We start from the raw sequence: 60,025 nt of genomic DNA, 5'->3' as shown, positions 1-60,025 counted from the left end.
ATAAAAAAAACCAAATGAAATAATTTATTAGAAAATTAAAGACCCATGCATCCAGTAGTTGTTTACAAATTTCAATTTGAATCGCCATCCTGAAGAAAACCATTCATGGTCTAAAAGGAGTCAATTGTCCGCAAGCCTACATGTGAGCATAGAGTATTATTTTTCTACATTGTTAACTCTAGTGTGTGCTATCATTTGGTAATATACGGTACACATTAATGCATGCTTTTTAGGTGCACCTAAATCATATACTTGAAAATACAAAAAAAAAAAAGGTGTTGAATGAATGAATTCATTTTGAGTAAAATTAGATTGCTGTTGGAACAAATTCTATCCTGGAGAGAAGTGACTGACAGAGTAGAGGACATGGGGGGATTGGGAGGATGGTTATTCGCTGTCAGACAGTGAGGGGATCTGACAGTCTGAGACAGTAAACACACCTAAGCCAACCACGTAACCCTCTCACCAGATTACATTGGAAAGCATTGTTTTGTACTCTACAGGTTTTTCCAAATGAAGCCCTTTTGGCTCCAGAAGAATGAAGATAGCTCATCTGGTCAGAACATTTATTTAGGTTTAATGAAAAAAAAAATTCAGAAGATTTGCCAAAAAAAAAAAGTTGTAATACATAAAACTGTATTATTGTACTGATTTACGACAGACATTCAGTTTCTGTTTTAGTAACCAAAGTCTAATCCTCATGTTGTGATGAAAACATCTGGAAGAAAATGTTAAGAGTCAGGAACATCCCCAAATAATGCCCAGTTGGCATTTGTCATGAATATAAAACGACAACAAGATTTGTGCTTCCACATGGCATCAAAGAATAACAAGTGTATTTTTGTCTACAAGATTTATTACAAGTTGAAATCTCTTGCACGTTCATCCAATACAATGTCTAAGAAAACATTCTGAACATAAAATGCATGAAAGATGTACAAGTATGAACAAAATGGGAAATGAAACTACAAGGCTATCAAGGTTGATCATTCTTGAGAGTTAGGCAACATTAGTGGTGGACATTGTAACATGTCTTAATTAAGCAGGTTGTACTGTTAGGGAAAGATTGGTAAAATATTAATGGATGTGCACCCATGAGCTTTTTGTCAAGACAGTATGTCAAATCTAGACATATAAACGGTATAAACGGTAATGCCAAAAAGACGAAAGACCTTAATGCCAAATCCAATTGATGTCTGATAGTCTGTCATCCCAATTCATTGTGATTCTGTAAACTTAAGCAGGTTTAAAAAAAAATCAGGGACCATGACTGGGTTATGAGTTTTGATTCATAATTACAGTATTGTCTCCAACAAAACGACTGTTTTTTTTAAAGGAAACGGTAACTTACAGCAGTTTATGTAAGTAAAAATAAGCAGGGGATGATCCTAGACATTGCTATGTGTTCTCTCTGTGTTCCATCTGATGCTGTCAAGCTAACAGGGTGAGGCACTGAGTGATGCATTTTGTTTTAAACGTATAACCATATAGGCGCAAATAACAAAATACAGAGGGAAACTTCAGTGCACTTTATTTAATATAATCATATGCTGTCATTATCTTCTGATGTCTCATGTAGGGTGGAAAGCTCAAACACTGTTAATAGTGATGTAGTACTGTGTTAGAGATTTGCAATATACTGTAAGTAACATAGGATCTTAAAAAATTAAGTACACATGACATCTTCTTGGTTGATCACCAGGTGATAGGAGGAGTAAATATGACCAGGTGGAGGCGCTAGGGTCCAAGCGGTTAGTTTACGAGCCTGAACTACAGAGGCTGAAGTGCTCGGAAGTCGCAGTTTGAATTTAAGCTGAGGTTACTGCTTGTCAATCCTCACTCTACCTCTCCCTGATTTCTGACTCTATCCACTTTACAGTCTCCCCAATAAAAGACACTACATGTCCCACCAAAATAAAACATTTATGACCAGGTGTACAAGGTAGAAAACTTACCCCATACCCCAACTAGCTAACAACAGCTGAACTTAAACAGCATTCAACAAATGCAAAAAAAAAGTTGCTTGCCTTCAACTAGCTAACATTATGGCTTGTATTGCAATATATTATCAAACAAAAATGCTAGCACAAATTCTTGTCAAACAGTAGCTAGTTTTCGCAGATATGTTACATGCCAGATTTTCTGCCTGTATATGATGTGTAAAACTGGAACAATAGCTGTAAACAAAACATTATTTGAGCTTCCTACCCCTTGAGGAGTGAGACATTAAAAGAGAAATTGCCATCATGTGTATGTGTACAGGACTGATATGGGGTTCAGTAATCAAGGAAAAAAAGAATTAAAGCAAGGAGAAAAAAAAAAAAACCTTTTCGATTGGAGACCCCATCACTGAGACTTAAGTATTTGACATTATGGGTTAGAGATGCAAGCAAACAACTAAAACTGTTTACAATCTACTGTTCAAACAATGTTTAACTGTTCTGCTCTGACAATATTTTTGTTTGTCTTTGAATTTGTGTAAAAAAACAGCAACATTCAAATACAAACCAAGACTTTAATAAAATATCTTGCAGCTTTAAAACAATCAGTAAAAAGCCAGAGGTTTTACAAACATTGTACATGGACTGTACTTGTCTATATTAGATCTACTTAAGGACTCTGTCTGGTTGAAAGACCTGCTACCTGTTTATTTGTAATGATTCGATAACTTCTTCACTCACCGGACCCACAAACAGTTAAAGGTTTACAAGTTAATGCTTAAAACAAAAACGGCATCAAATATAAAAAGAAATATTTTCATTTCACTCTGAAATGTCCATCACTCAGTATGAGCAGAGCTTGATAAAGGCTACAGGAATGAAGCACTGAACAGCAGTGCGTCCTCATGTGTTTATCTGAGTGCATCCAGGTTTTGTTTTCTGTAGAGGTGAAGTACTAGATCTCTGATTTCATCCCTTTTCCTACGCACCTGCTGACGCGGAAACCAACGTTCTAGGTGTAGAGGGAGGTCAAAGTGCACCACGGGATCCTGGGAGCAGAAGCACAGACGCAGTTTCAAATTACCTCATGTACGCCTCCAGAAAGCTTAAAGTTTAGACATCCTAATTTAAAGCTGTGTCTTAATGTTGCAGCGGCCATCTTTACCTTTAGAAAACTTTCGACATACTGCAGCAGATAGAGGCCGCAGTCGCTACTGTTGTCCTGAAGGGGAACTCGGCAGTGACTGCTTTCCATCTGGTCAGGACTGAAATCATCTGATGAACCACGACGTACCTCCCACTCTGATTGCAAGTAGCTGTGAGACAAACACCAGTACGCTTAAAATAGTCCGAAAACAAACACAGGCAGCAATAGAGAGATGAAGCGTCATACTTACTCCCTCAAGAGTTTAAAGACTCGCTCGTGAAGAGACAGTTTGAGAGAATCCATGATAAGAATACACGGCCTACAGAGGAAAGCACATTTGTTATTAATGTTTGAATCCACATGAACATGCAAAAACAACAAAGTTGTTAGATGAAGGTTGGACAATCAGAATATTTCCTTAAATATGCCTTTTTGGAGATTTGATGTGAAAAACTGAACCACTTTCCATACATACAAATGTTCTTTATAAGAAGGTAGCTGCACCAGTTGATAGGAGTAACTCTGTGGAGCCACACACTCACCTCTTACAAACTGTTTTTCTCTGGCAGGTTTGTTCTGTGCAGTCCTTCAAACAAATAAAACAAGGTGAGCACATTTTGAAGAACTGTTTATATTATAATATTTGTTTGGTGAGACAAAAAGGAAAAATACTTTTAGTCCCAGTGAGCAGAACTCTTTCTTACCACTGGACCAGGTGCTGGGTCTTTGGTGGATTCTCCTGGAGCTTTTTCTAAATTACATGAAAGCAACCATTACCTACAGCTTTGCAAAACATAAATTAAGTGGATAACCGATGCATTAGATGTTTAATACACAAAAGCTACTGTCCAACATACCTGTTGCTGTGTCCGCATTGTCATTCTTGTCTCGTGGGGAAGGAACCTCTGTGTTATCATTCGAGCTTTTTGATCCTTGAGCCGACTCTGGTTCTTTTACATCTTTGGTTACGTCATCACTACTTCTATTATTTGAGTTTTTACTGTTCCAGGCCTCGAGTTTTGGCTCCTTTATTCCAGGAAAGCAAATGACGACTAAATACCAGTGAGCTCTAAACAGAAAGCAGAGCAATATGACATGTGTGATTCTAGAAAAATAAAAAAAACTCTTCAAAATACATCATTTTTAGTCATTTACTCACTCTTGATTGACAGGCACAAAAAGGAAGTCTTTTTCAAAGATGTCCACATGGCGTGTCCATGTTTTCACCCGTTGGTGCCGCTTCTGTCTCTGACAGCTGGGTACAACAAAAAGCAAAAAAAAAAAAAAAGCAGCTGTTGGTGTTAAAATGTATTTACAGGACCTGAACTTAAACACCACAAAGCTTCAGTAGGCAACATTATTTCATTCGAATTTTAGTCATTGTAAATCACGGTTAGCATTTCCTTTAAATACATGTGGACATGGTCTGTGTGCCACCGCCTCTTTGTATTTATTATATAAAATAACAATCCAGTCTAAATATACTATACTTGATTTATTGTATAACGATTGACTGTGCGTCTTCCTGTAATCTACGTCATAACAAGATCAATGCAAAATGCAGCTCCAGTGAAACTTGTTGCCCTTCACGTTCGGTGCATCATATGGTGGGAGGGGCTTAGCCAAGTCAGACGAGGTTGCCAAGGGAGAGGAAGAAGGTTGTTGTTTTTTCCATGAGGATGTTCACGTTGCCTACTGTCACTTTACATTGTGTCAAAACACACAAATATGAACAAGATAGAAAATGGTGCACTATTGTTTTAATCACTATTTACGTCTCATTGGTGTTGCCTTCACTGGCATTGTCCCTCCGTGTCAGCTGCTTGTAGAAGAAGCTGCTGAAGATGTGGCAGCGTTCGGACAAAGCCTCAGAGGAGTTCTGAAGGAGATATCTAGTTTAAAAAAAAAACACATCAAAAGAGTCAATTAAAAATGTAATCTCTTCTCCACCAGCTTATGTGGAACCACCGTACCTGAAGTAGGATGCCCTTTGTTTAAAAATGTGCAACTTACTTAAGGTAAAAATCTATGATGACATCGTTGAGGAACTGCCCACTGTCGAGACATTGCAAGTCTTCCATTGTCACAGTGATGCCTCCTTTTAATGGTGGAGGAGGAAACTGGATCAACCTACACAAAGGTGGGAGAAAGTGTGAGCTGGGAAACAATAACAGGAACCATTAACATTAGAAGTGTAGCTAAACGTCTGACCCTGCAAAGAGTGACTGTAGATTCAGATCTGAACCTCTGACAAGGACTGAGTAGAACATGTGAAGAAACAGGGATTAGGATTTAATACATTGCTACTAAACCAACCCTGAAAGAGTCTTTTAGAAACACTACTAATTTATTTGTTTTTCTGGGCTTTGGTCTTTATTTGACAGGCGACCTGAACCCGGGCCGCCCGCCCCCTGGAAGACAAGTACCCCGCAGATGGGGCGCGACCCAACCACTAGGCCATCTGCGCCCCATCAGTACTCTATTTGTGACAATGGATCTTGCACAACATAGAGATGGATTGAGACCGAGGTCAATGTCAAGACGGTTGTCCGAAAATACTTTCAGCCAAAGTTTGAGAGTGGAAACCCAAAACCTTACATCACTGCATTCCTATTTCCTCTTATTTTTGTACTCTTCAGATTGAACTGGCTAAAACATTTTTCAAGGGGAAGCCATGTCCCTGCTGTGTTGCATGAGAAGATATAGTATTGAAGGGTTCATACCTGTGAGCGAGGCCTTGATGTTTATATTTAGTCCAGCTGCGGTCGGGTCTACACAGAGACACGGAGTAGGATGCGGTGGTTCTACGATGGCACAATGTGTATACAGGAGTGTTGTTCTCTTTTAACTTCTGTGGGAGGAAATGTATTCCATAAGAGAAAAAATACACATCCTAATACTTTTCAGCTGCCAGCGTTTCAGAATCAAAGGGTCAGCATCCCAAAGATGTATTTATTCAGACTTTCCTTGTTCACTTGTTTTTCCTGTTCTTGTTCATGAGCACATGACTTAACTTTCCTGGCACGACAAAAAATTCAATTACAGCAAAGACATAAGTCATCTTTTTACCAAATGCATACCTGATGAGGTAAGAACTGCTTTTTTTAAGAAGCCAAAAAGGTCGAAAACAACTCACCTCAGAGGGAACTGTTGACTCTTGATTCTTCTGGCCCTCGTCCGGTTTGAGTTGTGTCCCAGTGTCCCCGACTGTCGTTGTTTCCAGGTCTGGTACTTTCTCGTTCTCTTCCTGGGACGCGTCCTCAAACTGGATGACTGGTGAAGTGTTTTCCACTGCATTACAATGTGAACCATCATCTGTGTCAGTGTTCTCCAGACCAAGCAGAGAGAGCAGGTAAGAGTCACGACCGCTCCTTCTTATCAGCTCTATGCTTTCATCCAGAGTCAAAGCGGGAGGGTTCAAGCCGTCACCGGTGATGCCGTCTGTACCATAAAGATCACTCTGTCTTTCATCGGTAAGACCCTTGACACAGTCCATTTCCAGGAAAGAGCGCAACAAAGCCCCCTTGATTCCCTCCAGAGGATCCGTCAACGTTAACAGGATGAAGGGGCTCGCCTTGTCTATTAAAATAAAGTGATTTTAATAAGCACCACGAATAAAACATTAAGAATATTATTTAAATATGAAGCAATACTGCAAGACCAAAACATGAAAGACAAAAAATAATTTAAAAAAAGAGATGAAACTTTGAAACAATGAAAAGTATAAAAGGGGGGGGGGGTTAAAGTCTTACATTTGCAAACCAAGAGATGGATTTTCTCTGAATGGAAGAGATAAAACTTTAAGAAAAACATGAAACTAAGGGACAAACACTAAAATATTCTTTGACATTTTAACATTACTCATCTGTGCAAAACAAAGCCTAAAAATAATCGTAAGGATTACAATAGGGTCCTTCGCACTGGTCAGTGCTTCGGTCCCTAAATATTTGAGATAGAGTCACAAAGTCACAAGAAGTACTCAGACACACTCCTTTGGTGCGTTTACCAGACGACCATGAGACCAGATACAAATGACAGAACGAACGCCAGCCTTCTCACCAGAGTTTATGCTTCTCTCTTGGTTGACGTATAGCTCAACAAGATCCCGCTGTACAGCAGCAGCGCCGGCGTCTGACACACAAAACAGGAGGGCAGCAGGGAAGGATTCTCCATTGCTGAAGTAAAGCCCCTCAGCTTCTAGTTCTTGGTGGTCCCAAACACTGTACCTCCTCAGCTCCTTACGCTGAAAGGTTAACATCACGTCCACCTCTTCACTGGGGTCTGGGGGGCGGAGGGGACAAAAAGATGCTCGGTTAGCTTAGCATTATATGGTAGCATATGATCAACACTGTTGCTTTTCAGCTAACTAAAAAACAGTGTCAGTGCCATCTACTACACACTTAGTGTGATGTTCCAGTGAACAATCTGCAGTTAACTCAAACCCAGCTCGAAGCAGGAACATACCAAACCAAGTACAGAAAATCCCAGTGCATGCTGGGAAAGTCTAAAATGATCTAAATTGAAGGAAGAGCAGGTTTAAAGTAAGTTGTGAATGAAGACGCGTGAGGCCTCAGATGTTCAAAATGTTCACTCTGAAGAGTTTAAGTTGAGCCAGTTTTGTTGATTGACTGATTAAATGATGACTGAACGACTGACTTACTGATTGTCAGACTGACTGACGGACTCATTGACTGGCTGACTGATTGATTGGATTGATTGATTGGATTTACCCTTCACCTTAATTGGAATTTGTGTTTGGCTTCTCCCTCGTCCTTATTTAGCAAGCTGATATTTGCCAAATAGCACAAATTACAGCCGAGGATTCTGGGAATCTCAGAGTGTGTGTGTGTGTGTGTGTGTGTGTGTGTGTGTGTGTGTGTGTGTGTGTGTGTGTGTGTGTGTGTGTGTGTGTGTGTGTGTGTGTGTGTGTGTGTGTGTGTGTGTGTGTGTGTGTGTGTGTGTCCACATCCTCAAAGGACAAATCATGAGTGTCTGGTCAAATATTTATCAGACCTATTCAGTGTTCATTCCAAGTCATTTAAAACCATCCTAACAAGGATGATTTCTCAGGGCTCCTACAGGAAATCACCTGGTAATTTATGGTCATGTTCCTATTATGGCTGAAAACATCATTCATTGGTTGTGATGTGCAATTGGACTAGAGGGATCAACAGACTTAGTGAATTTGAAGAAGCCTCCTGAAGGCTGAATGCTAAAAGTACGATTTCAGGCTGATCAACCCGATTTATGAGTTCTACGACTCATTTTGAAGTCGGGGTAAATTTCATTCCTGAGGTGTTCACTGAGGCACGCAACCGTATGTACAGCTGCTCACAATCACTCAGATTCATTTCTGACATGTTTGATATTTCAGTAAATATTTTGGTGACTGCACACAATCACACAGTGTGAGCAGATCTTGAGCCAACTCCCCGGACTCCGTACACACTGACAGACAGAGCTTGTGGTCACAGCAGGAATTCCCTTTTTTATCCTCCTCCCGCCTCCTATCATGAAAGACACTATGGCAGAAACATCTGCAGACCTGCGGTTGACAGGGCATATTTATGATTTAGCCGCTCGTCAGCTTGTTCCTAATGGTGTTGTAGACTGTGAGTGTGCGAGACAGAGGAGGAGCACGTTTTTACAGGTATTTGTACCCCAGCATATGAGACGACTGAAATCAGCCTCGGTCAGTGCGATTTGGCTGTCAGGCATGTTTTTCATCCGAATGGTCATGATTTGTTTTTCAGAGTAGTTTGTACAAACATGTATCCTCATGATATGGCTGACAGTCAGTCTGGACTAATAAAGCTCGCTCTTATGTTTGACAAACGTAGTTTTTACACACGTCAAAGATCAAACCTAAAAGAACAACCAGCTTAGATCCCTGAGGGGGGATTTCACAGTCTAGAGGTGAGAGTGCACCAGAGCCTCGAGGGCCTAATCCAGGAACACACACACACACACACACACACACACACACACACACACACAAAGACAGACACTTACACACTTCAGCATCTTAAATAGAACCAGTAATCTGGCCGTGGATGGTGTGCAGACTGCATCACCAAAACAAGATGGGATGGCTTTGTCTTGGGTCGGAGTAAATACAACCCAGACCATAAGGTCAAAGGCAGGTCAGCAGTGCTCCACAAACAATGTGATTATACTTCACAATACAATGACACAAGTTAAAAACAACTATTGTCAACATTACCTGTCAGGGGAATGATGATATATTCTTCTGTTATCTGTGAAGAGATTTTGACAACAGATACAAATCATGACAGAGATTTTTATAGAGAATATGAAACAATCAACACAACGTACGTGTTTGTGTGTGTGTGTATGTGTTTGTGTGTGTGTGTGTGTGTGTGTGTGTGTGTGTGTGTGTGTGTGTGTGTGTGTGTGTGTGTGTGTGTAGTTTATTCAGCTTACCATGATGTCTCCAGTGGATTTCCCGTTGTAGCCTCCACAGTGCAGGGTGAAAAAGTCCACACTCATGAGGGAGAGGTCCTGACTGGGGATGAGAGAACCTGAACCAGGATCTTCTACAATTACACTCACCACCTGCCACACACACAAACACACACACACACACAGACAGGTCAGCATGATAAAGATGGCAAACATAACTAATACACAATAACAGTGACACAATACACTCTATACTACAGTGACGACAAGCAGATCAGATTATGGAAACCATAACAATAACACACAATGTGTAATATTTGAAATCTCTTTACTGTGGTGCCATCTAGTGGTAGCCACAGGAATTACATTTTAGGCGTTGCACCCAGCTGCTTATTAGTACAAGAAGATTATCATGTTATACAAATATGTCTCTGAACAATACCTGGATTTAACCACTTTGAAAAACGTCAAGAGGTTAAACTGTGAGCTTTAATCATGGCTTTGCCTGAGCACAGTCCTGTCAACATCCAGGCTGCGGTCTTTTTGTGGTTATCAGATAGATGAGACACTTTAGTTCGCGCCATTTTTCAATTCTTTACGTTATCTGCTACTCTCAAACATTATCTTAGATTTTTTTTGGTATAGCTCAAACCTTTGCATAAAACCTACAGTATATGAAACACATACTTGACTTTTAAATATATTATGCAAACTATAGTTGCATATATATCCCACAATGCAATGCAAAAACGACAACAAAGAAACAGCAGAGAATAGCAAAAAGGTTACTGCATACAGTCCTTCATGCTCCAATCAAATTTAAAGTAAAAGGTTTCATTTAGTTGGCTTCCATCTTCTTTATTTTTTTATAACTTCATTGAAGAAACATGGCGCTGCTACAAGCTACCACCATCATCCAGGATGCTTACAGCAAGTGAACATGACCTACTGTTCAAAACATATTCATTTGAGGCAGGAAGAAGCTTTATGTTTCATGATGGGTGTGAAAATGAAAAGAAATAAAATTGCTGAACACGTCTACAAACCTGTCTGTGTGGTAAATCAGGAGCTTCCGTTTGTTGGGCCACATCTCCATGTGAGGTTTGTTCCTGTTCTACGGAGTCTTCTGCGGCGGCCGCTGCGTTCACTGTCGAGCCGCAGCGCTGACCAGCCTCACTGCCCTCCTCATCGTCACTGGACAGCACAACTGAAATGTGCACAAGAGGCCTAGTGTGAATCCTCTCTGTTTAGTTACACACAAAACACACAACCAGGAACGTGCACGTCTTTAATAGATACTGCATGAATGAGGTATAATGGGCTTTGAAGGCAAGCGAGGATATTGGTAATCCTGCAAAAGACAATTGAGTAGTCTCTGAGGAGGATTCACAGTAAGAACTAAGATGAAGGACACCCCCCCCCCCCCGCTAACCCAAACAAACGCTGCAAAACAAACTAACACCACTTAAGAAAGAGACAGTCGAGGGCAAAAAAAGACCCTGGAGCCATGTGGCTGAGGGAAATCCACTCAGTGCTGGTTAATTAGGTCACACAAAGAGGTGTTTTGTTCTAACTTCTGCCAAGGAGCTTTCGTTTTTGTTTATAAACGTTTGTCTGTTTGACCTTACCTCCTGTATGTTTCTTAGAAAGATTACTGGATAACTGGCCTGACTGACTTGAAGCTTGCAGTGAGGGTGAAGAATCGGACTAAAGAACGAGCACGAATTAAAGATACTGATGTTGACATTACAGAGAGGGTTTTTTTTTTTTCAGCCAACAGAAATAACATTACATTTAAAGTGTGACTCTCTAAATGTCTACGAAAAGACCATCAAGAAAGCTCATCAAGCTCTAGCCAAAGAAAAAAAGGTAAGGACGTTGACAAGAAGCAACAAGGTTCTACAGTAGAGCCTCCTGTCACTGTGTACTCACTGGGTTCAGATGTGGGGATTTGGGGTGAGTTTTCCTGGCGTGTGGTAACAAGCAAGTCTCCAGCCTTTAAATTAGGAATCACGATTTCTCTCTGATCATCTGCTCCCACTGTGAACTGCACAATGGTTGTATCCACGCTCTCCAAATCGCCATATTCTCCACTTCCTTCTTCCAGACAGGCTTGTGCAGTGCCCGTCTCTTCATCTCTTTTATCTTCTCCCGAGAGCCGAAGCACACTTTCGCGATTGCGTTTAGGACTGAGTGTTCCGTTACACTGGGACAACGCTTCCTTTCTTTTCCTCTTCTGTTTGGACGACACAGAATATACAACTCTAATGTAGCGTAGACGCGTGATAGCGTTATTTTTTTATTTTATTAACACCAGACGAACAAGAAAAGTTGCAGGCATGTTTACATAACGGAGAGTGTGTCTGTTTGTTACAGGACTTCATCTCTGTGACGATGAACGACGCTCACCGAACTTTTGTGTTGCACGTCTTTGTCTGGATCGCTCAACCTTTCCTTGATGCGAGAAGGAGAAAACTCATCACAGCCTCCGGTGTCCTCTGCAGGCTCCCAGCTTACCGACAGCCCGCAATCTGTACGGGAGAGAGAAACAGTTATCTATCGAGCTGAAGGACTACTACTACTTAGAGAAGCTAAAAAAAAGTGTGGCTCAAATATGAACTAAAATTAACTTGCAAACGGTTAGCGAAAATGAGTTGACTAAAAAGAGAAGAAATCTTAAAGATTTTGGGGGGAAGCATCACTGTGCCAACACGCTGATGAGGCACTGTGAGGAAAAAGTTAAAGCACCTGTGACGCACCCTTACATACCTAGAGCAAATGTTTCGAGACTTTAAAGGCCTTTACTGTGACAGTGTGACCGTGTGACAGTGAGTTTGCTACTTCAAATGAAAAAAAAAAAAAAACACTTTTCAAGTCATATAATCCATTCTTCCCCTTGACAGAGAAGAAGCATTACTTTAGGACTCCAACTCAAACTGTGATGTGGTAATAACAATAGTCTTCAGTAGCAGAGAGCAGCACTGAATCAATGATCATGAACTTTTATTTCTCCGTGTGTACACACCAACAACTTCAGTACACGTGTAGTCCTCTCCGTTGTCCTGGCCAATGATCACGTCCTCGATGTCTTTGTTCTCTTCTCTGTCCTTGTCGCCTTCAGAGTTTTGTAGCCGTCTCCTGACTCTTGAACTAAAGAGGTGGAAGAAGAACACAAAGGTCTGATGAATTATTTAAATTAAAAAAACAAACATTCACATTAAACCCACATTAAGTATTAAAAACGCATATCTGACGAAGAATCTCAAGTTGTTCAACATCTGAGCGTGTTATTATTGTGAAATAAATCCAAAACACTTTGTTTTCTGCTTGGACATCAGCAGAGCCAGAGATTGAGTGAGCTGAGCCAAACGCCATTAAAAAGTCATTTCTCCGTCTCCAACAAATAGAATAAACGACTCTTTAAAAGAAAACCTCCTACTGCTTTTGTGGCTTTTCCTATTCATTATTCACAGGCCTATGTGAAAAACATTCACACGCTGCTGACTTGACAAGTTTACTAGCACAGCAGCATTTGTGAGCCAAACTGACAGCCCACACAGAATGTAAGCAAACAGAGTTTTTATTGTAGTAAGTCCTATTATCTGACTCAACCTTTAAAGTGACACGTCCCTGTTTCTCTTCTGAAACCTTACTCTTCATGTTATTGCAGAGTTGCTGGAAGAGGATCTGAACAGAAGTCGAAGGAGGAACTGTTCGCCACTTGACAATATGCCTTAAAAGATGTCTTATAGTCATGACTAGCGGTGCAACTGGTCAAAGTTATCAGTGATGGGACCTTTGGATCAATGGAAAAATCTGTCTTCATGGTTTAAAATAAAATAACTGCTGCTAAATGTCCACTGAGTCTCAGTGAGAAGATGTAGAAACAGGAAGGAAATGCAGTCTTTGAAAAAAAAAAAAAAAAAAGTACTTTAAAGCAAGATTTCCAGACTTCCATACAGAATAAAAAGTGGTAAAAAGTCTTGATGTTTCCCTGAGTCCTTTTTGTAAACGCTGCTTTGACTTACACAGTAGCCGTTTTCACATAAACACCCCTGAAAAATATCCACATAATTTCAGGCATCCCTTTAACCTAACAAACTCGAACAGATCGCCGCGTGTTCGGCCCCAAAACTGAAGGTATACGCTTTTGTCTGACCCACAACATACAGATGCATCCTGGGCAAAGACACGCACGTCTGCTAAATGAATGGTGTCTGTACGTTATGTATTCAACATAGTCAAAGCTCTTGTATTTTGTGGATTACAGAAAACATGTTATTCACAGAAGGGCTTCAGTTTGTATTGTTAATCTTCTTTGTTAGGGGTAAAAACACTGTTTATAAACTGATGCAGCTTTTTACGTTATGTTATTTCAAATACTGATCCTATCTGTGACATGTTTAACAGTGTATTCCTACCTATCAGAGGACGAGGAGGGGCTCTTCTGGTTGCATGTAGGGGTTACCCTCTTGTTTTTATCCGTCCTGACCTCAGTCTTCTGACTCGACCTCGTTTCTCTGCTGATCGTGGTTTCCTCTCTGCTCCGTCCACTCTCTCTCCCTGTGCTCGACAGGCGTCTATGATTTTCCGACGCACGGCTCTGTTTCATCCTTTCCAAATAGTCCTTGCCGTGTTCCGTCTGCAGGACATCTGGCAGGACCAGACGGGGCTTCCTCCTAAAGGACAAAACAGGGTAGAAGACATTCACAACCTTCTTTAAATGGCATTTTCTCCACAACATTGAGCTTCCTCGAGCAAATGTCACTCACAACATCACAGGTCAAACTTGATATAAAGCAGCTGACTGGGAGGGAGGGGAGGACACGGCCCCCGGTGGAGATAAGCCATGTGCAGAGTCATGATAAGCTTTCTGCTTATCATGACTCTGCTATAATTAACTGAAACTCAACGACTGGTCACCTGTTCTTCGCTTTTAGGCACTGTGGAGACATTCCTGCAAATTATTATTTTTTTTTTTTACAACATTTGGGGAATTTTTTAATAAACCAAATAAAACTTCAAAAAATATATATATATAAAAAAATCCTCATCTAAGTTACATTGTAAATAATACCATTCTTATTGTGATTGTGGTTGGCAGTACAATGACTAGAGTCATTAGCTTGTGAAGGCTCTTCAAATAAAGCTCTCCAGTCTGCGCCTGCTTACCTGTCCATGGCAGCGAGGATGTGATGGAAATGCTTAGATCCATTTTTGTGTGGTGAATCTCGTTGTCTGAGTTTACATCCTGCAATTGCTGTCCAGGACACCTGTTAGAGGGAATATAACAGTGTGAGAATGACAATGAATTATTACAGCCCTGTTTCCACCACAACATTTTTTTTCTGAATGCAGTCAGACATAGAGCAAGGATATTTGTATACCTGTCCTTCTAACTTTCCATAGTCTGATGAAAGACATGTCATGGGAATTCTGAGGGGATTTTCCATCTACAATTAACAGGGTGATTAGTGACCATGCTTGTAAAACATAAACTCAATTAAACAGCCACACATTTCATGTAGTCATCAGATGTGCAAAAGGACCAAGTGCAAAAAGGCAAAGCGTTGTTTCATTCATCGTACTCAGGTTAGTTATCAATGTGTAGCCGCAGCTATTGAGCCACGCAGGTTTAGAAAAGGCTGGTTGAAAAGTGATGTCTTGACAACAATTCAGATTATTACTTCACCTTCCTCATTTACTTTCCAGGCAGATTATATAAAACCACCTTGTTCTTACAACATAGTAAAAGTCTCCTAAAACAGTATAACTTCTTATTTCTGGTTTGTCACTATTTCACAGACAAAACCATTTCACCAAATCAACGTTTTTTCAAACATCACCTGTGACGGCCCAAAAAATGAACATAACAATCCAAACAAAGGATTTTAACATAACTAACATAATGTGTACTATGTAACACTACAAAATATTCATATAGTAACTTATTTTAAGTGTAGTAACACAAAGTTATGGCAGCAGGTCTGTGTGTGATTCCCCTTTCTCATGCTTCAGCTGAATTATGTATTATATAACAAGGAAGTGCTTACTGATATTAAAACATAATTTAGCAATATAGCAGCGAGGTAAGCAACAAAAAAAAAGAAGATCATAAATTCAGTGCATCATCAGCAAAACTTACAAACATCAAGAGGGCAGTCAGTCATAAAGAAGAGAAAGAAATTCAAGCTTAAAAAAAACTTAAATCTCGGCAAGTTGAGATGCTTGATAATTAACACAGCATGTTTCAGATTTACCAGGTTATCCTTTTTAACAGTGAAAGGAATAGTCAAGGCTCTTCTTTGCTCCATCATGGTCGCAGATCTGGTCTCTCTGCAACGCTGCCAGAAAACAAACAAGAAGACAATCCTCAACAACAGAATAGACAGGTGGGGATTAATATGACAATTAAATCCCTCATAAATCACACATATTTATGCCCTTGTGTGTACCTAAGGTTCACAGTCTGTGAGGGGACTCGTGTAGCTGCAGGATGAAATGATGCCACTGAGAAGTGACTCAGGTAACTTTTTTCAAGATATCCCGTGCATATGAACACTTTTAAAGGCACTCCCTTAACAAGCACTTGTTTAATAGTTTTTTGGGGGGGTTCCACAGCTGCTGGAGTAACAGAAAGTGAAAAAAAACTCATAATGGAGGGATATTAGCGTTAGCTGCTTGAGCTAGTCAAAGCTACACACAGGAGGATAGGTAATGCTGCTCACCCTTATTCAGAGCTTCCCTCTGCACTGACATAGAATAAAAAAAAAAAAAAGGTTTTAGGGCTGCTATTTTCAAAGGAAACGATCTCCAAAGCAACAGGAACACATTTCAGCTGGATTCATTTCAGTATTGTTTGCAGGCGCTTCGGTATTCCCTCTCAACATCCGGTGAACAGTGGAAGTGCATCAAGAAAATACTTCGAGGGGGGACAAAAAGGAGAAACGCTGGTTCCGGGCTAAATTTTAAGAGTCGTTATAAAGAGTACAGAAGGACAGGTTATAAAAGTTTTGTTCATTTTTTTATTTTGTACTTATTTTTAATGAAATGTATAGTTTTGGTCTCTGTATTATAATATAAGATAATGTAAATAAACAGATTACTCATATAGCAAATAATATGACTTACCATATACTTACACTGCTGTGTTAAAATACAATGATGATGCTTGCATTTAATTTAGTTGTTGCTTTAGCCAAGTCTACTAAACCTCTTTTTTAAAAGGTTATCTTTCTCTGTCCTTGTACACAAACGTATTACCAAAAAAACACAAATATAACCAATACACAAGTGTTATTTTTTATTTTTTTATTGATACAGCAGGAAAGACATCAGGCCTGCTCAGCCCCTGGAGAGAGGTTGATGAGTCAGCCTTCATACTCTGCAGTACATAAAAAATAGGCCTTTATTTCAAAGAGAAGATGCTGACTAACCCAATAAATGTAATGCTGTGACCATCTCAATTTCAGTGAGATGCCTGAAGCCCACTAGCACACCAACATTGGTAATAATCGTTGTTGTTGGGTTTTTTTTTAACATGGTTACTTTGCATGCTCTCTTTGAAAAAGGAAGAAGGAGTTGGACATCAGCCACCTTGGAGAAAATGGACACCAGAAAGCCGTGAATTAACGTGAAACGAAATCCATGGTTCTGGTATATATTGTTGAGAAGTGCATGTACATTGTCCGGTTTTTAAGCAGAATCATCAAAGGATTGTAGTCCTTTAATGTAAAGATGACTAGCTGTATTTTCCACTGAGGTGACTTGAGTCCTATGTTCAGCTGCTGTTTAGCGTCAGGAGGAGCCACATTTCTTCACAGCTGTCTCTGAGGATGTTCCCGAACCTGCTGCTCCACCATCTCCTTCAACAGGTCCTGAGCTAAACACGACAGCCGGGACATTTTCTCCATCTTTCATTTTAGCTAAAAAGAAAAGAGAAACCTATGTCAGTCAGTGATGTGTGCAGTATAAAGCTCTTCCTACATAGGCCTACATGGACACTCCCTCTACCTCTAGTGCCCCTAATCCCACAAAAAGGTAACACATGTAAGACTTGAACAGTTATCTCAGCCTCCTGTATGAGTTAAAACTGCTGCAGGGATCCAAACAAATGAAGTAACCAGTTAACTGTGATCTTTCAAGTGTCCAGACAAGTTCAAAATCTTTAAACTAGTGTTGAAACTGAGGTCAATTTTCTTTCATATGATGCCTCCTACAGTATATGTGATTTGTGTTTGCCTGATTCTGCATATGGATGTGTGCATGTTTGAATGTGTGTTTTAGTTATGTGTTGGTCTTTTATCTGTGTAACACACTTTGTAACGTAAAAAAGTGCAACATAAATAAAGCTGTATTATTATTCTGTGTATCCTTCTACAGTAGTGGTTGTTGTCTTACCTTTAGCACTACATGGTGTCAGAATGGGTTTTTCCAGTTGCTCCCCCTCAGCAATGGAAGCCCGGATCTTCCTAACCACGTAGATGCTAGCTGGGGTGTGAATGAAAAGGAATTTAAATTCTGTTAAACTGTGCTCAGTGCTCGCCTTGTACAAAAGTACAGAATGAAATATTCTCTCTCTCTCTCTCTCTCTCTCTCTCTCTCTCTCTCTATATATATATATATATATATATATATATATATATATACACACACACACATATATATATATATATATATATATATGTTTTTATATATATATATACATATAAACATATACATATATATACATATATACATATATATATGTTTTTATATATATATACATATAAACATATACATATATATATACATATATACATATATATACACATATATACACATATATACATATATACACATATATACATATATACACATACATATATACACACACATATATATATATACACACACAGACATATATATATACACACACACATATATATATACACACACATATATATATTCTATGGTTCTGAACCTCTGACAGTCTTTAGCATTCATCACAGATCCTGTGTCGGGTTGTCTTGAAGTCCTACCTTTAATCAGCAGTCAGACCATGTTTTTTTTTCTCCTGCTTCAGTCGACGGATAATTATCGTTCTCTGTTGCAAACAAATGCAGCTTCCTTCTGTGCTCAATATAAATACATGTACAGTTACAAAAGCAAACCCGGAAGTTACAAAATGCATTTACAACTAGGGGGCGGGGCTTGTAGCTCTGTTCTAAAATATGATTGGCTGTGCTGTTAACGCAACGTAATGTCCGCCAATGAGGTTATGAAAAGGGATAGAAAATAGGATTTCAGGATTGGAAGTATATCCTGTCCAAAAAACATTATAGTCGTAGTATAGTATGGTTATTTTCTGAATTTATTTAAATCGATGTGTTTTCTTTTCCTTTCGTTCTCCTGACACAAAACATTTTTCTGGCGAAAATAAAAAGGATACGAACAAATCATCCATAATCATGACTGAGTGCACTATCGTATTTTTTTTGTTTAAATATTTAAAATGCTTTAATTAAAACAGTCATTACAAGTGCATTTAGAATTTGTTTGTTTGTACATTACTGACATATCTTGGTAAGCGATTATTTTGGCGGGGGAAAGGGGTGGGGATAGTAAAACCTCAGACCTAATTGGTAAATTGTGGGGGCCATTTAATAAAAAATTATGTAACAGTCCATATTCATATAAAGTAAAGACGAATTAGAACAATACAAATGAATATGATATATATATATATAAACATCCAACGACCCATAGATAAAGCCTTTAGAGAGACAGCCCTGTTGCACAATTGTCCAGTAAAGTAGGTCTATTTTTTGACCCCTTAAGGAGCTGGGCAGCTTTAGAGTAAATGCTATTCAAGGACATGGATCTTCTGGTTTTACTGCTTCTTAATTTAACTTTCTTATCAGCAAAGTATAGATTTAAGTCAATTACAAAAGCATTATTGTATCAACTTTGAGTGTTAAGAGTCAAAGGCTTCTTCTGATTGTTCAGAAAACTGCATGGAAGCAGAGAGAGGCAGTGACATTTTTAATAATCCTTATTCAAGAGCATATGTTGATCTTTTTGTTTTCTTGAGAAAGTTCATCAGCACATCAACACCTCACACTCAAAAAAATGTTTATATTTATCATTTACTTATCATACAATTATCAGAGTTTAGGAATACCAAGTCAGAAAAGATTGCATTTTCGCACCTATAGTTTGATTTATTCTGAACATGTAAGATCAAGAAGCCATGATGGATCCATGAATAAGGCTCTACTGACTCATGGTTTAGTCATGAATCCTCACAGACAGACAGACATACAGACAGTCATGTATTTTTTTGTCACTGAAATGAAGTGTCATATAAAGCAAATAGAGGTTATAGAGTGGTAGGGTAAAAAGCTACTTTTAACTACTGGAGAAGTCAATCAGGTTTTTGAATAGCAACAATTCGTAGCTGTAGTTATCTCACAATGTCTTTGACAATAAAGTTTGAAGATTCATAGAGGAGTAGATATAGATATAAGCCTTAAATGTCTGTACAGACTAACACTAGAACATGCTTGTGAATAGCTAATAAATAAAACATTCAGAGTCAAAGACAACATGACCATCATCAGCAGTCGGTGTGTTTAGCTGTATGGATTTGCGAGTTCTTCTTTTTACGTCTTCTCGTCCATGTTGTCCTAAAACAGTCTGGAAAGGATACAAATTGTGCTTTTTCTATCAAAAGCAATTAATTGGATGTAATTAAGCACGTGAATTGCCTTTCTCCATTTCCTTCAGTAGCCCATTATTTACTGATTTGCATAGTCCCTTACAGGAAGTTCTTTATATTTACTTACCAGCAGCTTTTTCAGAAATCATGGGACCCATAAACAATAAAACACTTCTTTAGAATCCCCCTGTAGGCATTTTCATTTTTGTTATCAGCCACTTTCCAATTTTGAAACAATGAAAACAGCGTATCAAATAAATGTTATGTAAATGATCAGATATGAAAGAATCTATACATGTTCAAGAAAGCAGCGTATTATTACCAGAGACTTATAAAATGTATAAGGTGAACATCAGTCAGAGTGATCCAAGTAATAATTTATTGTTTCTTGCAATTTACAGAGCTTCATTTATCCATGACCAATCACAACAACCAACTTTAAGTTTATGTCATCCGAGATGCATTTAACTGAAGCAGGGGGAACTACCTGGAATAAATGCAGCACAATTCTTCTCAATCAAAGTACAGCAGATTCTTATATAATTGCATTTGTATATTCAATATATACACATAGAGTTCATTTAACTTAAAACACTTTCAAACAGCAAGACGAGAACTACAACTTCACACGGGCACCAGACAAACATCATTCTTTCAGAACATTACAATAGCTTTTTTTTTTCTTCTTCTTTTAACAATAAAAAATACAACTGCAGTCAACAGGGGTAAACAAATGAAACAGTTAGTGCGGAGGTTGAGTCAAAGGGAATGATGTGAGGTTTAGGGAGGAAGTCTGAGTTTGTTCACTTGCACATCAGTGGAGGATTATACTGAACCGCTTCATATAGAATCATTTGGAAACCTTTTCTTAACTGTTAAATTATTTGTCCTTCACCATGTCAGTGTTGTAAACTAAGACATGATTAAGAATTATTTCCTTCCTCCCGTCAAACTGTCATAGTATTTTTTTCACGAAACACGACCTGACACACAAAAAAACCCACAAACATTCACTAGAACGATCTAAGAGGGAGTGTTTCAATGGACGGGAGGACTCAGTCCATCCTGATCTTCTGATTGGTCATCCTGTAAATGATGCTGTCGTATCCTGGGTCCATGTTCCACAGGTTGTAGGATACAGCGATGATGGCCAGAGCCAGAGCGATCATCAACCAGAGGACAATGTTGAAGACCACAGCGTAGTGGAAGTTGTATTTGTATGCAAGGTTGTACGGGCTGCCAGGGTTACTCTGCAAAAATCAGATTGAGACATTTTTAATCCAGAAATAAAATTTGTAAAGGTTAGACTTTACACTCTGTAACTGTAAATGCTTTAAGCAGAAAAGTGACATTAAGGGGTGCAGTCACACTAGGAGATCTGCTCTGTCGTGTTGTTCTGCGATGTCTTTTTTTTTTCTTTTCCCCATAAACAAAGCTTCTTGATCATGTTAAGTCATGTATGGTTGTATACCAACGTTATGTAAAATCGTAAATGTGCTCAGGCCCGGTTAGGCCTGGAGCAGTGAGTGCAGGCCAGCGGGGGAATAGGGAGGGGGGATAACGCAGTACTGGAATAGCTCTGCCCTCCCCTCTGTCACCTCTCTCTTTATATAGAAGCGATCAAGCATTTTTGGTTCCTGGCATATATGATACAAACCGACAAGGATGGACTAGAACCGGCTTAATACTTAATGCAAAGCGCTAAAGGTTTACAGTATGTTTTTAAAAAAAGTTCACGCTTTTATAAAGCCGACATGACACACCATTGTACAGGAAGTAAAGAAACCAATCTCAGGCATCTTTCACACACGAACTACAAACATTTTCACAGTTTGACATAAAGTTCCTCTGCATCAGACTTACAATCTGTTTGGATTCCAGAATGGAACGGGACTTCCTGGTCAAAGGAGCCTCAAAGCTCTTGACTGTAACGACCTCCACCACAGCGCTATTGCTATAGAGGCCGTATACATCTTCTGCAAACTACGAAAAAAGACACAAGAATCATTACATGCAGATATCTGAATAAAAACTAGAAATACTCAATACGCATCCTGGGAAACATCAACTTACTTTCTGCAGAACAGAGGCGAGAATGGCAGTGGCGTCACGGTACTGGGGAGAGTCTTGGCCGTAGACCCGGCTTAGCTCCTCCAGTCCGGACAGTTCCAGAGAGTACAGGTCAGGGGAGTGGTCCTTCGCCAAGTGCTTGTGCCTCAGCAGCTGCAAAAACAGAAGAAAAAAATGGGTGTTGGAGCCTCGCAACTGAGTAGGACTATCCTTATTAAAGAGACAGAAAAATACTTTTTTGTTATCTTAAAGCCTTACCAGAGCTGTGATATCATGCAGAACTTGGACCTCAGACAAGAAGAGCAGATCAGCCTAGAAAAGGAAATTATTAAAGAGCAAAGAGAAAACGGAATCCAATCATTAAGTTGACAAAAACAGCATTAGTTAGGTGAATCTGCTGACTTTGTTGTTAAAACTAACAGCTATACTGCTGTATATCTTTTTAATGTGTGTTGTTAGTACTTTCTGCTAAGTATATGAGGATAGTCTTTTTAAACCCTTTACTTTTTAAAGTGTTACAGAAGTAGGTAATGACCATTCATGTCATGTTAGCTGCTACAAACAAAGTACATTCAAATAAACAAATGTTCATTCAGATGGGATGTAGAACCAGTACAGTCCTTTGTGGCTACCAGGTGGCTGCAAGACACTGACCTCTACGTTTCTGCTCAGGGAGTTAAGAGGAAGGGAAGCGAGCACGGAGCCATCCTGGGACAGACGAGCGCGGATCTGCTGAAGTGTGACTGGAAGGTCCTCAAACACAGCATTAGCCTTTCCCAGCATATACAGCCTCTGAAAGAGAACAGGTAGGTACAAAGTGAAAAAAAACAGCTAAACCTAAAAAAGTAACTATGTGAAGTTTAATCCAAGTGTGTGTGTGTCTTTAAGTAGCTTTTTTTATTTATTTTTTTATTTAAAGAAATACAAACAGGCGGTTTCATCACTTTGAGTTACAAATTCCCAAAAGTCTGGGATAAATCTGCACATTTAGAACAATCAAAACAAACAGTTAAAACTATTTTAACAAGACTCTCACTGTCTCCTGTGTTCTCATTACCTCCTCACTGGGGGCCAGCTGCAGCACGACAGGGGTGTCCTCAGCAAACAGAGAGTGCACTGTCTCTGCAACACTGTCCAATGTGAAGGGCACGGGCTGCAAGGAAGAACAAAACACACACCTGCTAAGACAACTTACAATGGAGGTTTTGGTAATGTTTGCAACAAGGCATTATATTTGATGAACAAAGCCTGATATTAGTCTAACTTACATTCTCCAGCGGGTAGGAGGCCACACTCTGAGGCAGGTCCAGGCTGTCCACTCCTCTAACCACCACCAGAACATTAGCTCGGGGACGCTGGAACAGCGGACCAGCCTTCAGGCCAGGCCAGGACAGATCCTGTACAAATAGACACGCGTTGTTAAGATAAAAGCTAGCACAATCATGATCATAAACCTCCAGTAGGCCATGTATTTTCCTGTTACACAAAAAAGTTTACACAGGAAAGTTTGTAATGTACATGGGTTTTTGAGAGATTCTTAATCTTAATTCTTAATCATGAGAGATTTTCAAATACTTTTGTAGATACACATGAATATCAAAAATTTGGACAATTCTTTTTTGTTAAATGATCATAGCACCTCTTGAACAGAGAAGCCCATAGTTAAAGCCACCAGGTCAGGGATCTTCTCTCCAGAGACGGGCCAGTCTCCTTTCTGGAAGGATACAAACTCTGGAGCCTGCAGTATAGTAAGACTGTCTCCATGGACACCTGCGAGATGAAAAAGAAAAGACTGTTAATACATATAACACCATAAATACTAAGTAAATTCAAACAAGTTCATAACCGACATGTAAAAAAGACATTGATTCCTCCTCAGTATGATTGATGATGTCCATTCAATCAACCCATGTCTTAACATTTTTATTTTCTGCTATTAAAACCATTTCTTCTTGTGGTTTTTAAACACTGGACTTGTTCATGTAACTTAAATCATTATAATAAACTTCCTGGACAATGTGTGCAGCAATTTCTTTGTGAGAACACGTGCATGCTAGTGAAGCATAATATATGAGGAAGAGACTTTACCCTATGGTAAAGGTTTGAATAGAAACAAACAAATGTAAAAATACATTTATATATAGCATCCAAGCATTACTAATTATTACATTAAAAATTAAGCATTAATAAATATACATTATTAATACCTAATTTGCCTAACTGACATTTTTTAGAAATATCCTTTTCTTCCTAAACTGTTGTTTTATTTTACAGAAACAAAAGCATCCCTCCTGTTAAGGAGTAATGTCACTTCCTGCAAACACGACTCAGAGAGGTTTAAGAGACAGAATTAGGAGTAAAGATGAATATTACAGTGTCTTGAATGGGGGCTTAAACTCGTGACAGAGAGCTGATGGTGAATGTTAAAGAGGAAGTGCCAGTTTACAGGAGGTCACGTGACTGACAGCACAGTGTCAAATGGTAACCAGATAAAAGGACGCACACAACTTTATATAAATATATATAAATATATACACATCAGCCAAAAGAGAACAACTGTCATCCTTTTTCAGAAACTAACCAATCATTTAATAACATCATATTCACTGCTGGGCGTTTTCGGTTTGCTGACATGTTAGCAACACGCTACCTATTTTATATTGATATGTTCAATAGTAAAATAAAACGGCACATAACCCCAAATGTAGTCAGTTTTTTTAAGAGTCTATATAATTAATTTAGGGGTCGTATATACCTTTCCAGTCGGTTTAGACATCTAATCAGTGACTTCAAGCTAAACTACAGTGCTAACAATGTTAGTGAGCTATCGTTGATAAACACGTTAAATACAAAACTCCACTGTTGGTTTTTAGCTAAAAAAATCAAGCTAATACTTTCAACAGCGTTTCATCCATGATTGTATATTTCTCACCGGTTGTGGCGAGAAAAGAGAGGAGAAACACCGCGGAGAAAATAGCCTCCATCCTTCGACAGTCTGTCAGCGACATCTTTCTCCTCGGTGCTGCAGCGATCAGCTGACCACTGACGTCACCAGACGGCCTCAGAGAACTCTTCTTCTGTGGTGTTTAAGAGATGCACTACTGCCACCAGCTGAATAACAGCGAGACAATACCTATGAATTATTTGCAGCAGAGCACTCTCCGGGCCCTGGGTATTTCTTTTGAAGCTGGTTATAAAATAAATGCTCTTAATGTCACGGGGAGATATCCAAATTAATTTTCAATGTTAGAAGGAAAGTAAACTAAACAGTGAGGGTAGTTATTGAAGGTCAAGGTGAGTGTGGTTGAATCTGGTTATGGTATATTTTATTGAACATAATTCATTGATATTAGAAGAATGTGTTGACTCATTTAACAATATAAATCCAAAAGGACTTATTAAACCCATAAAAATTCTTAAAATGGTTAAAATGCAAGAAAGATGCATACTATTACGTAGTTAAATTTTGTTGTTTTTGCTTGATTTAAACTGCAAAAGAGCTGTCAAACTGTAATTCCTGACTGTTTATATCTATTGCAGTTTCATTACAATCTTGCAAAAGTGTGATTTTTTTAAAACTCAAAGCCATCCTGTTGGAGATGGGCATCCCATGTGGACTGGAATCCTCTCATGTGCAAAGACTGGATTTGCCATGGTTTGATTCCAACCTGTGCCAAAGATCTATTGACAGTTTGATTTGATTGATATTTCAATTAATAGGAGCCACAGGTTTGTAGACCATCATCAACAATTACATCAAATGAAATAGGTCTGATTTATTTTACTTTGGTGCCTTGTTTTTAAGCCACAAACTGTCATAATGTTGTTGCAGCTGAAAAAAATGAAAAGGCAGATTTAACATAATATCTCTCATGATTGGTTAAAGTTAATCTGAGTCAATGAAATAAAATCTTAATTCATACAATTGGGTCAATTGACAAGTTCTCCAACATAAATCATACAGTGTGTTCACCTATAAGAAGGTCACCCGTTTCATTTCTTATTCAGCCTTGCGGCAGAGTGAACCTCCTGTCCGTTCTGACTCTCTGACTCAGGTCTGCCATGCTGAACTTTTCTTCAGGATCTCAATTAGCTGTCTGACAGCCTCTTGCAGCTCCTTGACCTTCACCTGGAAAGGTGAAATCAGGTAACTCCTTCTCTGACTGGAGACTACAGCTACAGTTCCAACTTCATACTTTCAATGATCGGTACCGTTGCATTGTTAGTGATCATTTTTAATATAAACTTAGAAAGTAGTTCCTGAGGTTGATGGTGATTTTAATCAGCTTAATCCTTTTACCCAATATTTGCATATCTATTGCTCAAGGGGCTGGTTTACTCTGAAGCTCCATGGTCATTTAAACTACTCCTGAATTTTAGTCTGGTTTTTGTCAGCCTGCCAGCAGAGCACCAATGCACCATGCAAGTGAATTAGACAAAGCTGTTGAGGATGTAGTTTTCATTCTCTCTCTATAGGTGAGCACAGTATGTTTTTAAGGGATTAACTTTCCTCAAACAGGAGGATGTGGTGGACTGGTGTATGTCGCAATCCCCGAAAACAAACTACAGAGTGCCCATTGCATGACAATAAGATATGTGTTACTTATTGTGACAGTGGGACCAAAACCCGGCTAGTTAGTTTAGTCCATGTTTTGGTCTTTTACTGAAATTATAAAATACTGAAACAGCGATGGGGCCAACCTTGCCCTGTTGTTTATCCTGCCTGGATGAAGACGATAAAATGTTCTCTTTAACCCTTGTGAAAACATATGAAAGAAAAATACAGGACTACTTCATTTTTTGTTAAAGTTATGTTCCCGTTCATCCATCTAGGCTGGATAAAACCTGTTCAGGTCACCAGTCATCCAGTTATGTAGTTGAGTTCAACTTAATAGAAAACTGAGAATCTGTAACTGCTTCTGCACACTGGGGGGCGCTACAAGCACAGAGATGCTGCAACTATAGGAGGTTGTGGGATTCTCAGTCAAAGCTGCAGCAAAACAATGAAGGACATGGACAGTACAAAAGTATTCCAAGAGATGGCAATACAGGATTGTTTTATTGTCCACATCTTAGACACTCAGGCACATCATACAATAATGATGAAAAAAATATTTGATCTTTAAAGGGCAACCTGCTAAACTATTGTTGTTATCCTCAACCCGATTGAAAAGAAAACGGGAACAAACTTTCTCTTGCAGTTTGTATATTTTATTTTTAAGCAACTTCCTTTGTAAAATATAAATACAAATTAAGAGATATTTTAATTACAAAGTTAAAACAAAAAATGAACACACCAAAAATTACTTTACTGCAGTCACTTCCCTGTTATGTACAAGCTCTGTGCTGAAGGGGAAATATCAACATCATCTTAAAACTTTATTATACAAACATTTTTGTAGTTTTGCAGACTACACAGGAAGCAAAAAACTTGAACATTAAAATAAAAAAAGTTACAACAGAATCACCCCTGAGGCCAAAGCCGGCGCTGAAGTCTGAGGAAAAAAAAACAAACAAACAAAAAAAAAGGACATCATGTGCTTCCTATAAACACAAATACCACATTCAATAGCACTGCCTCTGTTTTATCCTGTACAGCTACACACTGGCACAGTGTGCTGCGTGCTCACACACTCCACTGACAACAAGACCTACACCCTGTTGCCATACAAAATCTCTCAGAGAAGAGTCGTGAGCAACATCCGAAAGGAAAAAAAATCTCGTATTATTTATATATATATATTTATATATATTTATGAATTTATACATATATTAATTTATAAAAATAAGACCATTATTAAGTCACAAATATTCTGAAACTCAGTTGTCAGAGGGTAATGTTTTAGCAGCCCAGTTAGCCAGCGGGTCAGTCCATCTATACAGTGCACCAGTGCTGATCCAGAGCAGGGCGTAGGCGTAGGAACTAAGGGTCAGGTCTAAGGCAAATCATCATAACCCTCTGCTTGGTTCTAAAGAAAAATGCAGTCGCTAAGGATTAAAGTCCAGGTGCAGTAGTTTTTGGGGGTCAAGACGAGCTCAATTTGCCAACAGCCTTGATTTTTTCCTTCAGTTTGTCCCCAGCGTGGTCCCAGTTGTCATCCAGGCACTCCAGTGAGGAGCCCAGCAGCGCAGCCAGCTCAGCGCTGTCTTCTACTAGGTCCAACAGGTCCTTACTGTCTGGCTGGAAGCCCTCCAACTCCTCAGGGCAGGAGAAGAGCTGCGACAAAGAGGCCTGCCGGTAAAACTCTGCCTCTGCTACTGTCACCACCTCCATGTGGGGGAAGGCTTGACGGAAACCACGGGCTGACATCCGCAGCCGACGAAGTACGTCAGAGAGCAGCAGCCAGTTCCTCGGCCTGAAAGAGAAAATCCGGAAAAGATTAGGAACACAGATGGGGTAAAAATGTTAATTAGTATGTCTGCTCTTGGGATGATACTCACCCCTGGGAGAGGGACACCTGGATGTTGTAACAAGGCAGCAGAGGCCGGTCAGAGAACTCAAACTCAAACACCTCCCTTTTGTCATCCTCATCCTCGTCCTCTGGGCCTGGAGGGTCGGCCAGGATGTCATAGATGCCACCCTCTTCGCTTGATTCTGACACAGAGAAGAAAAAAAAAAAAAAAGACGTTATTTTTAGCGGACATCCAGACAGTTTAAAATAAAGACTCAAGTCATCAGAGTCATCACGGGTACTCACCACACACAGCGCTGCCATAGAATTCCCAATAAATCCCAGGGTCGTCATCCGAGCGGCCCTGAAGGTCAGCAAAGTAATCTATAGAGAGAGGAGAGGAGAGGAGCCTGTTATTCAAGAGTCAGAGCCCTGGGGACAGACAAGCAGGCAAATACAATTGCCCTTTAAAGTCTGCAGCAGAAAAATGGATAAAGAGCACAGTAAAACAGAGGAGGAGGAGGAGGAGGGGCCGTGTCAAGAGAGAAAAGAGAAACAAACGGAGCAAATGTTTTTGGGGGGGGGGGGGGGGGGGGGATGGGGGTGAAGAGGAGGAGGGGGGAGGTGGTGATGGTCAGGGGCCAGCGGCTGTACCACGGGGGAGGAGAGCGACTGTCTCCGCCGGGCGAGAGAGCTGGCTCAGTTCAGAGCCGAGCTGCCAGGAATCAAACAAGAACCACACACAGTCGCAGCGCGCACACATACAGGCACACAAGCTGGAAACAAACAAGCAGAGAGCGCTGGATAAGCACACACAGCGAGAGCAAAGTGTGTGTGATGAGCACACGCATGCACACACACATTTGCAGAGCGAGAGCTGGGCTTTGTGCCAGCGTTGAGGCGTGGGGCGTCTGGCGTGTGTTTGGAGGGATTAACGGCCTCCAGATGAGTGGGACCAGGTGGAGGGAGGGCAGCGATCGCTCGCTATCGCTCATTTTCTCTGCTGCACGATCCCCCCCTCCCCCTCCCTTCCCTCTCTCTCTCTCTCCCTGCTCTGTCAATCTAGCTGCCATCGATCCATCCGTTCACGCTCTTTTCAAAATTCAACACCATCTTTCCAGCCGTAGACGTATAAATCTCCCTCTTTTGCAGCAAACCTGTTCAGCGTGAACTTACACTTGTTCATTTTCACCCTGATCTCCCTTCCTGTCTCCTGCGTCTCGTCTCATCTTTTGCTCTAAAGCCTCTGGCGTGTCTCAGATAATCGGTTTTAGCTTGTTAGATGTTCATGTAATATTAAGCAGCTGGCTTCGGAGGAAGTGTGCGCGTGTGTGCTCTCATTTCCTCCTCCTGTACACAAACTCTCTGCCTTCTCTAAACTTTAACTGCAAACATTCAGACGAGCACTCTCCAACAAACACACACACACACACACACACCCTGACTACAGCCAACGTCATACTGTAGTGAAAAGACACATTCAGGCCCCGTCACGCACGCACACAAAAGCAGAGCCTCCAGCCAGAGTGGAGCCCGTTTCCGCACGTACACTGAGCAAACACAGTTGGCGTTGCTAAGTAACCAGATAGAGGAGCTCTGAGGCAGCAGCACGCACCCCGACGGGCTGAGACTCCCTGTCTAACAGGTGGTCGAGGGAGGGAAGGGGGAGGGTTCGGGAAGGCAACAGGATGACAGAGAGGGACACGTCTTGTAGCGGCAGTAGGGAGGAGGATGAGGATTTACAGAGAGGGACTCAGACCAACAGGTTGCACAGAGGTCAGAGTAGAGGAAAAACAGCAAACAGTGAAGAGCCAGGACTGAGGACGTTTGGGAACTGTGTAGTAACTGTCCTTTTGAAACAACCCACCTCTGTTATCCACACTATAGTGAACTTTCGTTCTCAAAAACTAAGTGTTCATTGTACAAATAAATCTTGGCATTTGCATTCCACTTTGAGGAAAAAACATCCTTTTATTTGGCTGATTGCAAAAGAGTTCAATGCAAAACAAGAAAGAATTGTACACTTAAGGCAGTAACAGCAGTTTATGCAGCAATTCTATCCTGTTTTTAGATCCCAAAAGAAATCCAAAGTCATTTACTGTTATTTCAGGGTTTAAGTCATATGGTGTAAGCTCCATTTTCACTCAACAAACCGGTGTTACCCTTGAAAGATGAATGTGAATGCTTTGCAGTTGCTGCTTCTACTTGGATGTAAATCATCTGTATTCACGGGTAGTTTAGTACCAGACATATTTCTGATTTACACCAATACACCAAAAAAGACAGACTTCTATAACAGTCCTAAAATCCACTACAAGAACAAGCTTCGTCTTCTAGCATTGGATAAATCACAGCAGCTCAAATCAGAGTCAGGAGCTGAATAAGCCTGATGGCAGAGGGTAAAGTCCTCCATTTCCACGTGTGCTCTCGAAATGGACAGACGGATACGCTGAAAATGTCTGCGGGGGGGGGGGGGGGGGGGGGGGGGGCCTGCTGGGATCTTACCAGTGAGGAAGTGCTCCATGCTGTCACTGTGGGTCATCTTGAGCAGGCCACGGCCAGAGTAGGTGGCGAGGGTAGGGTCAGCGCCATAAGAGAGCAGGATTCGCACCACATCCAGGTGGTCGTTCTCCACAGCATCGTGAATTGGCCTACGCACATGAAATGGACATCATCCTTAAAACAAACATTTTGGGGGGAAAAGACCCAGCAACATTTGTCTGGGGAATAATGAAATGGCTTTGTCCATACGGAGTTTAATGAGGCAGTGTGAGGCATCGAAACTATTTTACTGTCAAAGTTATTTGCTTTCATGAAAACTCATTCCAATATCAGCATGTCATAAGTTTATATATAAGTTTTCCCATCAAACATTTTTCCCATGTTTGACATGTTGCTGCTCCTTCACATCTCTCCTGCTGCTCTATTTCCCCCTTTGGTTTACCAACATATTGAGGTGATGCTTTTTAAGGAAGCGTCTGGTCTCAGTAAAACTTAAATAGTAAAATTATCAAGTTAACAAACTTCTTCATGGTTAATAAAAGCTAAACTCACACACAATGTACATTTAAGGCCTTTGCAAGGTTTAAACCACATTAAATCACTGATCTCCTTCAGCAAAGATAAAAATCCATCCCACGTATGTTATGTGCAAACTGAAGTGATTTAATTGACGACTAAGTCTGGCTTGCCCTTTAAGTGCATGCGAAAAAAAGCCAGGACAATGTTGTCATTGTGCACAGAAGATGTGTTTATGCAAGCACAAGTTTCTGTGACTGTGTGCATATGAATGAGTGCGTTTGTTTACCTGGTGCCATCCTGTGCACTGCAGTTGATGTCAGCTCCGTAATCCAGCAGGTGCTGCACGATGCTTAGCCAGCCGCGAGCGCACGCCTCGTGGAGAGCGCAGTAGCCGGCGTAGTCTCGATGATTCACCTCGCATACTCTGTTCTCCAGACAGTACAGCACTACCTCCTGAAGAGAGCCAACACAGAGGAATAGGAAGGTTTAGTGGCGACAACCCAAGCAACACAAGAGCAAACACACATGCCAGACAGAGCAGACGCATAAGCAAACAGTCCTTCCCTTTACAGTTCCTGTGGGAGAGAAATTAGGGAGAGGAGGAACCGAGTGCGTCGGGCTAACACACACGCTCACTCACAAATGCTCCATAATGCTAACGCTGGCACCAGAACACGTCGAGGAGACTAAGTGTGACTCAACTGTATTTAGCCTGCCAGATTCTGCGAATGTGTGTGCGAATGTGTGTGCGAATGTGTGCGTCTGTGTGCCATGGTTGGGCCTGGACTCCACTGTGGCAGCCAGTTAGGATGGCTGGGATCTGAACACAGCGTAATGGAAGCTGAACAAAGAGATTTGATAGAGGCGCTTAAGAGTTGGAAGCGTTTTCTCTGGTCTAGGGCTGTGACAGTTGGCCATCCAGCACTAAGTAGTCAGACTGGTTTTTATTGTACTGGAGCTGCGTCTGCTGCAACTAAAACAGAGCGGAGAGCGAGAGACGTCCAGCCGTTTGGTGCTATTGGGCCTGTCCGAGTATGAGAAAAGTCTGTGTTTTACACTGCAGGTATGTTTACCTGTGTGGATATGCAACTTATTGAGAAACTGAATGGATAAAACAACCAAAAAAAACAAAAACCTGTTTATATATTTATCACATATATTAATATGTATGTGAATGCAAGGCTCATGCATGCAGAGACAGGCAAACTGTTCTGCTAACAGTCCTGTGCCAAGGGGAGGAAAGCTGCTCATCTGAACCTGGGGAATGACTCCGAACTTCCATTTCTATGCTAATTCTAGCCTGCTGTGGAGTCCAAGTGTTTATCTCACTCTCTCTCTCTCTCTCTCTCTCTCTTTCAGCGCAAAGGGGATGGAGGGAAGGAAAGGACAGGCAGTGAGAAGAAAAGCAGACCGACAGAGGGATGAGAGGAGGGCTGGAGAAAGCAGAAGAACGGGAGAAGGGAAGAGGCAACACCCCAACTGATGACAGATTAATGAATCTGTGGATGGAATCTGCTGGGGCTGTCCTCTGGGCTGCAGCTGATAATAACAAGAGATGAAAGGCTGTGTGGCAGTTGTAGTGCGAAGTGTGTGTGCGTGTGTGTGTGTGTGTGTGTGTGAGTGAGAAGAGAGGGGGATGAAGTGACAGGACTGAACAGAGGACGATTGAGTCGGGGAGGAAGGAGAGACAATGAAGATGGGGGAAAAAGGCGGGGGGGGGGGGGGGGGGAGTGAAAAGTAGAACCACGAGAAAAAAGTGAGCAAGAAAAGAAGTGCAAGAAGAAGAAGAAGAAGAGAAACTAGGGTGTAGGGTTTGGGGGGTGGGGGGGGGGGGGGGGGTGGGGGGGGGTGAGACGAGAACGACGCTCCAACTGGTTTTCACTCGCTGCCAACACTCTGTTTGCCTGCTGGAGAGAGATTCAGGAACGCTGTGCTGACGCTCCCCTCTGGGGGATTCCACTCGCTCTCTGTGTGTGCATGTGTGTGTCTGTCTGCGTGAGTGAATGAGAGCAAGTGTTAGAGAGACTGAAGGGCAGGGAGTGTTGATATGCAGCTTGCCTGAGTGCGTGCGTGCGCGTGCGTGCGCGCGCGCGCATGCGTTTGTGTGTGTGCATTTTTGTGGAGCAGACGTGTCTGTGTGCCTGGCTGTGGAGGAGGCGTAGCACTAAACCTCCGAAGCCGTGTTTAATATCACTAGGAGAGAGCGAGGAGCTTAGCACAAGAGCCCTGGCTTCCCGCCACACACACTCACAGCCGCACAGACACACACACACACACACACACACACACAAACTCCTCCGCAGTAAAATGAGACACCACCCCCCCTCCCTCCTCTCTCTCGCTCTTTCCCTCCGTCCTCTAATCTCCCTCTCTAGAATGCTTCCCTGCGCTCGCCTGCAATCAATGCATCACTCAGACATTTAACCCCTTGCGGAGTTGCCTTGTATGCTCCTTGCGTAGAACAGTGTGTGTGCCAGTGTGTGTGTGTGTGTGTGTGCCAGTGTGCGTGTGTGTGTGTGTGAGAATGTGAAAGCGTACTAGATGTAGTAGTTGACGCATGAGTGATTTTCCCCGTGCAATGAACAGACGAAGCAGTAAAGAGTGGGTGCGTGCCTAGACAAGTGAAACGTGTGTGTGTGTGTGTGTGTGTGTGTGTGTGTGTGTGTGTGTGTGTGTGTGTGTGCGCGCTTGATGAAGTCTGTTATATGACTGTGCTGGGGGGGAAAGAAGCCTGTCAATCTTGCTCCTAGTGATTTCAGTTAAGTTGTTCAGTCTCACACCGATCCACTCACATTTATTCTTCTGTTCCAAACAAGAAAACTTCAGAATTTGGCGCCCCCGGTGGACAAAGCTTTGGTAACAAGCATTAAAGAAAATGTGTAAAGAGTTTTTGAATTGTGTTTCTAATGGTCTTGTTTAGATTTGTTGGTCTGGTTGATGACCAGTCAGGAGCTTTAAAAACTGACCACTCATGGGGATAACTAACAATGTACTTTAGTTGACAAGCTAACCTACTAAAGAGCAAAATGCTAACCAAGTATCTTAATACTGATAGGCAGGTGAGCTAGCTCTGTTGCTGACAAGAAGCTAAATTAAAGTAGCATGATGGTGTCATGCGCTGTTTTTTTTTTTTTTACATCATTTCATTTGTGAAACTGAAATATTCAAAAGCAGATTTTGAAAATTTAACAGCTTTGGACTTTGTTAGATTCTATTCCCCAAAAATTTCAGTGCAACAAGACTGCTTTGGTCAAAGGTACATCTCTGCAAGTCAGTGGTGATTAAAGTGGAACTATAAAAGTCAGTTTGAGTTTACTTGGAGCCCCCAAGCGAATCCATGAATTACACATATCAGCCTTTCTTTTTTTGCTATCATAAATAGAGGTCTAGCTGGGCACTTAAAATGCAATCTAGTTTTTGACTTTCCTTGGATCATACGTGGTTTCATAAGGAAAATCAGAAGTGATTCATGTGAGGAGAATAAATTACAGATTGCACCTTTATCTGTGCTTTCAATGGGCAGAGCTGAGGGGCCCCGGCACGAGGGGAGAAGGATGAAGACATCCGCAGAATCTCTCCTCATTACCATTTCAAATGCTCACAGAGCGAGTCAGAAGAGAGGGAGAGAGGGAGAGAGAGAGAGAGAGAGAATAAAAGCAGAGGGAGGAAGAAAGAGTGGGCTTTCGTGTGCAGAGGCACGGATCGCAAAACTAAACGAACATGAAATATGCACAGTGTCGGCCCGGGCATCAGGAACATCACAGAATGGTGCGCGTGTGTTAAATTACACGCGTGTGTGCTTGGCGTGATTCTGTACGCTGTGTGTGCAGGTCTGTACAAGAAAGGACGCCCGTGTGTGTGTGTGTGTGTGTGTGTGTGTGTGCTTATAAAACAACAACCGGTGTTTCGGAGTTTTTGTGTGTGCTTGTAGCGAGCGTGTGGATTGTGTGTGCGTGTAAGCTCATTTGGAATTTGCATGTGCAGGTTTGCGTGGCTGCGCGACAGAAACCAGGAGCAGAACTCGTCACTCTGTGCAGCATATGGAGAGGAACACATCAGGACGCCTGTGCATGTGCTTACTGGGTCATAACCAGTGTTTCTGTGTGCGTATGTCTGTGTGCGCTCGTAATCAGCATGTGCGCCCTGTATGTGTGTGTGTGTGTGTGTGTGTGTGTGTGTGTGCATGCCTGTGTCTCGCAGGCCCTCATATCTCTCTGCCTGTGTGTGATAAGCCCAGAGCTTGCGGCGCTAAAACACCAGCGTGAGACAAGCTCGCTGTGCGTCTACAGGCTTGTATGCGAGTGTGTGTGGGGTGGAATGCATAAATTGGTGTGTCTCTCTGCGCACATCCTTGTGTGTGTGTGTGTGTGTGTGTGTGTGTGTGTGTGTGTGTGTGTGCGCTTGTTTGAGAGTATGTGTGTGCGTATGCATGCGTGTGTGGGAGCCCCAGGGGTCTGCCCCAGGCTTATCACACACAGGCAGTGAGAGACGAGCTTCCTGCGAGAGAGAGGTAGAGAAAGAAAGGGAGGGAGGGATGGGGGGGGGGGGGGGGGGGGAGAGGGGAAGGCGGGGGTGTTGTTTGCGCAGCGGTCAGCGCCTTGTTTGTGTAGTCTCAGGTTTTCTCCTCCCTCCTCCCTCTCCACACGCAGAGCGCAGGAAGGGAAAAATGCTAAGGGGGAGAGAAAAAAAAAAAAAAGAAGAGAGAGAGAGAGAGAGAGAGAGAGGGAGGGAGGGAGAGAGGGAGGGAGGGAAGGAAAAAAAATGTTCGAGAGAGACGCATAAATCAGAGAGACGAGCCAGCTTCTCTCCAGCACGGCTGACTAAATCCTGCTGCTGCTGCGCTGCACCCTGTGTGTGCGCGCGCGTGTGTTTGTGTGTGCGCGCGTGTGTTTGTGTGTGTGCGCGTGTGTGCGAGCGAGGGAGAAAAACAGCCGCCGCCGCTGCTAACCACAGTCACCACGGCACATTAGAGGGCCATTAGAACGCGATTATACTCCCAGTGCTTACCTCTCATTCACACTCCTGCTCTCTCTCCCTCTCTGACTCACACACTTCACACATAATCACGGACACACACGCACGCACACACACACACACACACACACACACCCCTAATCATCATAAGCATGTACAACCAACACACACAACCATAAAGCAACCAATTAATGAGCAACAAAAGATACCCACACCTATTTACAGTTCTGTGAAGATACCTCTGCCGGATCACGCACACTCAAGACAGCAGCAGAAATGGGTGAGAGATTGAATGGACACACGCACGCAAACACGCACGGCATAATCGGCAGCTCAAGTGGCATGAAAACCACTTGGATCAATAAATCAATTTGTAAAATCTGTCAACAAGGAGGGGGGGAAACATTGAGGGAACAGGACAGCATGCCAACCAACTTTAATTAAAAGCCTCCCGAGCAATGGGAGTTGAGAGATTCGTGAAAATATACACCCTTCTTTTTCCTCTTGTATACATGCGGAGAACAAGAGGATCTGGTTCGGGAAGGAGCGATCGGCAGCTACACAAAAAGACAGGGAGAGAGAGAAAAAAAAAAAAACTTCCGATGCTAGAGAGAGGCAGCGAGCATCAGTCTCCGTATAATGATCCCACCGATCCCTCATGCTGTCTGCGCACACACGCATGTGTCTCTGTGTGTGCGTGTCACACTTCGCCTCACGGAAAATTAATGAGATGTGAGAGCGGAGCGAGGCGAGAGGAGTTGAGGCGAGGAGGGGGGGGGGGAGAGGGGTGTGTGTGTGTGTGTGTGTGTGTGTGTGTGTGCGCTCGCGGGAAAGAGGAGGAGGAGGAGGAGGAGGGGTGCCAACGACAATCTGAGTCACAAAGAGAGGAAGAGAAAGAGAGCGCTGAGAGGAAAGGGGAGGGAGGGAGGGAGGGAGCGGAAACCTGAGAGAGAAAGAGAGAGTAGCGGGCGAGAGAAGCCGAAAAGATGGAGTAGAAGAACAAAGCGTGCATAAGGGCAAAATAGGAGGAAATGATACAAAAAGCAAAAGAGGGAAATTGAAGGGGGAAGAATAACAGATGCAAGAGAAGAGAGAGTGGGGGGGGGGGAAGACAATTTTTAGTTGAGCTATGTCTGCCAGAGTCACAGACAGGAACAAAGTAGGGGGAGAAAATGATCTCAATTTAAGAAGAGAGAGAGAGTGCAGATTTGGAAGGGATGAGGTGTAAGACTGTAAAATATGAAGAGAGAAAGCGATAAGGAGCGAGGATGACTTTGAGCGAATCCTATTACCTCGTAGCCGAGTCGCGCCGCTCTTTGGAGCAGAGTCTCCCCGGCGTTCTTGTTCACGATCAGCCGGCGAGCCTCTGGCGGGATTGGACGCACTGTGGGGGGCTCAGCAGGGGGGGTCCTGTGTGCCCCCACAGCCTCTGGTGGGACAGCGCCCGCTCTGCCGTTGGCCTGGGGCTGGAGGCAGGGCGGACAGAGCGCGGCAGGGGAGCAGGGCTTGACTGGAGAGCAGGGATAATGATTAGGAGAGGCGGCTCCCTTCCTCGGAGCGCTGCGCTGCTCGCTCAGCTGAGGAAAGAGGGAGAGGGAGGGAGAGAGAGAGAGAGAGAGAGAGAGAGAGAGAGAGAGAAGAGGGAGGCAGAGTGTTACAGCAACTGCCACAACGCAGACACACACGGACAGTCAAGGGCACATGCATGACGCTACCCACTTAAATATGCACACACTTATGAGGGGATGTACTGTAGTTGTGGGAATATAGAGCACTCAGACACAAATATACATCCGTTCTTTTGCCTTTTTTTTTGACTCAACTAGTGATGCTAATGACATCATCACCATGAAGCAGAGATCTATTTGGAAAGGTAGATTTAGCGATAACTTTTGTAATTACTCTGCTTCATCTCAACTTTTACACTTTCGTATACTACCTTCATATAGCCAACGTATACATAGCTGGATTGTGTGTTTACATATTATATGGAAGTATCACTCTATGCATCGCTGAAAAAAACACGTGCACAGAGCTTTCACACCAACTGTTTACGCCCCAAACACTGCAGGTTGGCACGCCACTTTCCTTTAACCGCTAAACCAACAGAGCCTTCAGAGCGCAACACGCCAGAGACAGGGAGTTGCATGCCTCTGTGTGTGACTGTGTGTGTGCGTGTGTGTGATTGTGTGTGTGTGTGTATAGTGCGTGCCCTCTCAGTGGAATTCCATGTGGAAGCAGCTGTCAGGCTGAAGAGGAGAGCAGTGTGAGTGGAAAAGAACTAGCCATATTTTTTCCCCACAATTTTCCCCCCCGTGCTTGTTTTTTTTTTTTCTCTCTCCCTCTCCCTCTCTCTCTCTCTCTCGCTCTCGCTCGCTCTCTCTCTCTTTTGAACTCCGGCTCTTCATACGCTCGTCTGTGACTGCCACATTCCTCGCTGTGAGAATGAGGGAGTGTGTGCGGACACCGACTGCGATGTATAATTGCTCCGGGGTTTAGTTGTAATGTCAAGAATGCTCACCAACACTCGCAGCCCGTGGCACGCACCCACACACAATACAGAACTGATGACACGTTCGACAATTAAGGCCAAAGACAAACACACATGCAGGCAGGCGCTCCGCAGGGAGCCGCTAAGGGCACGAGGAGGTCAAAGCTCCAGCAGCACTCTAAACATTGTAAACATACTTCCTTCCTCTCTCCCTCCCTCTCTCTCTCCCAGCTGCATAATCGGAGGCGCCGACAGGCATACTGAAACAGACTCTGCTGCTACAAAAATCCAGACGCCCGTATCGCAGCCAGACAGCCTATCAGCACTCACCTTGTCATCCTCAGCTGCTCCCAGATCAGCCGCACAACGCTGGCCCGGCCCGCTAGGTGTGGCCTCTTTCCTCTTCTCCCGCTCCCTCTGACTGGTGTGTTTGGTCTTGCACGGCCGCTTGCCCTTGGGTTTGTCGGTGTCACTATGGCGACGGGGCTTGAGAGGAGGGGTGATTCCTACGGACGGCTCTGGGGCAGGAGAAGGGGGGCCCCTCCTGGGCTCCTTGAGGCCACGGTCACCTGAGAAGGGGCCCAGCGGTTGCGCTCTGTCCTTCACTTGGCTGGGGGGGAGGGGAGAAGCAGCGAGTCCTGGAGAGGGAGGAAAGAGGGAGGCAGAGTGAGCGGCTGATAGTGCGAGAGCTCAGTGGGAGGGGAGGATGGGAAGGTATTGCAAGGCCATCTCTCACCCTCTGTTGGTTTATTAATGAGAGCACAGAGCTGTCTGGGAGTGCAGCGTGCCTGCTCGCTCAGGAAAAATGTAAAATAAATAAAAACACAACGTTGCACGCATAACAGAGGCTCGCATAAACCTCCCCTTAGTGACTTGTGTGCACTCATTCACTGCAGCAACACAACTACAATGAGTAATCTATCTAAACAGATGTGGCCCTTTCTGGTGTCACCCTCTTATAGGAAATATCAACACAAACAACAAAAACCTGCCCTTGAAAGCAAAGTGTTGAATGCAGCCCAACGGAAATGCTTTTCCTCAGAAGGAGCATTGAAAAATGTTTCTCGGTTTGATTTGTATAAGCTGCACATTCAATCAATCAATCCTTCACTGAATACCCTTGAGGAGGAAAATCATATATCTCGGTGAAACTTAATATACAAGCACTTTCTTTGTAGCCCATTATGCAGGAAACCTGTTTCGAAAAGAAGATGCTAACAGAAATTAATCTGTTTTTTCCAATTAGTGAAGTCTTAGAGTTGCCTCTTATTTCTCCCAGACATAGTAAAATAACCATATTGGCAGTAAAAAAAACAACCAAAAAAAAACCATGACATAGCTGTTGCAAGGGTGATATCTAAAAAGGTGAACGCAAAAAGGAAGGAATTCAGTGGCCAATCAGTGGCCTGCGTTTCCTGCAGGAAACGTAAACCCCAAGTCTCCTCTGCTTTCAGTCACTTCCTTTAATCTTCCGCCTGCCATTTTATTCTGTCTTCATCTTTGCCTCGCTCTGCCTCCATTTGGGCACATGAATAAGGGAAAGCCCTGGTTTTAATAAGTAAACCCCCCCAAACCCCCCCCCCCCCCTCCCCTTTAACTGTGACTGGTATTGAGGGGGAAAAAAAGCAATAGAAAATCATTGATCACACATTAGTCACACTACACCTGCCTACGCGTATCTGCAGCAGCCACTTCCGTCACTTGCAGAGCACTTTCATCGTTTTTACAGAACCTGCTTTAGAGCAGCTGAACAAAAAGCCCAAAACCTCAAGGGAGGGGGAGATTTTGGCTTCTCGTCCCTTGGTCCTGTTCCTTATTCCGACTAGAAAGACTTTCCTCTGCTAAGGGGAAGTAACCCTACTTCATTTCCTTTGCCCCCCGCCTGCTCACGGGAAATCCCCGAAAAGACAGACCTCTCAACAAGAGAGTGAAACGTGAGCCAAAGATAGATTTCCGTTACCCTAGCTGAACTCAGATATAGCGGCGGTTCATTCCTACCATTAAGCAGCTTGTCGCAGCCCCATTTCCTGTTGATCTCGGCTCTCTGTGCTGCAGCTCTGTCCTCCGCTTCACTAGTCCTGATCTTTCGCTCTCGCACATTCTGGGCTGGAGGTACAAGCCTGGGCTGGGGCCACGGTCTTTCCTGTTTGATGTGGAACCTGTCTGGTGAAGCTGCGCCAGCAGCAGGCTTGCTTAGTCTCAGTCCTTTGAGCTCAATGCAGACTTTGAGCTTTCGCACCTCGTCGTCATCTTCTTCATCGAGACTGGTCGGCTCGCGCTCATCTGCAAAAACAAAAACAGAATTAGCATTATTTTACATCTCATTTAAATAGCGCGTTTTCCTCCAAAGATTTTCTCCTGTTCAAATCCTCTCATGGTACTGGTTTATCTTGGGGTGTGGGTCATTAGCCCATTACATGAGTAAGTTCAGCACCCTTGCTAGTTAAACTTATGTTTTCAATTCAGCCCAAAAATGCTGGCCGAAAGCATAGTCTAATATATAACCGGATAATTAATGGACACTTTCAGCAACAATGCTCTAATACCTGGATGTAAACAAGCACATTGAACCATTTTGACACCGAGGCTTTAATCCCATGGTTTTCTTTGATTTAACCAAATTTGAAATTAGCCACAAGGAGCGTCCACATTTTTCCTTTCATTTTCACGGGAGCAAAATTGAATTAGAAAAAAAAAATCCCCTCTTGCACTTATAAAAAAAAAAAAACTCCTTTTGGTTAGCATAAACCCCAGTTGTGATCGTGTCTTTGAGTTTACATTCTGGCCATTAAGCCAGCCCCATGTAAAAATGTACTTTCACTTTCTGCAACACACAAAACTACTGTATGTACGTACATACTACAGACTGAGCTGAGTACAAAGGCCATTAATCACTACATTCTTATGGCATGTAAAGCCCCCCCCCAGCCATACACACATGCAGGAGAGGAACGGAGAGGGATTTGAAACAGACGGACTGAGGAGTAGAAGGGGAGGAGAAGTCAGAAATCGTGTGGAGACACAAAGCAATAAAGACTGGAGAAGCCGAGGGAAATATCTCCCCCCTTTAAATTCACAGGGGACAAGTATTTGACTCGTCTGCCAGTGCCGGGGAGAGCGAGCGTGATACTGCATGCCAGAAAAAAAAAAAAGGGAACCCAAACAGATGAGGGAAGAAAGAGAAGAGATGAAAAGAGCAGCTTTGAAGAGGGTGGGTAAGCGCAGCGGAGGAACAGCAGAGCTGAAAGCAGAGAGGGAGAGAATGGCTGTCCCTCTTCCTCGCTTCTCACTCGAACTCCGCTAGAAGGCAGGATTAAACACTTCTCTGCGCTGGCTGCCACACAGAGCAAAAGATGGGACAGAGAGTGGTGAGGGAGCGGAAGAGAGCGGGGGATTGTGATGGAGGGAGTTTAAGGTGGAATTGATTGGAAAGGAAGAAGCGACACAAGGAATAGAAAGATTTTTTTTTAAAGAGCATCGGATGAGACAGGGCTCAGCGTAACGCGAGATGAAGGGGCGAGAGAGAATTGGCAGAATTAGAGACAAACGTGGAAAGCAGATGAAGGGAGAGGGGGGAGTTTGAGGAAAATTGAAGTGGCATGTGGGTGAGGAAGCATGTTCAGGAAATTCTCACCCGTATAAATCTTGGCTCTCTTCTCTGCGTGAAACAGCCTCTCCTCGTCGTCCCTCTCTGCGTCGTCCTGTTCAGACTTGAACAGACGTTTTCTGTTGGGCCCGAACGCAGGGTTGAATTTCTCCTCGTGGTAGCCTTTCGCTGGTGTCAATGTGGGGGGCACGCAATGACCTCCTTCACATTCCCTCATCCCATTTCTTGCTCCATCCCTATGGATCACTTGGCTGAGCCCATCTCGATCTCCACGCACAGGGGAGAAGGGCTCCTTCTGGCCCCCACACCTCTGGAGGACTGGAACTCTGTTATTTGGGAACGCCGGCTGGACACCTGCGCAAAGGAGGGATGGACAGATGGAAAAAGGGGCAGGGTGGAGAAGGAAGAAGGGGGGGGGGAGCAGGCAGAGGAAAAATAAGCAACAAGAAGATGAAAGGGTGACAGCGACATGGGGAGAGAATGCAGACAGACAGACAGACCGCAAACCAGACAGAAAGAGAGTGGGGGAATAGGGGCAGGGGTGAGGCAGGGTGGGGGATTGACAAAGGGAGAATGCCAGTTAAACACCAGCCAGCTTTTATTCTGCTTTAAAGACAGGCAGTAAAACTTTGATGGGGTAAAGACTTTTTAATCTGATGTGAGCCGAGCCAGCAGGCTGATGCTTCAGCGCAGCCGCTCGCACTTCCAGCAAGCAAAGAGAAGAAAACATCCTGCACACTCGCTGCGTAAGGCGACCCCCCCCCCCCCACCACCTCCCCCCATCCCTGTCCTCCCCCTCGGCATGACTGCACCACGCCCTTCTCACACTGAGCGTGACTCTACCTCCCCCTCCCCCCCCCCCCCCCCGACTCCCCCTCTCTCTCTCTCTCCATGCCATAATTAGGCTCACACGTCAGCCGCGGCCTCGCTCCAACACACAGCTGGGCTCCCAGCCAACGCAACTAACCCCCCTTCCCTTCCTCCTCCCTTCGCTTCTCTTTCCGTTGCGCTCTCCCATCCGCTTTCACCCACTAACTCTCCCCCTGCTTTCACTCTCTCGCTCTCTCTCTCTCTCTCTCTCTCTCTCACACACGCACTCACGCAATCTCTCCCCTCCCTCTCCCCTTGCCCTCCCTCTCAATGGTCTCTCGGCGCAGATAAGCACAAAAGACTTCTTGAAAATAAAACTCCCCCTCTCCGTCTCTCTCGCTGGCTCATTCGCTTGCGCTGCCTCGCTTGTTATTGTGGGTGTGTGTGATGAGTCTGTGTGTGTGTGTATGGAAGAGTGTCTGTTTTTAGTGTGACCCGGTCTTGCCTCAGCATTCGCTCCAAGTGCATGCGAGTATGTACGCACATTTATTGTTTGAGTGTGTGTGTGTCCCCCCCTGTGTGTGTGGATGCATGTGTGTGTCTGTGCATGCAGGACAAGTGTGCGCGTGGTGCTGGGTTACTTACCCTCCCTCTCTCCCTGCCTGGTGGTGTGCTGGCAGTGTTCCAGCACTCGCTCTCTGCGCTGGCCGTCTGCCAGCTCCCGTCCTGCTGCCGCTGCCGAGGCAGACACACACACACTGCCGCCCTCCTTCTCCTTTAGCTCCAGCTCCGAGAACCGCATCATTGCCCGCTGTGCGCACATACACAGACACAAATGCAGAGGAAAAACCCCATGAAAACCACTCATCGTCTGACCTCGCCGCACACACACCTCTCTAAGCTTTAATCTGGCCTCAACAGCTACAGAAAGCAAAAAAATTCATCAGAAAATCGCAGTGTCTCAAAAATCAAAGAAAAATGCCAAAGAAATTAAAAACCCACACACACAAACACACACAGGACAAAAAGGTAGACAGATAAATCACAAGCATGGCATCAAGATACAGATTTAACTACTGCAGCCACTGTGAGTCCATGCGCTCTGGGGCTTAAGTCCTGACATCTCCCTTCCTGAAACATAAACATGGCTAAGAAACATATACATCTAAGCCCTGAGGCAGAGAGAGAAGAAAGAGGAAAGAAGGGAGAGGGGAAAAAAGGAGTGTGCGGCGATACAGAGTACAAGGAGACAGAGCCCATCAGAGGGAGATGTGATAAGAAATGTAAAGAACTGACCTCCCAGTTAGCTGCAGGTTGACTTATATTACTCCCCTCTCGTGATATGACTTCCATCTAAGCAATTAGAATGGGGGGGCTCAATATATCTGTCCATCATTTCATCTTTCTTTAAATGAATTTAATGTTCTCCACATGTTTTCTTTACACACAATAGGCAGCCACAATCCCACAAAATAACAATCAAATTAAAGAGACTCAACAGGTCAATGAACAGAGCATCAAAACTATCAAAAAGAACATTCTGAACAGCATGAATGACAAATTGGAAAAAAAAAAAAACGACAATGGAAACAGAAGTTCCATGTTGAGCATGATTGATTACACTGATGCAGTGTAAGCGTCTACGTTTTTCATGTCCAGAACTAGAGCATTTGATAGCTTTGTGTTGCGGCTGTGCATTGACAAGCATGACACAGACAAAACCACAGTTTCTAGGGTGCATTCACAGCATAGACATAGACAGACATGTGCAACCTATCAACATATCTGCCTCTTAGTCAGTGGGTAATAAAGCATAGGGTTTGTTTATGTGTCTATGTTTAAAATTGAGCATAGAGAATCAGAGATAAAAAGTTAAATGAATAACTTCATTGTCTGTATGAATGACAGGGATGTGACGGCAGGGGACTTTCCTGTAATTGTACATTCATACAGAGATATGTGCATTAAGGCTTTCTAGCCAGTGAAATGAGGAGAGTTATGAGCTTGGACAGCCACTGAGCAGGGCGGTATAGGCCATCAGGTAAGGGGGATTAGGGAGGGGGTTGAGGTTTTTGGATCGGGGCGCATGCAGGAAACTAAGAGGAACCCCGAAGAGGGCAGCTGCTAGATATTTAAGCACTCTGCAAGCCCTTCACCGCCCCTAACCTTGGGGTTAAGCATAGCCGAAGGCGGTGTGAACCGTGAGGCTGCCACAGTCATGCTCAGGAACTACAGTATACAGCTCTATAGCACAGTCAGCACTAACGCATGCTTTAGCCCCAAGGCAGTCGCACAAGGACAGGCATGTACGGACACACAATCACACACGCACAGAAATAACCTTTACAATGACTGCTCACTAATCAACATACAGAGAAGGTCACAATGGTTAACCTTTGAACTGCCCTCTCTGATAGAGGGCCTCTACTGGCCCCTTACTAAGACAATGATAAACTAAGAGGAAGGTCAAGCCTTTGGCCAGGACAGTAGCATGAGAGCACTTATTCTGTGCTGTGTTGTAAATACAGAGTATGACGATTGCATGCAGGGTGTGTTCTACAGGCATGTTGGAATATTGTATCAAGAGGGTTATTCCTCTGTGGCTGTTAGAACTTATGTTGGCAATAACTGAACATGAGAAATATTGGTCATTCTACCCCAACACCAACTTGAACCCAATATATCCTGTGCTGTTTATATACACTCGCATACACACAAACACACACACGCACACACACAAAGAAGTGTTAATGGCCTTACCTGCAGAGCTCTCTGTTCACGGCTCAGCTTGCTGGAGTCAGCATACAGCTCAGTGGTGACACATTTAAAGCGGTCGCCAACGTAGCCTGAGGAGTTTGCGATCCTCTTGGCCAGACTGGATCTACGAGAGCTTTTACATGAAGAATTGCCACCCTCTTCTTCATCCTCATCCCCTTCTCCATGGGACTCCCCAAGGTCAACAACACTGTCTTCCATTTCAGTCTCTGTCTCACTCATTTTCTCCTCCTTCATCAGCAGCTCTGAGCAGTGCTGAGTGAGTTGGAAAGCTTGACGGTCTCTGTCCCTTTTGTCCTTACCAGAGCTGCATAACCCAGATGTGCGGGCACAGCGCAAAGTGCTCTGGTCTTGGTCTCCAGGGTCAGGGCTGGAGCAAGGTTCCTCCTGGCTGTCCTCTGCTTGGGCATCCTGCCCTGAAGAAGTTAGTGATGTTACTCCAGGACAGACAGTGTCTAGGGGAACCTTTGTTCTCCCAAAGGGAGTTTCTGGCTGTCTGTCAGTGGGATTGGACTTCTGGGTGGGGCTCTGACCAGAGTGGATTGGATAAGGATGAGAGAGATGGTGTTTGTGTTTTGGCTCATAGTCAGTCTTTGTCAGGTTTTGGTTACTATGACAACATTCATTTTGGTTAACCTTTGTGCTGGACTCAGCAGAGGGCTGTTTGTGAACTGCTGGAGTAGACTCAATATCTGTGTCTGAGTGTACAAGGTCAATGCAGACAATCTTTTCTCTGGATATGGCAGAGGAAAAGGAAGTTTTGCTTTGACTGCCACCTTGTCCTTGTGCTCCTTGTCCTCTGTCATTCTTCACTTGGCTTCCTTCTCCAATCTCTTTCCCAACATTGTGATCTCTGCATTCTTCAATGAATCCTCTGGATTTCTCTTGTCCCCTGGGCTTCAAAGTCCCATCTCCCTTTTCTGGAAGCTTGTTGTCTGTGTGTGCTTGCATAAGGGGATGGGCCATCTCTTGTGAGTTATAAGTGAGGTATTCCCCTCCTGGTCCAGCTTGGAGGTTGTGGTAGGGTAAAGGGTGTTTTGCTGCCAAGTGGCTTGGGTAAAGGCTGTTACTGCCCAGCAACATTGGGTGAGGATAGACTGGGCCTTTCCCTGTAATTGGCAGAGAATGTAGAGCCATTCCATCAGGGATTGGATAGTGCAGGTATCTATTGGCATAAGCCAAACTGTGGTTCAGGTAGGCATCATTTTGAGGAAGATAAAGGTGGCTAGGAGGGTGACCGTTCTCCAAACAGGGCCTTTTGTAAGATGAAACATCTTGGGTTGTTTCATTTCTCTTAGTTGCCAGGGAGGACTTCTCTGTTCCCTCTCTGTGGTGTCCCATGACTGCTGGAAGTTCTGATTGGCTGGGGCTGTGTTTGACCCACTCACCATTTTGTCTGGGTGAAATAGGCCTCGAGTTGACAAGAGACGAGTGTTGGGAGGAAGGAACATTGTGGTTGGACTCTCCTATCCTTGGACAGGATGAGCTACGTTGCTGAGGGAGGACTCTCTCCAAACCCTTGTGTTTGATGACAGAGGGGGAGGAACCTTTGGCTTGTGAAAGGTCTGGATTAGGCCGCGGAGAAGGGGGCAGGCCTGGTGTGTGCTGTGTGTGGGAAGAAGGAGATGGGCTAGGTACAACCCAGGAGGAGTGTAAAGTGCTAATCATCTCTGGCCTCTCTGGAACCTTTGAAGAAGTGCTGCTGGCCACAGAGTGAGGATGAGAGGAAGGAGACAGGGACAGGTTTTCTTTTATTAGTTCCCTGTTAGGGAGAAGCCCATAACGTGGGGCTGAAGCCATAGTGTCCATTTTAACAGGGAATCCATTGGGAGGCAGCCCAAACTCCAGTATTCTCCCAGACAAATCCAAAGGCTTTTCTGCAGAGTCTTTGGTTGGTTGGGTTTGGTGAGCGGGCCTCTCAAAATTTGGTTTGGAGGGTGACCTGCTGGCTCTCCTTTCGGCCCCTGCACTTCTGTGCTCAGGTGCTCCATCTCGTGGCCTGGATTTGTGGGGGCTGGGCCGAGCAGGAGAGGGCTGCTCTGAGGCCATGCTGCTCACACTGAAAGGATGGGGAATGGACTGCGTGGATGTGGTTGAGGCAGAAATCGAAGAAGTAGAGGAGGTCGACGGTTGTCCAATCCTAGCAACTGGCCGTTGTAAATCCAGTGAATTGTCAATGATAGCAGGAGAAGGGGGAGGTTGGGCGAGGCGAGAAGATGCATGAGGAGAAGAATCAGTAGGCGGATTGTTATTATTCCCACCACTGGTATCTCTAGTGCTACTGGTATTATTGTTGTTACTAGGCCCCTTCCTAGAGGGAGGTCTGCTTGGTCTGCTGCTCCTGCTTGGGGATCGGTCCCTGTCCATTGCAGACTGATGGTGATGAGGATGAGGGGAAGGTTGGTGAAGCTGCTGTGCAAATTGAGATGTAACACCAAGCCCCTTGTCCTGGCAATGCACCAGTGATGTAGGAGCTACTGTGACTGCAGGAATCCTCATAGGAGGCGCCACCAGAGGTGAGGAGATTGGGGAGGGGGGATAAGGGGGCATATAGTAGAGTCTTTCAGCCACGGAGGCGGCTGGATTCCCCCCCTGCGCTGCACACAGAGAAGGGTAGGGCAGGTGCTGAGGAAGATAGGGGTTGGGTTGGTTAAGCAAGGAAGCTTTGTACATGTTTAGAGCCGCATATTTGGACGTGTCCATGAAGGGATACATGCTTGCTTCAGGGTAGGGGCTGAGCCAGGGCAGGCGGAGATAGCTGCCACCAGCGCTTGCCAAGCCCAGATCAGACGCTTTCTCTCCAGGCCCTACTCTACGTTCCAATCCTAGCCCTTCAGCTCCAGGAATCAGCATAGGCTTGTGGAGACCTGGCGGAGCGCCTTTATAGAGGCCAAGGTATCCATTAGTGTGCTTACGACTGTCCAGAGGGCCGTCAGGCTTGTAGATGAGCTCTGGGAGACCATCCCTGTTGTAACTGAGGGGAATGCCGGACTCTCGGCTCTTATCCACTGGCAGGGCTCTGATTCCTGGGTACACAACCCCACTGTGGAGGCGAAGACCATCATGCATTAGAGCGCTTCTGTCCAGCCCCATGGCTGCCAGTGGTGTTAACCTTGCATCCACCTACATCGGAAAAAGAAGCCAGAGATGTTAATGTGCATATTGTCATAGAAGTCACATCCCTAAAACATAATATGATGCTGAAAACACAATTGCTGCTAAAAAACCATTAAAAGCTTCTCTGCCTTCTAGGGTTAAATGCATGCAAACACAATTATGAAAATGACTTGTATGACAGATTGATTTAAACGGTACTAAGGAAGTGCACTGGTGACTTGCCATGTTCTGTGTAATGTGGCTGCCTTGTCTTAGTTCCAGGTTGGTCGGTGTCTCAGCATCGACATCACGAACAGATGTTGCCCTGTGGAGGTAGGCAAAGAGTAACCAGTCAGTTTGTTGGCTTGATCACATACATACAAACACACCACAGCTTTGTCTTGGTCCCAATGCCAGAAAGAGGGATCAGGGTAAAAATCAAAGTTTATAAAACTTCCAAATGAAAAGTTGCATAGAAAATCGGGTTTCTCTGCTAATGTAGATAATAAACATTGCTGCTAGTAATCTATCAAATGGAGCATAGGGAGGCAGGTCTAAATAAAAAAAGAAAATAATGGCATCGTAGAAGTAATCATCCTACCTCTCCCACACACACCACTCTGCTAAAATCGTTGCTTCAGATGAAAGCACTGTGTGGGGCCCCTCCTTCCCTCCCATCCGTCAAGCCCCCCCCATTCCCCTGCCCTGAAGCCTATCCTTCCCACCCTGTGGGCTAGACGTGCATTGTGAGGCTGTTTCTATTCAGTCACGTTCCCTACACACTGGTTAGTCTGTGCCCCCTTTGACCTGCTCTCTCGGCTGCCTCGGCCAGTGAAGCGAGGAAAGATTATACATCAGAGACTACTACGGTGGGAGACCATTTACCGCCCGCCAACACAGAGCAGTAGATCAACAAACACACCAACAAATGCATGCACAAGAATAGCATTAGAGAGATAAGAAAGATCTGAGAAAAAAAACAACCAGTTTGAGAAGGCTTAACACAGAGGACAGGTATACGGAGTAAAATGACTTGACGTTGAAATCTAAAATGTATTTTTAAACTTTTTAAACTGTAGAAATGACAATAGGCTAAAAAAACTAAAACAATAAGATCTCTTCATGGGCTTAATGTTCTTTAATCTGCTAGTGTTTACATTTGAATTTCTTAAGAGCACTCGAGCGTAACAGAGTATTTAATGGGATATGAAATACGTTCTTACTTGTAGTAATTCATCAGTGCAACAAATAAATTACCTTTAAAAAGTTGACAAATTTACAAATTGGGCTTTAACATATAATATGTGATATCAGATGGGTGCTTACAGGATTTGACTGCAATTTTTTATATTAGCGTTAATGTGAATTTGTTGTATCCATCAAAGTAAGAAACACCTTGTAAACACTTTTTTTAAAGAGACCTTGCTTCTGCTAGTAAGAGGGCATCACAATTATCTTAGAATAAACAGGTAAAAAGGAAAAATTGAAAAAAACAAAAATGGATTTAATAAAAGGCCAAACTGAGAGACAATTTTCAACTCGTGAGGAATCAAATCTTTTACAATATTTAGTCATCCTAAATAATTGGACAGCAAATCTTCAAGAGGCTGGTTCGAAACCCCCAAGTGGATGAAGGATCAATTGTTTTTGCCCCCAGTTGAAAGACTTTATAAAAAAAAAAAAAAAAAAAAAGGTGTGGTTGAATATGGTTGACGTCTCAATAAGGTCAACTTTCTGCGAGCCAGGTGTTACGGAAGCCATAGCAGGAAAAAGGAGGGAGACAGAGTGAGGGAAGTGCCTTAAAATAGTAAAAGTGAAGCCTCTCTGTGCTCTGCTGAGAGCAACAGAGACTCTCTGCTCCTTCATCATCGCAGAGAAACGCCTCTGAGCCTTGCTGCCGTGCCGCTGGCATGCCACTTTTATTGCTGTGACCTGGGGCCCATTAATCAGCCTGTAGCGGGCCCCTCGGCACAGCTCCTCCCTGCCCCTGCGCTCCCATCCCCCCCCCCCCCCCCGACACAGCTCCCCGGGGCCATTCCTGCCTCAACAACTTCTGCGTGTGACAGAACAGTAACGGTGTACATGTGTGGGTAAAAGTGTTACAATGCGTAGCTCTAACAGCCACGTGTATGCACATTAAACATACCTCAATGAGATACAAAAAAAAAATCAATCATGTCTCCTCTGTTTTGTGGAGTAATACAGTTACCTCTCTCCCAATCAGCACACACACCAGCTCCTCAATGGGATCAAGCAGGATAAAATATATACTTCTTACACAAACGCGTCATCACGTGGACATTCTGTTCAACCTACAAGCCAAAACCTCGCTGGTCTTTCAATACAAAAAACATCTGTGCATATTTTTTTACAACACAGCTGTAAGACAATCAAGGGTGAATTTGTGCTCACATTTGGGTCAGCAAAACAGAAAGACCGGTCTGGTTTCTTAAGCCCTGTTATTACTTCACAACGTAACCAGGCTGTCCTGATGACCGAGTATTTTCAGTGCTCACGGCACCCGTCATTTTCAGGAAATTAATGGCAGCCTAGCGAAGATGAGAGGCCGCTTTAGGACTCAAGGTCAGGACCGTGCACTTGATGACACTCTGCATGCAGCCACGGACATAAAAGCCTGGGTTTGGATTGCATGGAACCTTGTAGCTTCTGAACTGCACATAGAAATTCAAATCATGACAAAAATGCATGTGCGTTTTTTATCAACATTGGCATGCGTCCACATGTTTATTTTATTTGTTTTAACATTGGCTGTGGCCCACATAGCGCGTGTTCTATATTCTAACATCCAATATATTTTTTGTTAATCAATTAATATAATTTTCAGTGTGTAATATTTCTTTACAAGACTGTCATGATGAATTTAGAATCACTGATGACTTCCTGTATTTCTAATACATGAGATAATCAACAACAAGTCACTAAAGAACATTTGACAGAAGGCACAGCGTTGTGCTGCTTGCTATAAAAACAAAAGCTATTCACATCTGGGGGGCCCTTGAAGAATATCAAAGGGGGTTTTATGATTATGCACTTCAACTCTGGACGTTCAATTCTAAGCATTAAAAAAGCTTTAGTAGCCTATAAACCGCAGCTTCTGGGGAGAAATGCCTCCAAAATGTCAAAAAATTAGTGAAAAGGGCAAGAATGAGAAAGTGTGGAGAGATATCACAGGAGGGAAAGGGTAGCGTGTTGACGCTCGTCCTCGCTGCTAAGAATAGTTTGCGCAACAAACAGCTCCCGTCGGCGGTCCAATCTATCACAGCAGTCGGCAGCAGCAGCGGCGGAAGGCGGTGGGGAAGGGGGAGCGCAGCGGTCGGAGCAGCGTTTATAAAGCAGACCGCTGGAGCGAAGCCCCGACTCGCATCATTTAACAGAAAACCACCGGGTGTTTCAGCAAGAACCTCATATATAGCTCTGCATGTATTCGCGCTTCTTTTTTTTCCTCTTCTTTTTTTTAAATAGACGAAGCAAACAAAAGAGAGACGGATAACAAGGAGGGAGAGAGAATAAACCCAATGCTCCTTCTTTTCCCTCGTTTCCTGTTTTTGACGACAATGACCTGAACTCTGTGTGACCTGCGGTGTGCGCGCCGGCACAGATCATCATTTCCTCCCGGGCTTGGGGCCTCTGGGTTGTCCGTGCAGCGCAGCGTGTGCACCATTTAAGATGCATGTGTGAAGGAGACACTGAAGAAGGTCGATGAGAGTTTGAAAGGCGCCTGTGTCCTTCATTTGCATTTTTCTTGTCTCTGCGCAAGAGAAATGCACAAACTCAATCTAACGCAGATCTGATGGGCTGGATGTGTGTTCGGAAGTTTAACAGAAAGAACCGGGATAGTGAGTCTTGCCTGTGAGTGAGTGCAGGCAAAACCCCGTACTCTTTGTCCCTGGAGCTTTGCCAGGCTTTCTGAAGCGCAGAGGTCCGATCAACTCCAGAAAAAAAAAAAAAAAAAAAAAAAAAAAAAGCAGTGTGACGCAGGATAATCTCCACAGCGGAGGGGGTGGGGTGGGCATAAACACGGATTAAATGCGGGCGCGCGCACACATATCCACATCCCATACACACCAACATGAGGGTGTGTGTGCGCGTCCACAACAAGAGCAATACTGAGCTCATATAGTGAAAAAACATACGCGGGAAAGAAGAGGAGGAAAAAACGGAGGAACACAGAGCCTCGGGGACACACTTTCACTCACAGACACCCAGCAGCACCCACCCTGATTATCAGGCTGACACGTGCCAACGGGTACGATTATTGTCTCAAACTGTAATCTCTGTAAAGTTGACACAGGAGGGAGTGAGTAAGATTGTGATTGAACAGAGACAGAAAAGCTGAGTGAGAGACAGAGCAGATAAACGATGTACCGAGATAGACAGAGAGAGAGCGCGCGCGCGCTGCTGGTGGAGCGCAGAGCAGAGCAGCCAGCGGCGTCTCTTCAGCTGTCACATTATTAGCGACCGAGCTGTAAACAAGAGGCCCTGCGTCCTCCCGGGCCGCTGCACAGCCGCATGCAAGTCGGTGCACGGTTCAATTCCCCCCCCCCCCCCCCCCCCCCCTTCGGCAGCACGGCCCGTCAACAACGGCCACATTGTGAGGCCCCCCGTGCTGTCACCAGGGCTCGGGCGGCGGCTGCTCAACTGGCTCTATTCATCCCGAGCCAAATGGCGACTAAATGGCCCTTTTATGCCACCAAAGGAGCCGATTGTAATGGGGATTCGCATGCATGAGTCGGTCCGCATTTACCGGAGGTTTCTTGACTCTACTTTGAAATGCTGACGTTGCTTTTAAGTGTTGGATGATCCAAAATGAAAGCACATGACTCTCCTCAATATGACACCCCCCTCCCCCATATAGGATGTTTAAAGAGGGGCCTAATCATTGGTGCATAAAGACGTTAATTAAGCTAATGAACGTCAGTTTAAACGCGCACTGATTTAAACCGAGATTCACGCGTTGCCTGGATATCAGCATTTAAAGGTCACGCGTATGCTGTGAGGAAAAGGAGCCCTAGATCATATTAGTGCAAAAATATGGGCTTTAATTGTTTACTGGAGATATGGAGCCTCGTGATGATCCCCAAGTCGAGGTCAGAAGCTGTCCTCGCCAAACACGCACGTGACGCGCACATCATCCAGACAGCAGACACTGCATTCCTGCTTTGAAGATGTGGGTGTAATAAACACGCATCTATCGTCGTCGTCGTCCTCCCGCTTCGCTGTGCTACCAAACGCGCTGTAGGATTTCGTCAGAGACAGAAAGCCCGAGGCACCGAGATCTACAAGCAAACGAGGAAGCCTGATCAGGACCGAGCGTGCAAAGAGGGAGAGGAGGGAGGCGAGGTGTGTGCCATCATTACTGTGATGCTTAATCAATCTTTCGAAAGGCCAGAGTGAGGTCAGGAAACTAAATACAGGGAGAGATTTAGATTCCTATCACGTCCAGGAAGTTAATCTAACATGCATGCAGATGCAGCACAGCTATGTTGCTTTTGGTCACAGGATTAACTAACATTGTTGGGTTACAAATAGGGAAGTAAATGTCTAAAACTGCCATCAGACAATTAGGCCTGGTATAGTCAAATGTATCCTGTAAGATGCGTTGTTTTATCCGCCTCTGTGCAGGGGAAACAGCAGAGGAGGTCGTCACATCTCTGCGGGGAAGTGATCTGTGCGCTCTAGACCTCGTCGAAACTAAAAGCTTTGTGGAGCGCTGAGAGGGAGCGAAAAGGAGAGGAGGAGGGGAGGAGGAGGAGGGAGGGAGGGCGGCTCTCTCGTTTCATCGCGAGGTCCCGGGAGGCCAGCACGGAGCATAGCTTCAATCAAACCGTGACGTCTCCTCCGGGAGCTGCGCAGCGCCTGGAAAACCGATCTCTCTCCTCGTCTCTCTGCCGTGCCTCCGCTTTTGTTCACACGCAGCTCGCCTCAGCAGCGAGCTCAGCGCCGGCAGCGAAGAGACTGTTGTTTTATATCCAGGCGTGAGCGAGAGACGAGGAGGAGAAAAAAACAAGCGCGACAACAATAAGACAGACCTCGTGCCTCCGAATGGATTTGAACCAGCAGACCAGCGTTTATTTAGACGGCTTCTTCCCCCACACTTTCTTGCGTATCATCCGGCACAGATCAGATTTAATATGCAAAAGCGGTCTCGTGATTTTATTGACGTGCTCTCGTGTCTGTGCGTAATACCCCCCCCCCCCCCCCCCCCCCATCCCATTGATTAGAAAAGCGGGGAAACTGCAGGTTAATGAGTTTAGAATGGGAGTGATGCGATTGTCCCCCGTATAGACGCTGACACCCCACAGAGCTCTGCGCTGACACATCCACTGTCACACATCACTCAGCGTGACAATAGGGCCCCAGCAGGCACGAGGCTGGCGTGCACTTCAGGTGCACCTTCCCTCTCGACGTGTGCACATCGCTGAACTCTTATCAACGGAACATTTCTCTACAGAACACGGCGTGAAAGCGCTATTTGTACTGCTTTCAGTTAGTGAAGTTAGTTTGTGTAATTTAGGAGACACGTGGCTGGTTGAATTAACCCCTTTTGACTGGGATAACAATTATTGAATAATTATATGAACGTGTTCAAAATAAAAGAAGTCCGCTTTAAAAGACGTGCCTGTGTTGTTTGGGGATCACCCATAAACATCACGTTGACACCTTACAGGCCCGGGCCATAAAACACTGTTTTTGGAAGAAGTGTTAAGTCCTCTCACACGAAAAGGGAGAGAGAAAATAAATCAGTATGTCAATCTCTGGGTAAGCAGCCCTCCCCCCTCTCTGTTCCAACACCTGGAAAACAGATCAGCCCTGCACTGACATCACAGCGCGCAGTGGAAAAATGATGCGCAAAAACAGTCCAACGGGGCACCCTATAAATAAACTCTGCCCACACAAAATGTGAAACATTTGTTCACCGCTTCCACAACATGCAGCACTGGGGGAACACATGATTGGACATAAAAGGGCCCCTTTAGAATAAGTCTGTATTTACAAAAAAAAGTCTGAGTAATAGTAAGAGGACAGAAAGAGATGACGAGCACATTATTCTAAAAGGATGACCTCCAATTGATCAGTCGCCGAGGAATTCACAAGATGTTATATGGATGAAGGAAAATCAAGCAACAATCACACTATTTTTGGCACAAGACAGTCTGAATGAATCTGAACCATTATGCTTTCTGACCTTGACAAACAGCAACAACACTAAAACGTACTAAAAGTAAGGTGAAATAATGGTGAATTGTTCATGTGCTCATTTGTGAATATTATGTGTTTGGAATGATTTATCATCTCTTTTAAAACTATTCGATGTATATTTAACTTAAAATGTTTAACAACTGTGCAGGTTGTTTTTTTCTTATCTCCATACCAATGGAGACCGTGATTTAATTTAAAAACAATTAATCTTTTATTCCGCAGCAAATCCCCCGTGAAGTAGCCTCCACCCCCACCTTTTAATCCCCCTTGCTCCCCCCTCCCATGTAAAGATCCCAACACGAGGTCTTGCATGCTCCTCCAACCTGCTCGAGCGACTGCGTTTTATCACGAGACGTTCACTACTGTATCCTGCGCAGATTGCCTGCCGGGGCTTGAAGTGCGCTTTTAGTAGCTGCTTCCCTCACTGAGCTCGTCAATGAGCTGGAGCCAGCCAATATGAGGCACATCGATCGTCCTAAGAGAGCGTCCCCTAATTAGTGCCTGTGTGGCTCCAGGACAGACGGCATGCAGGCACGAGGAGGAGGAGGAGGAGGGGGGGAGGAGAGTCCCGCGATATGAGCCGATCTCCAGCGATGGAGAAGTGAGGTCCTGGCAAAAAGGCGATCTAAAAACTATCGCCAACCTGGTTAAATACTTGCTTTGCTGGTCGAGAGATTCAGGATATACAAGCCCAGACAGAAGCGTTGACGATCACGAGAAACGAGGACTCTCTCTTTGGAACACGTCCAAAACGGCTTGGAGCACGTATTTCAATTAAACAGCAACTTTATGAGAAGTGGTCGCCCAAACTGGTGCAAGTCGAGGATGATCGTATTAGGGAGTCAACAGAAGATAAGTGTTTCAAAGTTTATAGTTGAAATGAAACACGTTCAACTATTTCGAATAAACCAAAGAGTCTCAAGTAGCACTTTCTCCCAACAAGAGAGAGAGGGGGGGGGGGGTGTCTAAACTGGCGCTACATGGATCCTCCGTTCGCAAAGGATTTTCCCCCGCAATTCAAAGACGAGTCACACAGCATGCGTGCAAGAGAGAAGACAACAGACTGCAGAGCAAGAGCAAAGTCAGAGCAGAGAACACCTGCAAGACATGAAGCGTGAGCGAGACGGCCTGTGCCTCTGTGTGTGTGTGTGTGTGCGTGTCTGAGTGTGTGTGTGTGAGAGAGAGAGACAGATTTGTTTGGCACGATGCCAGAGCGGTTTCCATCAACTAGACAGGAAGGTGAGCGGTGTAGCCCCCCCCCCCACACACCTTTCTCCAACACTACCTTTGGGGCTGATGAGCCGACTGATCAACGTCCTCTCTGTCCAAACAACCCCCCACCCCCGAACACACACAAGCACACAGCTGTCACACACACACACACACACCCCGGGGATGCCCTCTAACTGAACTGAACCGTGTATAAGCGGAGCAGCACCACTCGCTTCCCTTTGGCAGGGCGAGGCTGAATTCCGTAACCTTGTTTAGCGCAGAAGCTCCGTGTGCGCGCACGTACACGCGCGCACGCACACGCACGCACACACACACACTCCCACCCCTTCGCCTCACAGGCGCTCACACACACTTCGTCACTCAGCAGAGTGCGAAAAGCCTGAATATTCACCGTCGAGGACGGCGCCGCTTTCAAGTCCGCTAATCTCTGGGACGTCCTTCTCTCCTCCGCCCTGCTGACAGGACAGTTGTTAAAAATAAAAATAAATAAAAAAGAGGCCAAGATCACGGTCGGATCATCTATGTGTGTGTGTGCGCGTGTGTTATTTATCAAGCACATGCCACTGCCCCGCCGAAACGCACAAAGACCACCCTATGCGCTATTCTTAGAAGTGGCCGATCCTTTCTCGGTCTCTGCGCACAACACCGGGCTGGAACGTTTAGATTAAACCTCCTTATAAGACGATGTTTGACCCAAAACACACAGTTTGGAAACAATGAACGCTTCAAAAGCAACTTGACTTTTTGTCAACAAAAACAGAGCACGGTGCGTTTTTCCCCTCTATCATAGACAATTCCACATCGCAGTGACAAGTGAAATAAAAAAGTGTATTTTCCTGTTGTCTCACCTGGTAAATTGCCAATAGTCCCAGCCGTCGTCCGTGCGCGACAACTCACGCCTTTTTCCTGTTATTCCAAGTTAACTGGGAGGACAGCGAGTCGTGCGTACGTAGACGAACCCGGTTACGGTCCTGCCTGCTGGAGACAATCCCGGCCGGAGAGGGGAAAAAAATAACTAAAAGTGTCTAACAGGTTATCCACTTGTCACAAAAGCAAAAAATTCTAATATGTAATCTCTCACTTCTTGTTCTATTGTCTACAGAAAACTCTCATCCATAAGCTTTTTTTTTTTTTTTTAAACGGACTTTTCTGCTGCTGCAAATGTCACTTGTGTTGGCATAAAGCAACAAAAAAGATCCTGCGCGGAGGAAAAAACAAACGTCCGGAGAGAGAGAGAGAGAAATCCACAAAAGAAAATCCCGTTATGGTCCTTTAAGTCGTGGAGCCTCTGTGCCGTGCGGCCCGGGCCCCCAAAGGATACAGGTGGCGAGGTCGTCGGACTCGCGGAGAAATTAATTCAGCTCTGCCGTACCTCGCAGCAGCGCCATGTTGGGTTTCAGCGGAGCACGCCGTGCTCGGAAAAAAAGCCCCTCTCTCCAGCTCTCCGTCACTACATGTCCTCTCCGGCACCGGATTCCGTGTCTGGGAAGGTTTGCTGAAGGTTAATCCGTGGAGCTTTCCGTCCCGCGTTTTCTTCTTCTGAGCGGAGAGAACACCCCGGATCGCTCTGAGGACGCACGGAGCTGTACGGGGAGTGCCGCACAGAATGGATGAACGCTGCCGAGACCGAACGACTCGCTCCACTCCCACTCGCGCAGACTCTACCCAGAAGGCCAGTCGGGAGACCGCAATTACCATAAGCCTCCAGCGCACGGCACTGGCTGCGCGCGCACGCACACACAGAGACACACGAACAGGGTGAAACGCACACACTCGCTCCCTCACGAGCTCCGCTGAAAATCCAATTCAGGGACAGGCGAGGTTTTAACAGCAGAAATACGACAGAAGACACCTTAAAAATGATGATGATGCCTTTACAGATTGCTCAGCAAACATTAAGAAGAGTTTTGATACTTAAAAGTTCAACTTAAAAACAAAACAAAAAACACACGCAGATACGCACGCGCGCGCACACAGCCACACACACTGATTGAAATAAAAGATAACGTTTTAACACAAATATGTCTTGTAAATTATTAGAATATGATGTATAAAGCATGTGGCGTTTATCTTGTAAAACGGGTGATATCGGTGTTGTTTTCGTCCTTGACTTCATGCTTATTTAG

At 44.1% G+C, this 60,025-nt stretch overlaps 3 protein-coding genes and 1 long non-coding RNA gene across 11 annotated transcripts; all 4 read right to left on the bottom strand.

Annotated features, from left to right (window-relative positions):
* Positions 1–836: 836 nt before the first annotated feature.
* LOC306832284 (sentrin-specific protease 7) lies at positions 837–16,467 on the bottom strand. Of its 5 annotated transcripts, none has more exons than XM_079356844.1 (24): positions 16,239–16,467; positions 15,966–16,134; positions 15,771–15,854; positions 14,898–14,963; positions 14,683–14,783; positions 13,932–14,189; positions 12,536–12,660; positions 11,920–12,041; positions 11,443–11,746; positions 10,557–10,717; positions 9,532–9,663; positions 9,311–9,344; positions 7,147–7,368; positions 6,224–6,666; positions 5,811–5,938; positions 5,101–5,217; positions 4,863–4,979; positions 4,247–4,342; positions 3,945–4,156; positions 3,792–3,838; positions 3,630–3,673; positions 3,338–3,406; positions 3,106–3,256; positions 837–2,989 (listed from the first exon to the last, which is right to left on the bottom strand). In XM_079356844.1, exons 3-24 carry the CDS (start codon positions 15,825–15,827, stop codon positions 2,852–2,854), a joined length of 3,144 nt encoding a protein of 1,047 aa, XP_079212970.1. In that variant the 5' UTR covers positions 15,828–15,854; positions 15,966–16,134; positions 16,239–16,467; the 3' UTR covers positions 837–2,851. The 5 variants fall into 5 exon arrangements, with proteins under 5 accessions (XP_079212970.1, XP_079212971.1, XP_079212972.1 ...); XM_079356845.1 differs by having other exon boundaries at positions 15,966–16,131; XM_079356846.1 differs by lacking the exon at positions 15,966–16,134 and having other exon boundaries at positions 5,811–5,935.
* A 339-nt stretch (positions 16,468–16,806) lies between these two features.
* Positions 16,807–18,698, bottom strand: LOC306832876. The gene is made up of 3 exons (XR_013780282.1): positions 18,531–18,698; positions 17,911–18,000; positions 16,807–17,435 (listed from the first exon to the last, which is right to left on the bottom strand). It is a non-coding gene; the product is annotated as an uncharacterized lncRNA (long non-coding RNA).
* A 1,867-nt stretch (positions 18,699–20,565) lies between these two features.
* Positions 20,566–25,340, bottom strand: atp6ap2 (ATPase H+ transporting accessory protein 2). The gene is made up of 9 exons (XM_079358160.1): positions 25,212–25,340; positions 23,919–24,049; positions 23,548–23,676; positions 23,337–23,432; positions 22,934–23,071; positions 22,538–22,591; positions 22,283–22,432; positions 22,073–22,192; positions 20,566–21,459 (listed from the first exon to the last, which is right to left on the bottom strand). Exons 1-9 carry the CDS (start codon positions 25,285–25,287, stop codon positions 21,265–21,267), a joined length of 1,089 nt encoding a protein of 362 aa, XP_079214286.1. The 5' UTR covers positions 25,288–25,340; the 3' UTR covers positions 20,566–21,264.
* A 1,979-nt stretch (positions 25,341–27,319) lies between these two features.
* bcor (BCL6 corepressor) lies at positions 27,320–59,653 on the bottom strand. 4 transcript variants are annotated; one of them, XM_079356839.1, is made up of 15 exons: positions 58,981–59,653; positions 58,748–58,877; positions 49,689–49,770; positions 46,335–49,472; positions 44,871–44,927; positions 44,220–44,385; positions 42,792–43,118; positions 41,156–41,440; positions 39,488–39,795; positions 37,959–38,243; positions 31,979–32,145; positions 31,177–31,322; positions 28,978–29,055; positions 28,721–28,874; positions 27,320–28,635 (listed from the first exon to the last, which is right to left on the bottom strand). In XM_079356839.1, exons 3-15 carry the CDS (start codon positions 49,689–49,691, stop codon positions 28,305–28,307), a joined length of 5,445 nt encoding a protein of 1,814 aa, XP_079212965.1. In that variant the 5' UTR covers positions 49,692–49,770; positions 58,748–58,877; positions 58,981–59,653; the 3' UTR covers positions 27,320–28,304. The 4 variants fall into 4 exon arrangements, with proteins under 4 accessions (XP_079212965.1, XP_079212966.1, XP_079212964.1 ...); XM_079356840.1 differs by having other exon boundaries at positions 58,748–58,874; XM_079356838.1 differs by having other exon boundaries at positions 58,748–59,653.
* Between the last annotated feature and the right edge of the window lie 372 nt (positions 59,654–60,025).

This window comes from Symphodus melops (assembly GCF_947650265.1).
Source record: "Symphodus melops genome assembly, chromosome: 12".
NCBI classification, from domain to species: domain Eukaryota; kingdom Metazoa; phylum Chordata; class Actinopteri; order Labriformes; family Labridae; genus Symphodus; species Symphodus melops.
Note: the sequence above shows the minus strand (reverse complement) of the source record. Positions and strands in the feature narration are given on the sequence as shown.

Bases quoted from the DNA above. Each gene is read 5' to 3' on its own strand.
- bcor (XM_079356838.1), bottom strand. The intron at 41,441-42,791 runs GTGAGAATTTCC...TTGTTTTTGCAG, and splicing joins GAGAGCCAAGATTTATACGG to ATGAGCGCGAGCCGACCAGT. The intron at 31,323-31,978 runs GTAAACAAACGC...TCATGTGCGTAG, and splicing joins AGTGCACAGGATGGCACCAG to GCCAATTCACGATGCTGTGG.
- LOC306832284 (XM_079356844.1), bottom strand. From the start codon at position 15,827: ATGATGGAGCAAAGAAGAGCCTTGACTATTCCTTTCACTGTTAAAAAG. The intron at 9,664-10,556 runs GTTTGTAGACGT...TGTGTGTGGCAG, and splicing joins CTGATTTACCACACAGACAG to GTGGTGAGTGTAATTGTAGA. The intron at 3,839-3,944 runs GTATGTTGGACA...CATGTAATTTAG, and splicing joins CAATGCGGACACAGCAACAG to AAAAAGCTCCAGGAGAATCC.
- atp6ap2 (XM_079358160.1), bottom strand. From the start codon at position 25,287: ATGTCGCTGACAGACTGTCGAAGGATGGAGGCTATTTTCTCCGCGGTG. The intron at 22,193-22,282 runs GTAAGTTGATGT...CTTTTTTCGTAG, and splicing joins TCGCCTCTGTTCTGCAGAAA to TTTGCAGAAGATGTATACGG. The intron at 21,460-22,072 runs GTAAGTCTGATG...TGATTTTTGCAG, and splicing joins TTCTGGAATCCAAACAGATT to AGTAACCCTGGCAGCCCGTA.